This window comes from Triticum aestivum, chromosome 4D (assembly GCF_018294505.1).
Source record: "Triticum aestivum cultivar Chinese Spring chromosome 4D, IWGSC CS RefSeq v2.1, whole genome shotgun sequence".
Lineage (NCBI taxonomy): Eukaryota > Viridiplantae > Streptophyta > Magnoliopsida > Poales > Poaceae > Triticum > Triticum aestivum.
The window spans coordinates 427266104-427332784 of NC_057805.1; the positions used below are offsets into that span (position 1 = coordinate 427266104).

The 66681-nt window shown below is 46.2% G+C and overlaps 2 protein-coding genes across 2 annotated transcripts; one reads left to right on the forward strand and one right to left on the reverse strand.

Moving 5' to 3' along the window:
* Window positions 1-29190: 29190 nt before the first annotated feature.
* Window positions 29191-37835, forward strand: LOC123098350 (uncharacterized). The gene is made up of 9 exons (XM_044520322.1): window positions 29191-29651; window positions 31508-31667; window positions 31788-31849; window positions 31935-32029; window positions 32181-32294; window positions 33552-33614; window positions 34155-34252; window positions 34335-34765; window positions 35759-37835. The coding sequence occupies exons 1-9, from the start codon at window positions 29264-29266 to the stop codon at window positions 37567-37569; spliced, it is 3222 nt and encodes a 1073-aa protein (XP_044376257.1). The 5' UTR covers window positions 29191-29263; the 3' UTR covers window positions 37570-37835.
* Window positions 37836-38946: 1111 nt separating this feature from the next.
* LOC123098351 (formin-like protein 8) lies at window positions 38947-43213 on the reverse strand. The gene is made up of 4 exons (XM_044520323.1): window positions 41307-43213; window positions 41015-41217; window positions 40133-40374; window positions 38947-39953 (listed from the first exon to the last, which is right to left on the reverse strand). The coding sequence occupies exons 1-4, from the start codon at window positions 42743-42745 to the stop codon at window positions 39177-39179; spliced, it is 2661 nt and encodes an 886-aa protein (XP_044376258.1). The 5' UTR covers window positions 42746-43213; the 3' UTR covers window positions 38947-39176.
* Between the last annotated feature and the right edge of the window lie 23468 nt (window positions 43214-66681).

The window sequence follows — 66681 nt, forward strand, 5'->3', positions numbered from 1 at the left end:
CCAGACCTGATGTAAACCTTGCCGTAAGTTTGGTAGGAAGGTACCAAAGTAATCCCGGCATGGAACACTGGACAGCGGTCAAGAATATCCTGAAGTACCTGAAGAGGACTAAGGATATGTTTCTCGTTTATGGAGGTGACGAAGAGCTCGTCGTAAAGGGTTACGTCGACGCTAGCTTCGACACAGATCTGGATGACTCGAAGTCACAAACCGGATACGTGTATATTTTGAATGGAGGAGCAGTAAGCTGGTGCAGTTGCAAGCAAAGCGTCGTGGCGGGATCTACATGTGAAGCGGAGTACATGGCAGCCTCGGAGGCAGCACAGGAAGCAGTCTGGATGAAGGAGTTCATTACCGACCTAGGGGTGATTCCCAATGCGTCGGGCCCGATGACTCTCTTCTGTGACAACACTGGAGCTATTGCCCTTGCGAAGGAGCCCAGATTTCACAGGAAGACCAGGCATATCAAGCGTCGCTTCAACTCCATTCGTGAAAGTGTTCAAAATGGAGACATAGATATTTGTAAAGTACATACGGACCTGAATGTAGCAGATCCGTTGACTAAACCTCTCCCTAGAGCAAAACATGATCAACACCAGGACGCAATGGGTGTTCGATTCATCACAATGTAACTAGATTATTGACTCTAGTGCAAGTGGGAGACTGTTGGAAATATGCCCTAGAGGCAATAATAAATGGTTATTATTATATTTCTTTGTTCATGATAATTGTCTATTGTTCATGCTATAATTGTGTTATCCGGAAATCGTAATACATGTGTGAATACATAGACCACAACGTGTCCCTAGTAAGCCTCTAGTTGACTAGCTCGTTGATCAACAGATAGTCATGGTTTCCTGACTATGGACATTGGATGTCATTGATAACGGGATCACATCATTAGGAGAATGATGTGATGGACAAGACCCAATCCTAAGCATAGCATAAAAGATCGTGTAGTTTCGTTTGCTAGAGCTTTTCCAATGTCAAGTATCTTTTCCTTAGACCATGAGATCGTGCAACTCCCGGATACCGTAGGAGTGCTTTGGGTGTGCCAAACGTCACAACGTAACTGGGTGACTATAAAGGTGCACTACGGGTATCTCCGAAAGTGTCTGTTGGGTTGGCACGGATCGAGACTGGGATTTGTCACTCCGTGTGACGGAGAGGTATCTCTGGGCCCACTCGGTAATGCATCATCATAATGAGCTCAATGTGACTAAGGCGTTAGTCACGGGATCATGCATTGCGGTACGAGTAAAGAGACTTGCCGGTAACGAGATTGAACAAGGTATTGGGATACCGACGATCGAATCTCGGGCAAGTAACATACCGATTGACAAAGGGAATTGTATACGGGATTGATTGAATCCTCGACATCGTGGTTCATCCGATGAGATCATCGTGGAACATGTGGGAGCCAACATGGGTATCCAGATCCCGCTGTTGGTTATTGACCGGAGAGGCGTCTCGGTCATGTCTGCATGTCTCCCGAACCCGTAGGGTCTACACACTTAAGGTTCGGTGACGCTAGGGTTGTAGAGATATGAGTATGCGGAAACCCGAAAGTTGTTCGGAGTCCCGAATGAGATCCCGGACGTCACGAGGAGTTCCGGAATGGTCCGGAGGTGAAGAATTATATATAGGAAGTCAAGTTTCGGCCACCGGGAAAGTTTCGGGGGTTATCGGTATTGTACCGGGACCACCGGAAGGGTCCCGGGGGTCCACCGGGTGGGGCCACCTATCCCGGAGGGCCCCATGGGCTGAAGTGGGAAGGGAACCAGCCCCTAGTGGGCTGGGGCACCCCCCATGGGCCTCCCCCCTGCGCCTAGGGTTGGAAACCCTAGGGTGGGGGGCGCCCCACTTGCCTTGGGGGGCAAGTATCCCCCCTGGCCGCCGCCCCCCCCCCCCATCCAGATGGGTTCTGGCCGGCGCCCCTCCCCCTCCCAGGGGGCCTATATAAAGGGGGGAGGGAGGGCAGTAGTACAACAGCCTTGGGCGCCTCCCTCCTCCCCTGCTACACCTCTCTCTCGTAGAAGCTCGGCGAAGCCCTGCCGACATCCCGCTACATCCACCACCACGCCGTCGTGCTGCTGGATCTCCATCAACCTCTCCTTCCCCCTTGCCGGATCAAGAAGGAGGAGACGTCGCTGCACCGTACGTGTGTTGAACGCGGAGGTGCCGTCCGTTCGGCACTCGGTCATCGGTGATTTGAATCACGGCGAGTACGACTCCGTCATCCACGTTCATTGGAACGCTTCCGCTCGCGATCTACAAGGGTATGTAGATGCACTCCTTTCCCCTCGTTGCTAGTATACTCCATGGATGGATCTTGTTGAGCGTAGGAAAATTTTAAAATTATGCTACGATTCCCAACACTTAATCTACCGCCTGTTGGAGAAATATATGATCCTAATCCATTACCTATTGAAGAACCTCATGGTCTTGATAACCCGACACAGGTAGTGTCGGGGATATACCCCGCGGTATGACCCGGCCGGAAGTATGTCCCGGCCGGACTTGGCGCTTCACCGTGACCCGCCGGAAGACTGGCGACTCACGGGTCTGGCGGCTCACTGTCAGATGACTCACGAGCCGGACAACTCACGGATGGCCCCGACGACGGGTCAGATAGAAGACTAGGCCCAAGGCCCAGAAGGCCGGCTCATGTGATGATGGGCCGGCTTAAGAAGAAAGGGATGACAAATATTTCCTTTACGAGGAAGCAAGACCCGGACTTGTAATTAACTTGTAAGAGAAGATAGACTAGTCCTAGTCCTACTAGGACTCCACATGTAACCCGCCCCTCTAACTTATATAAGGAGGGGCAGGGCACCCCAAAGAGGGAAGAAGAAACAATCTCTAGGGCTAGACACCGAGAGCCGGTTCCCGGCGACTCTCTCATGAGCATAATGAGACCTAGCCTCAAACAGCACGTAGGGTTGTTACCGGATGATGTTTCCCGGGGCCCGAAGCTGTCTAAACCCTTGTCTTGTGCGTTGATCCGCCCTGCGTCTCTCATCCCAATCAACCCCTCTCAAGCTACTACATAGATGCGCTGGCCTCATGACTAAGTCCTTACACCTAGGACATCTGACGTGTCAATTCCACGACAGTTGGCGCCCACCGTGGGGCCGTCGCACGGTGGTGTTGAGTTCTTGGAGGGATCTCTTCTAGGGTTCGAGAAGCTCGTAAAATTCCGGATGAAAAAGAGCCGGCGCAGAAGGATCTACATCGGCTATGAGTTCACCAGTTGATTAAAAAGTTTGGTGCTATCAGCCCTGCATGGATGCAGTCGACTCAAAAAAAATACCATATGACCTATATATAGAAGGGGAGACGATCTGCTCAACTCAGGAAAATTCAAATCTCCGCAATTTGCAATCCGAGGAAGACAAAACAGGGCAACACTGTGTTCAGCTTCGTGGGTTCACACGACCGGCTACTACAGCCCCATGATAAAGTCAGCTCGTGGTGGAGAGATCAAACATCAGTCAAAGATTACAATTATCCCAGTCTGTACATGAAGACAATAAAAAAAGGAGCATTGATCTTGCAACGCTAAGGTGGACAAAATTGATCAGGGTCACATCTGACTAAAAGCTGCCGCAGCTTTTGATGAACTTCCAGATGTATTAAGGAAAATACTATTGAAGAAAAAGAGTTGGTAGTTGTTTCAGACCAAGGCAGACTCGGACGGGTGTAACAGCTCAATCAAAGATGAATACTACTCCGATTCAAATATGGATCTAAGGAAAAAGCCAGGAGTCAATTGCTAGTGTGCTACGTGGAAGCTAAATCCGAGTGGCCAGGGATCATCATGTGAGGCGTGCTAGTCATACAAGGAGTATGTATCCGTACATATTGTAAAAAAACAGAGGAAAGGAAGCGATCTGTCAGATGAGTTGTAGTCACCTGTTTCTCTGGTCCGAGCCGGTCGCTGCCACTTAGATCCACCACCCGGTGGAGTCTCTGCTACAAGTCGGGTCACGGGCCTCAAAAGCAGCACTATGCATTATCCAGCGTCAGCATCCGTGTTCATCCAGCAAAAAATACCAGGTGTTATTTTTCCAATGTATTTTATCAGTACATGTTAATTCATCCGACAACGGTTACTCTGGCCTGTAATATTTTTATGCAGGACGGCTATTAAAAGAAAAAGGGGTGGTATTACACCACGGAGGCATGTTTGGTTGTGCCGCGCAACTTCACGGACACGCGTATCGCGGTCCAGTTTACATCAACGCGCCGGCCGACTCGCCCGTCTGCACCACCTTACAATGCCACGGACGACTCGCCCGTCCGCCCTCGCCACCGGTTCACGTGTCCGCACCAGTTTACAACGCGGAGGACAATTTGTTCGTCCGCACCGGTTTACAAAGCCTCAGCCGACTCATTTGTCTATATCCGTAGCCGACTCACTCGTGATTGGTTTTAACCTCGCCGCGGTGATCATCAACTCCGCGGTGGATAACTACTGGCTTGACGTATCAGGTGAAATCCATCCAATATGTTTTTATATTACATATTGCTTTCTTTAAAAACAACAAGTACTTTGGCTTGCAATACTTTTTGATGCAGGACAGTTGTTCATTGTGAATGAGGTGTTATATTGTGGGTATGGAGCAAGCGATGGCAACATTCTGCACCGGGGTTTCGTCCGTGTCATACTTCCCGGAGAATGAGCGTGCGCAAGGTCACCATCCTCTGTGGCCCGGTTTACATTAACTCGCCCGTCCGCGCCGGCTTACAGCGCCGCGGCCGACTCATCTGTTGCCCGGGCAAATCAGGACATTTGTTCACTACGTCAAAACAAACATGGTTGACTCGCTCGCGCCGGTTTACAGCGCCGCAGCCGGTTCATCGGTTTGAGCTGCCTCTGATGTGGCGGTCGTCTTCTCCATCTGTCTATTGCGGCCTGGTCTACATCGACACACCAGGACTGCATCTGTTTGCATGAACGAATTATTGAATATGAGCAAGTCACTACTTGGGAAGCCCGGTTTTCTTCGAACAGTTTGGAGGAAAATTGTCATGTGTTATCAGCCGCCGTCGGCACTAGACGGCTCAATGGGCAGGCGCGCAAGTCGCCGCCACTACAGTTTGGTTAACTTCAAAACATCCAGTTGGAAGGAACCATTGGCCGAGTTGCTGACACGGCTCATACGGGATCATTTTTAACCCGCTGTAGTCACCTCAACCTTCTGTGGATACACATCGTGTTATCAACACCAGTGATATACAAGTTATGCCGGGTTATATCACGGTTAAATATGGAGAATCTCAAGCCAACTCCTCGAGTCATCTAGAGACTCGGGGACTACAGTGACATGACTCGGGAAGCCCGGGTCGTTGGAGGGAATGATAGCTCAGCTCCGGAGGCTGCTACCATATTGATGAAAATTTAAAGGCCGTCAGAAAATTGCCGGTTCAAAATAAAGATTCCGGTTTAAAATCCGGTTCAAGAGATATCTCTCTCCCGCAAAGTTTTGAAGCTTTCAAATCCAGTTCAAACATCCGGCTCAAGGTAAATTTATATCTTATAAAGCTTTGAAGCTCTCAATATCCGGTTTACAAATTTCCGGTTCAAAAAGAGGTTGTCTCTCGCAAAGTTCGAGGTCTCAGGAAAAATTAAAGGGACCAAAGAGAGTCTGTTACAAAGCACAACTCAAATATAGGTACCCTGCTTTAATGACCATTGGGAGCTGATCGTATTCGAATTTAGCTTAACCCTTTTGGTGTGACCCTGATCGTATTTCAAATCAGAGTCGTTAAATATTCTCATGATCGCTAGGGGGCTTCCTGTTCAAACATAGGTCGTATTCGAACCAAAGAGAACATAGCTGTCGATACCCTTTTGATCGGCACACTGCCGAGCTCATTGGGGAGTTTCTTGGTCATATTTGAACCATAGCTCAACCCCCTTTGGGAACCGATGTGGATCGTATTCGAATCAGCGTTGTTAAACAACTCTCAAGGTCATTTGGGGGCTTCCTGTTCAAACATAGGTCGTATTCGAACCAAAGAGAACATAGATGTTGGTACCCTCTTGATCGGCAACGCCAAAGCCACTGGGGGCTATATGATCGTATTCGAATCTTAGCTTAACCCCTTTGGGACGGTTTTCTGATCGTATTCGAATCAGAAGCCTCAAAATTTTTGAAGTCTCTTTTTGCAAACAGTTTTCGGATTTTATTTGAAGCTCTTTTGATCATATCTAAAGTATATATGAGTGGTTGCTATTTAACCCGGCTTGATTTTTAATGATAAGTCGCCGGCTTATGACAATCATCATCTATGTGGAAGCATTGGCTTCTAAGGATTGGGTTATCACACTTACTGCACAGGTATCATAAGCCGGCAGTACAATTCAATATCACAGGTATGATATTGTTTATACATGATTATGTTTAAACCGGCCCTGGCTATGGACTTTAAGCCGCCGGTATGTTTTGAATTGCGCCATTGGAATCATGCGCGTATCAAAGATTGGGTTATCACCCTTATTGTGCAGGTCATATAAACCGACAATGCAAATTCAATATCACAAGTATGATATTATAGTTATGTTTCAAAGTTATGATTCATAACAGGCTTATCTATGACTCCTTTTTTACACATCAGTGGTCATATGTAAGATATTATGACCCGCCCTGCGGTAAACCGCCAAGGGTTCTTGTGATCTACTTGTGTGCAGGATAAGACTACATTTGGGTAGTTGCCCGCCCTGGCTTTTGACGTTAAGTCGCCAGGGCATATGTTGTTTAAACTCTGTGCAGGATTTACAGGGCTATGACTTCCGTAAATGATTAAGTTCAAGCCCATCATCAAAGATTGAAATTGGTGTCTCAAAAGGGTTGTCAATTCTTGGTTTTCTCAAAGTCTATAAGCCGCCGGGTTATAAAATTTCCGGCTTATAATGGAGGCGTAATAAATCGCCATCGACCAAGAGCCGCTGGGTATCTAAACTCCGGATTTACTTGTTAACAGATAAGGTATTTGAAATCTTTAAATAGCCAAACTTAGCTGGATTTTTATTATGATTTGAATGATTAAGGTTTTCAAACCGGGTTAGTCAAATCTTTAATAGCCAACCTGGCTGGATTTTTATTATGGTTATCAGAAACTAATATTATGATTGAGGTTTTCAAAGTCGCTTCAGAGCAATGGCTATTATTTTATCAATGGATATGATTTATTCTACAATGATAGGAATAGTCCCGAGTCGCTGCAGGCTTACGACCCGGCACTTGGGGGCTACATTATTCAAATTGAGATTACATCAAATATGCAAGTCCCATGTCACTGCCAGCATGTACCATGGCACTTGGGGGCTAATGCAAAGTCATTTTTTGCTCACCTCATTGGAGACCCGACTCATCACATTCTAAATGAGCCGGCCCTTGGGGGCTACCAATTGGTCCTGTCAAAAGTTCAAGACAATTCTAGGATGACCCGGCTACACTACTATGACTATAGCCGACTCATGGGAGCTACACAACTGGATTTTATTTAAAGCCATGATGATAAGTCCCGGCTTATTCATGCTGATTAAACCGGCCCTTGGGAGCTACAGGTAATATGGATATAAGGGAGAAATATTTTCAAATTCTCAGTTTTTGAGTAAATCAGATTGACCTGGTGTCTGCAAAAATCATAAACCGGCGTCGGCGACAATTATGACTTGGCATCATCTATTTATAACCCGGCAATTTTGGTACTCATAAACCGGCAAGTTCTATATCTTTAAGCCGGCTGAATATAAGTTGAATTTTTCAAGACCAATATTTTTGTCAAGTCAGAGCATTGAAAGCCGACTCAAGTGGATTATCTCTTACAATATTTCTCAACAAGAGACCAATATCAGCAAATGGACTCTGAAGCTGGCCTGTTGACCCGATTTTTTCAAAGGAAGTATCTGGATTTTTTGTATTGGCAAAATTTGAACACATCTGCTAAAGAGATTTGCTATGAGATTATGGATACATATCAAGAAGGAAGATGACAAGGAAATAAGGATGATCATGTGCCGGCTTACAAAGAATATTTAACCCGGAACACAACCTGTCAAATTTGTTCTTGTGTTTGTATTGCAGATTAGTTTAACATGGATAAATCCAAATTAAACTGGGGGCTAATGTCGGGGATATACCCCGCGGTATGACCCGGCCGGAAGTATGTCCCGGCCGGACTTGGCGCTTCACCGTGACCCGCCGGAAGACTGGCGACTCACGGGTCTGGCGGCTCACTGTCAGATGACTCACGAGCCGGACGACTCACGGATGGCCCCGACGACGGGTCAGATAGAAGACTAGGCCCAAGGCCCAGAAGGCCGGCTCATGTGATGATGGGCCGGCTTAAGAAGAAAGGGATGACGAATATTTCCTTTACGAGGAAGCAAGACCCGGACTTGTAATTAACTTGTAAGAGAAGATAGACTAGTCCTAGTCCTACTAGGACTCCACATGTAACCCGCCCCTCTAACTTATATAAGGAGGGGCAGGGCACCCCAAAGAGGGAAGAAGAAACAATCTCTAGGGCTAGACACCGAGAGCCGGTTCCCGGTGACTCTCTCATGAGCATAATGAGACCTAGCCTCAAACAGCACGTAGGGTTGTTACCGGATGATGTTTCCCGGGGCCCGAAGCTGTCTAAACCCTTGTCTTGTGCGTTGATCCGCCCTACGTCTCTCATCCCAATCAACCCCTCTCAAGCTACTACATAGATGCGCTGGCCTCACGACTAAGTCCTTACACCTAGGACATCTGACGTGTCAATTCCACGACAGGTAGTAAAGGTAAATTCTCTCTATAGATATGATAAAGCTGAAATCCCTCCTACTAAAATTGCTAGCCAATGCCTGGATGAGTTTGATAACTTTATGGTTAAGCAAGAAGATTTCAATGCTTATTTTGGTAGACAATTAAAACAGAATGCCTATATGATTGAACACTTGGGTAATTATATGGCTAATGCTAGAGGTGAACTTAAACTCATTAGTAAACATGCTTCTATGGTTACCACTCAAGTAGAACAAGTACTTAAAGCTCAAAATGATTTGCTCAATGAAATGAACAGTAAGAAAAATGATTATGCTGTTAGAGTGGCTACTAGAACTGGTAAGATGACTCAGGAACCTTTGTATCCTGAAGGCCACCCTAAGAGAATTGAGCAAGATTCTCAGAGAAATAATATTGATGCACCTAAAGAAAAATGATAGGACTTTGCATGCTTCTAGTGAACCTATTGCTGAACCACCTGAAAATCCAAATGATATATCTATTTCCGATGCTGAAACACAATCTGGTAATGAACATGAATCTAGTGAAAATATTAATGATGATGCTCAACCTAGTAATGATAATGATGTAGAAATTGAACCTGCTGTTAATCTTGATAACCCACAATCAAAGAATCAACGTTATGATAAGAGAGACTTTGTTGCTAGGAAGCACGGTAAAGAAAGGGAGCCATGGGTTCAGAAACCCATGCCTTTTCCTCCCAACCCATCCAAGAAAAAGGATGATGAGGATTTTGAGCGCTTTGCTGAAATGATTAGACCTATCTTTTTGCGTATGCGTTTGACTGATATGCTCAAAATGAATCCTTATGCTAAGTATATGAAAGATATTATTACTAATAAAAGAAAGATACCGAAAGCTAAGATTTCCACCATGCTTGCTAACTATACTTTTAAGGGTGGAATACCAAAGAAACTTGGAGATCCAGGAGTACTACTATACCATGCTCCATTAAAAGAAATTATGTTAAAACTGCTTTATGTGATCTTGGAGCCGGTGTTAGTGTTATGCCTCTCTCTTTATATCGTAGACTTGATTTGAATAAGTTGACACCTACTGAAATATCTTTGCAAATGGCTGATAAATCAACTGCTATACCTGTCGGTATTTGTGAGGATGTGCATGTCGTGGTTGCAAACGTTACTATTTTAACAGACTTTGTTATCCTTGATATTCCCGAGGACGATAGTATGTCTATTATTCTTGGAAGACCCTTTTTGAATACTGCAGGGGCTGTTATTGATTGCAACAAAGGCAATGTCACTTTTCATGTTAATGGTAATGAGCATACGGTAAACTTTCCGAGGAAACAACCTCAAGTTCATAGTATCAACTCTATTGGAAAAATTCCATCAATTATATTTGGAGGTTTTGAATTTCCTCTTCCTACTGTCAAGAAGAAATATGATATTCTTATTATTGGGGACGTGCATATCCCCGTTGAGGTAACATAGTGTTATTCGAAATTTCTCCGGTTTCATGTTATTCGGAACGAGTTTGTTAACAAGACTTGATCAACCTTGTTAGTGGATTCTTTTTTATGAGCATGAGGTGGATGAAACTAGAAGGCACAACCTTCTGTAACCCCTTCTACTTTCTGTTATTTAGTTGAAATAAAGTAAAAATAGTATTTTTTCTGTCTGTTTTCTGATTTATCTATGCAATATAAAAATACCCCGAAAATAAAAGTTCTCCAAATGCCCTAAAAATGGAATATGATTTTTTCTAGAATATTTGAGAATATCTGGCACTGAGAGCACAGCAGGAGGGGCAAGCACCTGGCCACGAGGGTGGAGGGCGCCCACAACCCCCCAGGGCGCGCCCCCCTGCCTTGTGGGCCCACGGTGGCCCTCCTCCACTTATTCCTGCACTCATACACTCCTTCTTCATCCCACAAACACCAATATCCAGCTCAAGCACGAGTTCTAGCTCATTTTGCTGCGATTTTCGATCTCCTTGCTCAAAGCACCTCTCACAAAACTGCTTGGGGAGATTGTTCCTTGGTATGTGACTCCTCCATTGGTCCAATTAGTTTTTGTTCTAGTGCTTTATTCATTGCAAATTTGTGCTGCCTAGGTGACCATGTTCTTGAGCTTGCATGTCAAATTTATATGGTTCCAAGTAGTTCTAATACATGATATAGTCTCTAGGCACTTGTAGGAGTAGTTGCTATCAATTATATTGAGTTTGGTTTACTTTTGTTTGAAGTTACTAAAAATTTCAGAAATTTTTTAGAGGAAGAAATATGCTTAGGAAAATGTTCCAAGGTGGTTCTTCAAGGAAGCAAGGACCCAGGCTTGCAATGCATGATGCTGACGAGGAGCCACCAAGGGACGCTCCAGTGCGGCCTTGTGAATGGCCCTCAGAAATTTTTATGGATCGAGCGGGAATCAAAGAAGAATTTAACGCATACTTGCGTAACACTGATCTTGTGAGCTTCAAGGCAGACAAATGCCGCCAGTACCACTATCTCACTAGTACATTTGTGAGGAGGTTTGAATTTTCATCTTCACGTAATTCTCCAACTGTCCTGTTTGATCTCTATGAAAAATCTTATACTATGGACTTAGAGGATTTTACCGCTGCTTGCAAACTTCCACAATGGGGTAGTGCTAGTGAACCTCGCAAATCTGAATTTAGAAATTTTCTTGCTAGCATAACTATGGGGGAATCCAGAGATATAGCACAAGCTACCATAGGGAGCATTCATTTTCCCGCTATACACTATTTTGCTCTCTTCATAGGTAGGTGCATAAATGGTAAAGATGAAGCATGTCACATGTGTGTCCCTGATCTCAGTATTCTTAGGAGTGCTGTGTTAGGAGACCAAACTTATAACTTGGGAGCCATTGTTGCATAATAATAGATTTAATAGAGATTTCTTTGGAGGAATTTATGCAACCCGCTTAGCTGATTTTCTTGGTGTGGACGTTCGTGAGGATGATATTGCGTTGCCTCCTACCTATTTAGACTATAATGATATGGTTTACCACCAGTTTGTCGAGAGGAATGAATCACCCCTCTGATATCGCTTAATCTTTGACAGACGTCATGTTGTCCGTATTACTCTCCCTGCTCCTGCCTTCTTTGATCATCAGGCAAAAGGAAGATATGTTATTACCAGAGAGGAGGCAGATGAGTACGAGAGGAGGGCGGAGGCAGCTCGCTGCCATGCTGCAGCTCAGGAGGCAATAACTGTCGCAGCTCAGTACGATCCCAGCTACACCTACGGGTATCCGCCAGGCCATCCTTGGCAATAAACCAACTTAGGCCAAAAGCCTAAGCTTGGGGGAATTCCAGCTTAGTCCAATGCACGTGCACTCTTATTATTTTCACATCGTTCGGTCGTGCAAGTGAAAGGCAATTATGACGATATATGATGGACTGACTGAGATGAGAAAAGCTGGTATGAACTCGACCTCTCTTGTTTTTGTAAATATGGTGTGTTCATCGTTCCTGATTCAGCCTATTATGAATAAACATGTTTGCAATGACAATTAGAGATCATAGTTGCTCATGCCATGCTTGATTAGCTATGAGTTATAATGGTTTACCTTGCATGCCAACATGTTGTTAAAATGGTTGTGATGTGGTATAGTGGCGTGGTATCCTCCTTTGAATGATTTAAGTGACTTGACTTGGCACATGTTCACACATGTAGTTGAAACAAAATCAACGTAGCCTTCACGATATTTATGTTCATGGTGGATTATATCCTACTCATGCTTGCATCCAATGTTTATTAATTTTAATGCATGTTCATGACTGTTGTCGCTCTCTAGTTGGTCGCTTCCCAGTCTTTTGCTAGCCTTCACTTGTACTAAGCGAGAATACTGCTTGTGCATCCAATCCCTTAAACCCCAAAGTTATTCCATATGAGTCCACTATTTACCTTCCTATATGCGGTATTTACCTGCCGTTCCAAGTAAATTTGTATGTGCCAAACTCTAAACCTTCAAATAAACATTCTGTTTTGTATGCTCGAATAGCTCATGTATCAACTAGGGCTGCCCTTATCTTCCATGTTAGGCGGGTTATTCTCAAGAGGAGTGGACTCCGCACCTCATTCACGAGAAAATGGCTGGTCACCGGGATGCCCAGTCCCATGCTTTATGCAAACTAAATCAAAATAATTGCAAACAAAACTCCCCCTGGGACTGTTGCTAGTTGGAGACACTCGTTGTTTCGAGCAAGTCATGGGTTGATGCTTGTTGGTGGAGGGGGAGTATAAACTTTACCATTCTGTTTGGGAACCGCCTATAATGTGTGTAGCATGGAAGATATCGCCATCTCTTGGTTGTTATGTTGACAATGAAAGTATGCCGCTCAAAATATTATTTATCTCTATTTCAAAACCGAGCTCTGGGACCTCTACAAATCTCTGCTTCCCTCTGCGAAGGGCCTATCTATTTACTTTTATGTTGAGTCATCACCCTCTTATTAAAAAGCACTAGCTGGAGAGCGCAGCTGTCATTTGCATTCATTACTATTAATTTATATTGGGTATGACTATGATTGGATCTCTTTTACCATGAATTACAATGTTTAGTCAGTCCTTGATCTTTAAAGGTGCTCTGCATTTATGTTTTGCGGTCTCAGAAAGGGCTAGCGAGATACCATCTTGTTATATCATATTATGATTGTTTTGAGAAAGTGTTGTCATCCGAGATTTATTATTATGGCTCGCTAGTTGATTATGCCATTGATATGAGTAAACATGAGACCTGAGAGTTATTGTGAATGTGGTTAGTCATAATCTTTGCTGAAAACTTGCATGCTGGCTTTACATATTTACAACAACAAGAGCAAACAGAGTTTGTAAAAGTTTTTCTTTATCACTTTCAGTTTATCAACTGAATTGCTTGAGGACAAGCAAAGTTTTAAGCTTGGGGGAGTTGATACGTCTCCGTCGTATCTACTTTTCCAAACACTTTTGCCCTTGTTTTGGACTCTAACTTGCATGATTTGAATGGAACTAACCCGGACTGACGCTGTTTTCAGCAGACTTTCCATGGTGTTATTTATGTGCAGAAACAGAAGTTCTCGGAATGACCTGAAACTCCACGGAACGTCTATTTGGAAATAATAAAAAATCCTTCCAAAATATGAAGACCAGGGGGCCCACACCCTGTCCACGAGGGTGGAGGGCGCCCCCCCTAGGGCGCGCCCCCCTACCTCGTGGGCCCCCTGGAGCTCCTCCGATCTCAACTCCAACCATATATATTTGCTTTCGGGGAGAAAAAAACTAGAGAGAAGAATTCATCGCGTTTTACGATACGGAGCCGTCGCCAAGCCCTAAAACCTCTCGGGAGGGCTGATCTGGAGTCCGTTCGGGGCTCCGGAGAGGGGAATCCGTCGCCGTCGTCATCATCAACCATCCCCCATCACCAATTTCATGATGCTCACCGTCGTGCGTGAGTAATTCCATCGTAGGCTTGCTAGACGGTGATGGGTTGGATGAGATCTATCATGTAATTGAGTTAGTTTTGTTAGGGTTTGATCCCTAGTATCCACTATGTTCTGAGATTGATGTTGCTATGACTTTGCTATGCTTAATGCTTGTCACTAGGGCCCGAGTGCCATGATTTCAGATCTGAACCTATTATGTTTTCATGAATATATGTGAGTTCTTGATCCTATTTTGCAAGTCTATAGTCACCTACTATGTGTTATGATCCGGCAACCCCGAAGTGACAATAATCGGGACCACTCCCGGTGATGACCATAGTTTGAGGAGTTCATGTATTCACTATGTGCTAATGCTTTGTTCCGGTACTCTATTAAAAGGAGGCCTTAATATCCCTTAGTTTTCGCTAGGACCCTGCTGCCACGGGAGGGTAGGACAAAAGATGTCATGCAAGTTCTTTTCCATAAGCACGTATGACTATATTCGGAATACATGCCTACATTACATTGATGAATTGGAGCTAGTTCTGTGTCACCCTAGGTTATGACTGTTACATGATGAACCGCATCCGGCATAATTCTCCATCACCGATCCAATGCCTACGAGCTTTTCATATATTGTTCTTCGCTTATTTACTTTTTCGTTGCTACTGTTACAATCACTACAAAACACCAAAAATATTACTTTTGTTACCGTTACCACTACTATCATATTACTTTGCTACTAAATACTTTGCTGCAGATACTAAGTTATCCAGGTGTGGTTGAATTGACAACTCAACTGCTAATACTTGAGAATATTCTTTGGCTCCCCTTGTGTCGAATCAATAAATTTGGGTTGAATACTCTACCCTCAAAAATTGTTGCAATCCCCTATACTTGCGGGTTATCAATGATCATGTAACTTCAGATCAAGTTACTACTGAACCTCGTAGGTTAACCAGAGTAAGATCCGCACCAGAGTGGTACGGTAATCCTGTTCTGGAGGTCATGTTACTTGACCATGACGAACCTACGAACTATGAGGAAGTGATGATGAGCCCAGATTCCGCGAAATGGTTTGAGGCCATGAAATCTGAGATAGGATCCATGTATGAGAACAAAGTGTGGACTTTGGTTGACTTGGCTGATGATCAGCAAGCCATAGAAAATAAATGGATCTTCAAGAGGAAAACGGACGCTGATAGTAGTGTTACTATCTACAAAGCTAGACTTGTCGAAAAAGGTTTTTGACAAAGTTCAAGGTGTTGACTACGATGAGATTTTCTCACTCGCAGCGATGCTTAAATCTGTCCGAATCATGTTAGCAATTGCCGCATTTTATGATTATGAAATTTGGCAAATGGATGTAAAGACTGCATTCCTGAATGGATTTCTGGAAGAAGAGTTGTATATGATGCAACCTGAAGGTTTTATCAATCCAAAGGATGCTAACAAAATATGCAAGCTCCAGCGATCCACCTATGGACTGGTGCAAGCATCTCGGAGTTGGAATATACGCTTTGATAAGTTGATCAAAGCATATAGTTTTATACAGACTTGCGGTGAAGCCTGTATTTACAAGAAAGTGAGTGGGAGCACTACAACATTTCTGATAAGTATATGTGAATGACATATTGTTGATAGGAAATAATGTAGAATTATTCTCCAAAGCATAAAGGAGAAAGGAGTTTTTCAAAGAAAGACCTCGGTGAAGCTGCTTACATATTGAGCATCAAGATCTATAGAGACAGATCAAGACGCTTGATAAGTTTTTTCAATGAGTACATACCTTGACAAAATTTTGAAGTAGTTCAAAATGGAACAGTCAAAGAAAGAGTTCTTGCCTGTGTTACAAGGTGTGAAATTGAGTAAGACTCAAAGCCCGACCACGGCAGAAGATAGAAAGAGAATGAAAGTCATTCCCTATGCCTCAGCCATAGGTTCTATAAAGTATGCCATGTTGTGTACCAGATCTATTGTATACCCTACACTGATTTTGGCAAGGGAGTACAATAGTGATCTAGGAGTAGATCATTGGACAGCGGTCAAAATTATCCTTAGTGGAATAAGGATATGTTTCTTGATTATGGAGGTGACAAAAAGGTTCGTCGTAAAGAGTTACGTCGATGCAAGTTTTGACACTAATCCAGATAACTCTAAGTCTCAATCTGGATACATATTGAAAGTGGGAGCAATTAGCTAGAGTAGCTCCGTGCAGAGCATTGTTGACATAGAAATTTGCAAAATACATACGGATCTGAATATTGCAGACCCGTTGACTAAACTTCTCTCACAAGCAAAACATGATCACACCTTAGTACTCTTTGGGTGTTAATCACATAGCGATATGAACTAGATTATTGACTCTAGTAAACCCTTTGGGTGTTGGTCACGTGACGATGTGAAATATTGGTGTTAATCACATGGTGATGTGAACTATTGGTGTTAAATCACATGGCGATGTGAACTAGATTATTGACTCTAGTGCAAGTGGGAGACTGAAGGAAATATGCCCTAGAGGCAATAATTATTTATTTCCTTATATCATGATAAATGTTTATTATTCATGCTAGAATTGTATTAACCGGAAACATGATACATGTGTGAATACATAGACAAACAGAGTGTCACTAGTATGCCTCTACTTGACTAGCTCGTTGATCAAAGATGGTTATGTTTCCTAGCCATTGACATGAGTTGTCATTTGATTAACGGGATCACATCATTAGGAGAATGATGTGATTGACTTGACCCATTCCGTTAGCTTAGCACTCGATCGTTTAGTATTCTGCTATTGCTTTCTTCATGACTTATACATGTTCCTATGACTATGAGATTATGCAACTCCCGTTTACCGGAGGAACACTTTGTGTGCTACCAAACGTCACAACGTAACTGGGTGATTATAAAGGTGCTCTACAGGTGTCTCCAAAGGTACTTGTTGGGTTGGCGTATTTCGAGATTAGGATTTGTCACTCCGATTGTCGGAGAGGTATCTCTGGGCCCACTCGGTAATGCACATCACTATAAGCCTTGCAAGCATTGCAACTAATGAGTTAGTTGCGGGATGATGTATTACGGAACGAGTAAAGAGACTTGCCGGTAACGAGATTGAACTAGGTATTGAGATACCGACGATCGAATCTCGGGCAAGTAACATACCGATGACAAAGGGAACAACGTATGTTGTTATGCGGTCTGACCGATAAAGATCTTCGTAGAATATGTAGGAGCCAATATGGGCATCCAGGTCCCGCTATTGGTTATTGACCAGAGAGGTGTCTTGGTCATGTCTACATAGTTCTCGAACCCGTAGGGTCCGCACGCTTAACGTTCGTTGACGATATAGTACTATGAGTTATGTATGTTGGTGACCGAATGTTGTTCGGAGTTCCGGATAAGATCAGGGACATGACGAGGAACTCCGGAATGGTCCGGAAGTAAAGATTGATATGTGGATAGTAGTGTTTGATCTCCGGAAGGGTTCCGGAATCCATCGGAAGGGGTTCCGGATGTTTCCCGAAATGTTTGGGAACGAGAACACTTTATCTGGGCCAAAGGGGGAAAGCCCATGAGGTTTTTGGAAAGCGCAAAAGGAAGTTTTGCGAAGTCCAAGGGCCAGACGCCGGGAACCCTGGCGTCTGGCCCTGGAGTCCGAGAAGGACTCTTGCCTTTCGGGTGAAACCGACTTTGTGGAGGCTTTTACTCCAAGTTTCGACCCCAAGGCTCAACATATAAATAGAGAGGTAGGGCAAGCACCCAAGACAGATCAAGAAACACCAAGCCGTGTGCCGGCAACCCCGTCCCCTCTAGTTTATCCTCCGTCATATTTTTCGTAGTGCTTAGGCGAAGCCCTGCGGAGATTGTTCTTCACCAACACCGTCACCATGCCGTCGTGCTGCCGGAACTCATCTACTACTTCGCCCGTCTTGCTGGATCAAGAAGGCGAGGACGTCATCGAGCTAAACGTGTGCAGAACTCGGAGGTGTCGTGCATTCGGTACTTAGATCGGTCGGATCGTGAAGACATACGACTACATCAACCGCGTTGATAAACGCTTCCGCTTTCGGTCTACGAGGGTACGTAGACACTACTCTCCCATCTCGTTGCTATGCATCACCATGATCTTGCGTGTGCATAGGATTTTTTTTGAAATTACTACGTTCCCCAACAGATAGAGCCTATGGCTGAAGCATAGGGAACATCTTTCATCTTCTCTCTATCTTTTGCAGTGGTCGGGCATTGAGTCTTACTCAACTTCACACCTTGTAACAGAGGCAAGAACCCTTTCTTTGCTTGATCCATTTTGAACTTCTTCCAAACTTTGTCAAGGTATGTGCTTTGTGAAAGTCCAATTAAACGTCTTGATCTATCTCTATAGATCTTGATGCCCAATATATAAGCAGCTTCACCGAGGTCTTTCATTGAAAAACACTTATTCAAGTATCCTTTTATGCTATCCAGAAATTCTATATCATTTCCAATCAGCAATATGTCATCCACATATAATATCAGAAATGCTACAGAACTCCCACTCACTTTCTTGTAAATACACGCTTCTCCAAAAGTCCGTATAAAACCATATGCTTTGATCACACTATCAAAGTGTTTATTCCAACTCCGAGAGGCTTGCACCAGTCCATAAATGGATCGCTGGAGCTTGCACACTTTGTTAGCTCCCTTTGGATTGAAAAATCCTTCCGGTTGCATCATATACAACTCTTCTTCCAGAAATCCATTTAGGAATGCAGTTTTGACATCCATTTGCCAAATTTCATAATCATAAAATGCGGCAATTGCTAACATGATTCGGACAGACTTAAGCATCGCTACGGGTGAGAAAGTCTCATCGTAGTCAATCCCTTGAACTTGTCAAAAACCTTTTGCAACAAGTCGAGCTTTATGACAGTAACATTACCGTCAGCGTCAGTCTTCTTCTTGAAGATCCATTTATTCTCAATGGCTTGCCGATCATAGGGCAAGTCAACCAAAGTCCACACGTTGTTCTCATACATGGATCCCATCTCAGATTTCATGGCCTCAAGCCATTTTGCAGAATCTGGGCTCACCCTCGCTTCTTCATAGTTCGTAGGTTCGTCATGGTCTAGTAACATAACCTCCAGAACAGGATTACCGTACCACTCTGGTGCGGATCTTACTCTGGTTGACCTACGAGGTTCAGTAGTAACTTGATCTGAAGTTTCATGATCAATATCATCAGCTTCCTCACTAATTGGTGTAGGTATCACAGGAACCGGTTTCTGTGATGTACTACTTTCCAATAAGGGAGCAGGTACAGTTACCTCATCAAGTTCTACTTTCCTCCCACTCACTTCTTTCGAGAGAAACTCCTTCTCCAGAAAGGATCCAAATTTAGCAACAAAAGTCTTGCCTTCAGATCTGTGATAGAAGGTGTACCCAACAGTTTCCTTTGGGTATCCTATGAAGACACATTTCTCCGATTTGGGTTCGAGCTTATCAGGTTGAAGCTTTTTCACATAAGCATCGCAGCCCCAAACTTTAAGAAACGACAACTTTGGTTTCTTGCCAAACCACAGTTCATAAGGCGTCATTTCAACGGATTTCGATGGTGCCCTATTTAACGTGAATGCAGCCGTCTCTAAAGCATAACCCCAAAATGATAGCGGTAAATCAGTAAGAGACATCATAGATCGCACCATATCTAGTAAAGTACGATTACGACGTTCGGACACACCATTACGCTGTGGTGTTCCGGGTGGCGTCAATTGCGAAACTATTCCACATTGTTTCAAATGTAGACCAAACTCGTAACTCAAATATTCTCCTCCACGATCAGATCGTAGAAACTTTATTTTCTTGTTACGATGATTTTCCACTTCACTCTGAAATTCTTTGAACTTTTCAAATGTTTCAGCCTTATGTTTCATTAAGTAGATATACCCATATCTGCTTAAATCATCTGTGAAGGTGAGAAAATAACGATACCCGCCGCGAGCCTCAACATTCATTGGACCACATACATCTGTATGTATGATTTCCAACAAATCTGTTGCTCGCTCCATAGTTCCAGAGAACGGCGTTTTAGTCATCTTGCCCATGAGGCACGGTTCGCAAGTACCAGGTGATTCATAATCAAGTGGTTCCAAAAGTCCATCAGTATGGAGTTTCTTCATGCGCTTTACACCAATATGACCTAAACGGCAGTGCCACAAATAAGTTGCACTATCATTATCAACTCTGCATCTTTTGGCTTCAATATTATGAATATGTGTATCACTACTATCGAGATTCAACAAAAATAGACCACTCTTCAAGGGTGCATGACCATAAAAGATATTACTCATATAAATAGAACAACCATTATTCTCTGATTTAAATGAATAACTGTCTCGCATCAAACAAGATCCAGATATAATGTTCATGCTCAACGCTGGCACCAAATAACAATTATTCAGGTCTAAAACTAATCCCGAAGGTAGATGTAGAGGTAGCGTGCCGACCGCGAGTATCAAATACCCAGGTGCTACTGCGAGCATTAGTAAGGTACACACCAATAACATGTATATCACATATACCTTTGTTAACCTTGCCATCCTTCTTATCTGCCAAATACTTGGGGCAGTTCCGCTTCCAGTGACCAGTCTGTTTGCAGTAGAAGCACTCAGTCTCAGGCTTAGGTCCAGACTTGGGTTTCTTCTCCTGAGCAGCAACTTGTTTGCTGTTCTTCTTGAAGTTCCCCTTCTTCTTCCCTTTGCCCTTTTTCTTGAAACTGGTGGTCTTGTTGACCATCAACACTTGATGCTCCTTCTTGATTTGTACCTCCGCAGCCTTTAGCATTGTGAAGAGCTCGGGAATCGTCTTATCCATCCCTTGCATGTTATAGTTCATCACAAAGCTCTTGCAGCTTGGTGGCAGTGATTGAAGAATTCTGTCAATGACGCTATCATCCGGAAGATTAACTCCCAATTGAATCAAGTGATTGTTATACCCAGACATTTTGAGTATATGCTCAATAAAAGAACTATTCTCCTCCATCTTGCAGCTATAGAACTTATTGGAGACTTCATATCTCTCAATCCGGGCATTTGCTTGAAATATTAACTTCAACTCCTGGAACATCTCATATGCTCCATGACGTTCAAAACGTCGTTGAAGTCCCGGTTCTAAGCCGTAAATCATGGCACACTGAACTATCGAGTAGTCATCAGCTTTGCTCTGCCAGACGTTCATAACATCTGGTATTGCTCCTGCAGCAGGTCTGGCACCTAGCGGTGCTTCCAGGACGTAATTCTTCTGTGCGGAAATGAGGATAATCCTCAAGTTACGGACCCAGTCCGTGTAATTGCTACCATCATCTTCCAATTTTTCTTTCTCAAGGAACGCATTAAAATTCAACGGAACAACAACACGGGCCATCTATCTACAATCAACATAGACAAGCAAAATACCATCAGGTACTAAGTTCATGATAAATTTAAGTTCAATTAATCATATTACTTTAAGAACTCCCACTTAGATAGACATCCCTCTAATCCTCTAAGTGATCACGTGATCCAAATCAACTAAACCATGTCCGATCATCACGTGAGATGGAGTAGTTTCAATGGTGAACATCACTATGTTGATCATATCTACTATATGATTCACGCTCGACCTTTCGGTCTCAGTGTTCCGAGGCCATATCTGCATATGCTAGGCTCGTCAAGTTTAACCTGAGTATTCCGCGTGTGCAACTGTTTTGCACCCGTTGTATTTGAACGTAGAGCCTATCACACCCGATCATCACGTGGTGTCTCACCACGAAGAACTTTCGCAATGATGCATACTCATGGAGAACACTTATACCTTGAAATTTAGTGAGAGATCATCTTATAATGCTACCGTCAATCAAAGCAAGATAAGATGCATAAAAGATAAACATCACATGCAATCAATATAAGTGATATGATATGGCCATCATCATCTTGTGCTTGTGATCTCCATCTCCGAAGCACCGTCATGATCACCATCGTCACCGGCGCGACACCTTGATCTCCATCGTAGCATCGTTGTCGTCTCGCCAACTTATGCTTCTATGACTATCGCTACCGCTTAGTGATAAAGTAAAGCATTACAGGGCGATTGCATTGCATACAATAAAGCGACAACCATATGGCTCCTGCCAGTTGCCGATAACTCAGTTACAAAACATGATCATCTCATACAATAAAATTTAGCATCATGCCTTGACCATATCACATCACAACATGCCCTGCAAAAACAAGTTAGACGTCCTCTACTTTGTTGTTGCAAGTTTTACGTGGCTGCTACGGGCTGAGCAAGAACCGTTCTTACCTACGCATCAAAACCACAACGATAGTTCGTCAAGTTAGTGATGTTTTAACCTTCTCAAGGACCGGGCATAGCCACACTCGGTTCAACTAAAGTTGGAGAAACTGACACCCGCCAGCCACCTGTGTGCAACGCACGTCGGTAGAACTAGTCTCGCATAAGCGTACGCGTAATGTCGGTCCGGGCTGCTTCATCCAACAATACCGCTGAACAAAAGTATGACATGCTGGTAAGCAGTATGACTTGTATCGCCCACAACTCACTTGTGTTCTACTTGTGCATATAACATCTACTCATAAAACCAGGCTCGGATGCCACTGTTGGGGAACGTAGTAATTTCAAAAAAAATCCTACGCACACGCAAGATCATGGTGATGCATAGCAACGAGAGGGGAGAGTGTGTCCGCGTACCCTCGTAGACCGAAAGCGGAAGCGTTAGCACAACGCGGTTGATGTAGTCGTACGTCTTCATGATCCGACCGATCAAGTACCGAACGCACGGCACCTCCGGGTTCTGCACACGTTCAACTCGATGACGTCCCTCGAACTCCGATCCAGCCGAGCTTTGAGGGAGAGTTCCGTCAGCACGACGGCGTGGTGACGATGATGATGTTTTACCGACGCAGGGCTTCGCCTAAGCACCGCTACGATATTATCGAGGTGGATTATGGTGGAGGGGGGCACCGCACACGGCTAAGAGATCCAAGAGATCAATTGTTGTTCCTCCAAGGGGTGCCTCCCTCCCCGTATATAAAGGAGTGGAGGAGGGGGAGGGGGCCGGCCACCCTAGGCGCGCCCCATGAGGAGTCCTACTCCCACCGGGAGTAGGACTCCTCCCTTCCAAGTGGGAGTAGGAGAGGAGAGGGAAGGAGAGAGAGGGGGAAAGGAAAGGGGGGCGCCGCCCCCCCCCTCCTTGTCCAATTCGGACTGGGGGGGAAGGGGGCGCGCGGCTGCCCTTAGCCGCCCCTCCTCTTCTCCACTAGGGCCCAATAGGCCCATTAGTCTCCTCGGGGGGTTCCGGTAACCCCCCGGTACTCCGGTATATGCCCGAAACTCCCCGAAACCATTCCGGTGTCCGAACATAGTCGTCTAATATATCGATCTTTACGTCTCGACCATTTCGAGACTCCTCGTCATGTTCGTGATCACATCCGAGACTCCGAACAACCTTCGGTTCATCAAAACACATAAACTCATAATATAACCGTCATCGAACTTTAAGCGTGCGGACCCTACAGGTTCGAGAACTATGTAGACATGTCTCCGGTCAATAACCAATAGCGGAACCTGGATGCTCATATTGGCTCCCACATATTCCACGAAGATCATTATCGGTCAAACCGCATAACAACATACGTTGTTCCCATTGTCATCGGTATGTTACTTGCCCGAGATTCGATCGTCAGTATCTCAATACCTAGTTCAATCTCGTCACCGGCAAGTCTCTTTACTTGTTCCGTAATACATCATCTCCCAACTAACTCATTAGTTACAATGCTTGCAAGGCTTATAGTGATGTGCATTACCGAGTGGGCCCAGAGATACCTCTCCGACAATCGGAGTGACAAATCCTAATCTCGAAATACGCCAACCCAACAAGTACCTTCAGAGACACCTGTAGAGCACCTTTATAATCACCCATTTACGTTGTGACGTTTGGTAGCACACAAACTGTTCCTCCGGTAAACGGGAGTTGCATAATCTCATAGTCATAGGAACATGTATAAGTCATGAAGAAAGCAATAGCAGAATACTAAACGATCAAGTGCTAAGCTAACTGAATGGGTCAAGTCAATCACATCATTCTCCTAATGATGTGATCCCGTTAATCAAATGACAACTCATGTCAATGGCTAGGAAAATATCATCTTTGATCAACGAGCTAGTCAAGTAGAGGCATACTAGTGACACTCTGTTTGTCTATGTATTCACACAAGTATTATGTTTCCGGTTAATACAATTCTAGCATGAATAATAAACATTTATCATGATATAAGGAAATAAATAATAACTTTATTATTGCCTCTAGGGCATATTTCCTTCACCGGCGACTCGTGGCGGTGTTGCCGGCTCACACGCCCTTGCAGCACCGATGCGTCGTGGTTGGCGTTGCCTTTGCAGCACCCTGGAGGCGCCCCCTGCCCCCTCTTTCAGCACCGGCAGCGCTGCACCGACAAAAAGCTCGGCCGATGACACTCGGCAACACGGACCACATCAACGGTCGCAGTGTTGAGCACCCGCCGCATCGCGGCATAAATCCACACTGGTGATGGCAGCAGTAGCTTGCAGCAGCGTGTAGAGCTTGCAGCAACGCTTGGACTACATCCATGCCTGCGGTGTTCGATAGAGAACAGAGGCCAGAGGTGGAGGAAGAAAAAGGGGATCAAGCTCAGGGAGAAAAGGACGCGGGGAGGAGGAAGAAAGGAGTGCTCTCCTGATCTGCATGAAATGATGAGATAAGGTTTTGGGCAGTGGCTGGCCCCACCGGGACGCGTGGTACGCAGAGGAGACAGCTTACGTGGGCGTGTAATCATCCGGCTTAATTCTAGAGTTTTCCCAAAAAATGGACAGGTGCCTCCGTTTAGTGATTGAAATGATTTGTTCGAATTAGCATGCTACATGGGACCATATTAAATGGATCCTGTCGTGATTTGACATGTTTTAGCTTCTGTGTTGATTTTGTATGTTTGCGCATGATAATTATATTGTTCGTATCAAGCGTGGCACCCCAACAATAAAATCCTACTAAAATTATCAATATGTGTACTTCCCATCTAAATCTTGCTTTTGACTTGGAAAACACCCGCAGCGTCTGCTACGTGTGTAGTCGTTGGATGAAGCGTAAGTGTGCGCTCATCATCATCTCCCCACGTAGCCACTCACGTATTCCCAGTTGGCGCCACACCACCACATCGTCATCTTCCTCAAGGTTTGCGATGGGGGTCCTATTAATTGTGGTTGCGAGGTTGAACCGGAGGGCAACAAGGGTCTTGTTGTAAAGGGTCAACCGCAACATGGTTGTTGCAGGCTGATGGGCAGAGATCAGACGGTTGTTACTCGCCCGTCTAACGACTGCTGAGGCGGTCAATCTCATCCAAACATTACCCGACTAGCATGCAACATCCGCCTTTTGATTTTTAGCGGTGAGTCCTCGACAGAGCTCCACAAAATGCATGGACTTATTAAGTTCATTCAAAATTCAGGAAAAGTAGGTCAGTTATGCACATATAGGGGGAAAAGGAGGGTCTTGGACCCATATTCTGAACTAGGTCTCACTTTGTGCATCAAAGTAAACCTGTTCATGGATAACCCGACCCGGAGGCCCGAACCCGAAGCCCAACATTTGGGCCGGGCTCGGGCTCCAGTTTCTCGCCCGAAGCTCGGCCCGAAAGCCTGAAATTACCATATATATTATTTTATTTGAAATATAGGTATAATAAACTAATATGATATCCTGATACGTCTCCAACGTATCTATAATTTTTAATTGTTCCATGCTATTATATTATCTGTTTTGGATGTTTAATGGGCTTTAATATGCTCTTTTATATTATTTTTGGGACTAACCTATTAACCGAAGGCCCAATGCCAGTTTCTATTTTTTTTGCCTATTTTAGAGTTTTGCAGAAAAGGAATACCAAACGGAGTCCAAACGGAATGAAACCTTCGCGATAATCTTTCTTGATCCAAAAGCAAACCAGAAGACTTGGAGTTGAAGTTAGAAATGCCACGAGACGTCCATGAGGTAGGAGGGCGCGCCCAGGGGGTAGGCGCCCCCACGCTCGTGGGCCCCTCGTAGCTCCACCGACGTACTTCTTTCGCCTATATATACTCTTATACCCTAGAAACATCAAGGGGACCCACGAAACCACTTTTCCACCGCTGCAACCTTCTGTACCCGTGAGATCCCATCTTGGGGCCTTTTCTGGCGATCTGCCGGAGGGGGATTCGATCACGAAGGGCTTCTACATCAACACCATTGCCTCTCCGATGAAGCGTGAGTAGTTTACCACAGACCTTCGGGTCCATAGTTATTAGCTAGATGGCTTCTTCTCTCTCTTTGATTCTCAATACAAAGTTCTCCTCGATGTTCTTGGAGATCTATTCGATGTAATACTCTTTTGCGGTGTGTTTGCCGAGACCGATGAATTGTCAATTTATGAACAAGTTTATCTATGAATATTATTTGGTTCTTCTCTGAATTCTTATATGCATGATTTGATATCTTTGCAAGTTTCTTCGAATTATCGGTTTAGTTTGACCTACTAGATTGATCTTTCTTGCAATGGGAGAAGTGCTTAGCTTTGGGTTCAATCTTGCGGTGTCCTTTCCCAGTGACAGTAGGGGCAGCAAGGCACGTATTGTATTATTGCCATTGAGGATAAAAAGATGGGGTTTATATCATATTGCTTGAGTTTATCCCTCTACATCATGTCATCTTGCTTAATGCGTTACTCCTTCTTATGAACTTAATACTCTAGATGCATGCTGGATAGCGGTCGATGTGTGGAGTAATAGTAGTAGATGCAGAATCGTTTCGGTCTACTTGACACGGACGTAATGCCTATATTCATGATAATTGCCTTAGATATCTTCATAACTATGCGCTTTTCTATCAATTGCTCGGCAGTAATTTGTTCACCCACCGTAATACATGCTATCTTAAGAGAAGCCACTAGTGAAACCTATGGCTCCCGGGTCTCTTTCTTATTATATTGCATCTCTTTTATTTACATCGCATCTCGTTTACTATTTTGCAATCTTTACTTTTCAATCTATACAACAAAAATACCAAAAATATTTACTTTACTATCTCTATTAGATCTCACTTTTGCGAGTGACCCTGAAGGGATTGACAACCCCTTTATCGCGTTGGTTGCAAGGTTCTTGATTGTTTGTGCAGGTACTAGGTGACTTGTGTGTTGTCTCCTACTGGATTGATACCTTGGTTCTCAAAACTGAGGGAAATACTAACGCTACTTTGCTGCATCACCCTTTCCTCTTCAAGGGAAAACCAACGCATGCTCAAGAGGTAGCATATCCCGAATATGATTAATTTAATAAAAAACACCACTGTTCATGTGCTTCAGGCCGGGCCGTGACGGGCTCGGGCTTGGGATTTTTTCATCGGGCTTTGCCAAGCCCAGCCCGAACCCGGCCCGGCCCGGGGAACGATCGGGTTTACATCAAAGTAGGCAAATGTTTGCTCCCTCTACTTCGCCTCCATAGACGCGTCGATGATAGCTCCGCCTTGCTATGAATGTGAATCCCAGGGCTAATATTTATAGTTTAGCTTGGTGCAGTTAGGCTTAGGAAGTTTTTTGGTAGGGACTATGAAATGCTTTTTCGTTTGCAAAAATATAACCATAATGTTTTGGTATTGTTGTGTGAATTTATTAATTGTAACTGACGAAAGTTGTTATGCATATATTTCCTTTTTGTCTAAAAGAATCTCAGCTATTAATTTACTGTAGTTAGATATCCATCACAGATGGGGTTTTTAAAGAGAAAAGTATATTTTTGGTCCCTTAAATTTACCAAAAGTATACAACTGGTCTCAAAATTGGGTAAGTTTCGCCCAAAACTTGGTTTCAATCAAAAATTGGCCATGTGGCAGCCGTTTTCTCGCCCTCGTGATATATATCTCACCCAAGCCAAGAAGGGATCTAGTTGTACGCCACCAACCCACCGTCACATCCGTCCCCTCCCTCACCTTCTCGACAAGTTATAGCTGTCGTTGAGACATCGACTCGCTGCCCAGCCGTCCTTGTCGATCTTTACCATTGATCCCCTCCTCCGCAACTACAACGTGCCTCCCCGTGTCGAGGAGAGGCCAAGTTGCGTATGGGCTTAGCCATTTCCCCTGCCTCCTTTGTCACACGGGGTCTCACCTCCGCCCCATGGTTCTTGCCGGAGTCTGCCCGGAGAGGAAATCCAGATCATGGTCATATCCACCACACTCCAAGCCCAAATGCTCTCCGCATATGTCGTGGCCTCCCCGGGCTGGAGTGGTCGCATTGCCGACCAAGCTTGCCTCGTTGTTAATTGCTACCCCATTTCTTCGGGCTAGCCCCATCTTGGATGAAGGGGGTGCCCGCACCGTACATGCCGTGAGCAGCTACCTCCACCCCGTGCATGTGTCCCCGTTGTGCCCCGTTAGGTCGTTGCAGTTGCCTTTGTGCGCTAAGAACATTGGCGGTTGCGACGCAGCACCTCCTGCCGCTTGAATCGAGCACTCCCGCCCGCCCCCGCATCGCTTACAATTGAGCCGAGGTGGGGGGTCACAGGGAAAGAAGATCGGTGGTGCGCGTCTCTATAGGTCGTCACGACCATCGTTGCCGCCACAAAAAGGTTGGGTTTTGGTTGGAGGAGATAAGGGCGCGCGTGAGAGAGAGGATGGTGATGTGAATGGGTGACGGGTTGGTCCAAACAACGTGTATGTCATGGCAAGTGAGGGAAGATAACCCCAGTGACATATGTTTATAAGCATCTGCTGTGATTGTAATGTGTTTATAACAAGTAAAATCGACAAAGATCAAACAATACCACACTCAGATTTCTGAGACACACTCATTTTTGAGACTAGGGCAATTCTATAAATTAAACAGGTAAGCAGATATCGCAACTCGCAAGAGAGCTTCCTGGTTCCAAATTCCGGAAATGCCCCTGAATCGAGACGGCTACTGACTTTTCCCCTCTCATCAAGCCTTCCCCAGTCGAACGCCGTTACCGAAGGCATCCCTCCTCCCCCCGATCCAGCCATGTCGTCCGCGCCGCCCGCCCACCAATCCAAACCCTCCTACCAGCGCCGCCCTCCCAACTCCGGGCCGAGACAGCAGCCGCCGCCGCAGCAGCACCAGCAGCAGCGCTACGTCCCCAAATCCGCCGCCCCTTCCGCTCCTAAACCCTCGCCCCCACCACCGCTCACCACCGCCCTCCGATCATCGGCCGCCCCGTCTGCATCTGGCGCCGGCAGCAGCAGCGGCGGCGGAGCGGCCGATGGGTTCGTGTTCTACCTGCCGCACGACGAGGCGGTTGCGGCCGGGCTCGGCGGCCTCGACGCCCAGGAGTCGCAGGCCGTCGTCGACCTCCTCAACGACGCGCTCGCGTCGCTCCTCCGTGCCAAGCCTCGCGAGTTCTGGCGCCAGGGTAACCATACAATACAACTCCTATGTGCATTGGATGCAAATCATAAACCTTAGTTTTTGGATTAGGAACCTGGGCCGGAAGCTTGGGAGCTTGTCCTTTTAACATTCGATTTGCTTGCCTGGTTTAGAACAGTTGCTCGAATGCAATTTAGTGCGAATTCTTATGCATACATTTTGTTGTCTGTATAATTTGCTAAGCCATGGATATAGCATGAAACTACAGCGAATATCTACTTATTCAGATGGTTACAATTCACTATAAATGGTCGAGCGCTTTGATAGTAGGGATTTGTAGTGGTTCTTATCACGAACTTTTGATCTAGTAGTTTAGTATACTGTCACTGACTTATGAATGTATAATACATATGGTGGCTTAAATTGAGGATTCATTCATGCTTGAACTCGTACATATCTTATTGACAGCAGTGTTACACGCTTTGCTGAGTATAGCTTGATAGTTTGCTTAACAAATTGATTGGCATTTTTTAAATACCGCCTGCATTTTTATTAACTTATGATATATTGTATTTTCCTGCCTATTGTAAACATGCATATTAAACTGCTCAACAGGTTGTGATCTGGAGAAGTGTTGTGGTCAATTCAACTAACTGGTTCATGGCTTACACATATAGATATATTGAGTGGTTAGTTGGCATTTAGTTGTATTTCTGATTATGTCTGGAATCTAGTTAATATCCCAGCTAAGTTGTTGAAAATCTTATCTGTATTTGCTACTTGATTTGGAAGTTTATTTGCAATCAAAGTTCGAAAAAGCGCTAGGCGTTAATTATGCGTTTGGCCACCTACTTGCGCTTTTCTAGCTTAGGTGTGATTAGGCGCAATTAGGCGTTTGTGCTGTAGCATGAAGGAATGAGCTAGATGGGCTGGCCTAGCCCATTAAATCACAGGCCCATCTTCCTATTCTCCTACTAAAGCTTTAATATGGTGCACAGTCGACAGAAAATCTAGGTTTCCTCCTCACGCCGCCTCCCCCCCTCGTCCTCTCTCCCCGGCTGCATGATGCCGCCTCTCTCCCTCTTCCTCTGTCCCTTGCTTACACCGATGGGAACCAGCGAGTGAAGCTCAATATCTCGCCGGAATCAATCGATTTGTCATCGTAGCGGTTGAATCCTCGTCGGGAGGATGAATCCTTGCAGGGGAGGTCAAATCCTCGACGGGGAGATTGATTTCTCGCCTGAGAAACGTGATTCCTTGCCGGAAACGCTGATTTCTCGCCGGGGGACCTGGCCGGCCGCTTTTTTGAGCGCCTAGGGCCAATGCCCAGAGCTTAAGCGCGCCTAGGCGAGCGCCTAATAGTGCCTTTTTGAACTATGTTTGCAATCTTAAATGCTTAATTGATTTCTTCCATATATCAGCAAAACTGCTGTCTGTGGTGCATATATAACTTTACTTTGGCACTGATGAATTGCACTGGCTCAAGTAGTAAGTTCACTAGTCAGATGTTCAACAATTCCAAATTTTATTTTTCCCTATCGAACACTAGATAGCTATCAAGCTATGTGCATGTGGTTCCTTGCATCTTCTCTGAATGGTTATCTACAGTAACAAAGTAAAGCTGATGAATACATGTATTGTATTGGTTATTGGTACCTAACCACCGCGCCAGGCTCTCTGTTGTGTTCTAGAATTGTTAACCGGAACTGGTCCCAGTAAACAATAGTTTAACGACTAGCTAGCTCAACAAGAGAAATTGCCAGATGATCATGTTTTTGTTTGTGATTTGTCTAATGTTTTCACTCCTAGAGTTAGAACTTATGAAGAGATCTCAGAGCTACAGCCTACAAGCAGCTGAACTTTGTTAGTGACATCTAATACTTATAGTTGTTTTTTCTGCAGTGGCACAGAATGCCTCTCTGCATGCATTCCTAGATAGTTACCTACAATTCAGACACCGGTGGTATGATTTGCCACACAGGGGTCCCAAAGGGACAGTTGCTGGTTTGGTTGTTGGGGAGCTTGAGCTTTGCCGCCGTGTCTTTATGGTCCTCTACCGCATGTGAGATTTCTATCATTTCGCAAGTTTTAATTTTATATCTGTAAAACCTTTTTCATAGATGGTGTATGGCATCAAGAGTTGCATATAATTGTTGTGGTGTGTCTCTTGTTTGTGTGTTAGATCATCAAACAAGGATCCTGGATCAGGCCCGGGTGAGTCCCTTAGTACGAAGGAGCATACAGGTGAGATTGGGACTACTTCTTTGATCATTGTGTGCGTTCATTGATTTTAGTGCAGAATTGAGTGGAATCATTTGTACCCCTGTAGCCCTTCTACAGGAGAAAAGACTGCTTGATCTACCAAAGTTGTTGGATATATGTGCTATATATGGGCATGACAATGGGGAGTTGACAAGTTCACTGGTTGGTTCCTGAGGCATTTCATTTGTTGTTGGTACTATTATTGTTTTCCATTTTTATGTCGTTCCTATATCCTCAAGCTATTTATTATTATTATTATTATTATTATTATGAGCTATGAATGCTTCAGTTAATAATGATTTTATATCTCCAGGTTACAAATGCAATCGTTGTGCAGCCCAATTTACTCGATGGCATCAATACTGTCCTTCCCCAATTCCTGGACATTTTCCACACAATGCAGGACAGATGCATGGACTCACTACAGGTTTTTTTTCTTACTTGAATTTTGGTCACTTTTTAATGATGGATGCCATATATAGGCTTCTTTCTTCATTTATTGGGTAGCAACATCTAGACAATAGTTTGATGGGAGAAATTCTTTGTGCCTATGGTAGAACCACCAGCATTTCCTTTAGCTAGTGTTTTTGTTTCCGTTTTCAATCAAGTTTTTTGAGAAGTGCATTTGCGCTGTTAGTAAAAGGTTTTTCAGTTTGTTCATTCGCCTAATGAGTAAAATCAGTTCTGAATTTCTGATCAATAATTTAGTATATAATTCACTGGTGCAATGGTTGCCTGGAGTGTCCTATTTTCTTTAGTTAAAAAAACACACGACTGTGAAGCTGCATCGACTCCTTTAGTTGCAAAGTGTCATGTTTCCTGGGACTGTTCATTCTACCTATTGGTGCAACTTATAGTTGTATTGGTCTTAGATCCCTTTGTTGTGCTAGTGCATATTTTGCAGCAAAAAAAATATGAGTTGTATATCCTTTTAGCATTACTGTTATGTCACTTGCGTTGTCTGAAATTAATCAAATTATGTTATTGACAATTTGCATTGTTCTTTAGCTGTTCTAAACGTGCATTAGGGCAGGGTTGAGGTTGATGACAATGAAATATGATGGTCCTGTTTTCTGAGACGTGCATTTACGTTGTTTGTAAAAGGATTTCAGTTTGTTCATTTGCCTTGCGCGGAAAATTATTCCTGAATTTTATATAATTCACTAGTGCAGTGGTTGCCTGGAGCTGTCCGATTTTCTTAAGGAAAAAAACTGTGATATTGGATAGACTCCTTTAGCTGAGAAGTGTATCACGTTTCCTGGGACTGCTCAGTCTACCTTTTGGTGCAACTTATAGTAGTTGTATTGATCTTAGATCCTTTTGTTGCACTAGTGCCATATGTTTGCAGCTAAATATGATGTATATATACTTTTAGCATTCCTGTTATGTCACTTGCTTTATCTGAAATTATGTCAATTGACAATTTGCATTGTTCTTTAGCTGTTCTGAACGTGCATTAGGTCAGGGTAGAGGTTGATTGACATTTGATGGTACATTTTCTTTTATTTCTTTAGGAAAAATATATTATATTCAGAGTGAGGATACATTTGCTTAAAATGGTTAAAATGTTAACAACACAATTGAATTAAAGAATAGATCATGCATTTACAGCGAAATGATGCCAATCTATGATAGAGCTTACAGAACTTGCATAAACGCAACTTAACTGTAATTTGATTTGCAGGTGCTCAGTTCACCTGGACCAAATGTCAGTGGACATACCCAGCTTCAGAAAGATTTCTCGGAGGTCAGTTTTATCTACTAGATGATACACCGCGTGTTTCTGTGGTTATCTTGTTAAAAGAAATGCCTAATTAGGTGCTATAGAAGCAACTAAAAGTAACGAAAACAAAATATAAGAGTGGTCTCGATTTACACTTTCAAAACAATAAAAATATGAAGCATATAACAAAATGATATATAGAAGAGAAAGAACCTTTAGATTGCAGTTAAAAGAGTGCCATTCCTGAAAAAAAATGTGAAGGATAAACTCCGTCGGTATGCTCCAAGCGCCCAACCCATATACCGTGTCCAAGCGAGCAAAATACCTATTAGAAAAATTAACTTGTGACTTACACACATGATGTGGTAGCGCTGCGTTGATATGCTAATGCAAATAATGTAACAACTTACATGCATGGCTTGCCGATGTGGCATGGTTGCATGGCTTGGAAAAACAGTCAGTGGGTTGTAGCTAGTTAGGAATAGAGGATTCTAGATTTTTTCTGATATATTTGTTGTTCTTTTGCTTAACTTTGATGCTTAATTGCAAATTTAATTTCCCCAGGTGCTGGATTTTGTTAATGATGCAATTATTACTCTGGATGCCTTTGCTGAGGCTTACCAGCCTGCTGCATTATTATTATGTGCTTCTTTTGAAAGAGGGTAAGCTTCTATTCATTCATCCCAATGATTGGTGCATGTTTCTTAACTAGGCATTGATGGTTTTGTACTACTTGATTTGCAGGGATCGAGTTGAGGAATTGCTGAACACCCTTGCAAGTTTGTATGATTTGTTGTTACCATCTTTGCTTCAGGGGTTTCAAGTTATGTCCAGTTCCCAAAGCAATGGAGAGACTTCGTCTGAAAGTATACTTAATGACATAGTTCTTGGCATAAGAATGCTATCAAAGAGAGCTGTTGGATTTGGTTGGAGATTATTAGAGTTCTGCTATTTAAATGATCAACTTAAGGAGGAGGATGTCCAAGCATCTACTAAGATGTTTCCAGCTAAAGTCGAAGATCCTATGATCAGGGGAGAAATAATAGTTCAAATACTCAAGGATATCAATAGAGAAGCTACTTACTCTTCTAAAGGGAATCCTGGAAAGACGTTTCTGCAAGCTCTTCAAAAGGAATTTCAGTTGATGAGCCGGATTGGCGATATTTGGAACAAAGGTAATTGATCAAATTTCTCAATTAGATGCTTGCTTAGCGTCTTATGTTTGTAAAGTTCCGCACAACCTTTTGGCCCCCCTGTACTTATTGTGTCAAAATTTCAGTCAGAATTATCTCGACATCATTAGTTTTGTTTCTTTCAGAAATAGCATGAGATTTTGTAGATTTATTTGGAGAAGTAATATAAGGTTTCATTGCCCCATATACTGATCTCTTGCATATGTGTACTGAATTCGTTTATCTTGTTGGTGTGCTGTCACAGTACTTATCGCATGTCTGTGTGTGAGTTAACACAGTTATAGGCTTATATTGTTTGGTGCTGTTCTAGTTTGAGATAGTAGAATGCTCTCAGTCAATCTCAGAATAGGAAGAATGAAATTCAGTGTCAAAAGGAAATGTTTTTCAAGCTTGCTGAAATAGCTTCATCCTGTAGGAGTTTGTCATACTTACCAGTTTTTGATCGCTTCCACTGTTTTTGCCCTAGTTAAGGCACCAACAGTGTTACCTACCTACTTTCTCCATCCAGATTTATTAGGCTCCCTCGTATTTTGGGTCAACTTTGACCATAAATTTAACTTATGAAATATGAACCATATGTCACAAAAATTATACCGTGGAAAACCTCTTTCAAGTACAAATCCAATAGTTTACCTTTTGTACTATATACCTCATTTTGTGGGTCATATAGACGGTCAAAGTTTTGCACGAAATAAGACTGGCCCAATAAACCTGGACGGAGGAAGTACTAATCAAGTGCAGCACTTCTATCTGTGTTCCTATCATTTGGTACTTTTGAGTTATTGACTTCATAAGAAAGCACTTGTTTTGGTTTCCTATAGATTTTGTCATGTGAAAGTGTTACAAGCCTGGCAGAATTGTTCGATTGATGTACATGCCACATTCGTATGATTCAAAGTTTTATTTATCATATTCCTTTTGATGCCAAACACTCTCTATTGATGCATTCCATGTGTTCCTGCTAAACCTTAACAGGATGGATATACATGGAGGATGAGCAGTTCCAGTTCATATCACGTCTGTGCGGATCCACTGTCACTTCTTGGAATAGTGTCCCTGGTTTGCCAATATCTTCCCATGGTGGTGAACTTCAACAGAAGAATGAGGAAGCTGCTGTCATTGAGTCCAAGATTAGTCAGATAAGGGACCTTCTTCCTCATTATGGGAAAGGTTTCCTTGCCGCTTGCTTGGAAGCCTACAACCAGAACCCTGAGGAAGTTATCCAAAGGATACTAGATGGAACACTTCATCAGGATCTTCTAGCTTTAGATACTTCGTTACAAGAGATGCCACAACAAAAATCTGCACCTAGTGTTGCGAAAGATAAAGGCAAAGGCGTACTAGTGGAAACTATTCCTAATATTGCAAATAAACCCCATAAAGTTGAAGCCCAATCTTCTTCAGTCTCATCAGCATCCAAGGCTCCTATCTCATATTTATCTTCAGTTTCATCAGCATCCAAGGCTCCTGCCTCATCTGTATCATCAGTTCCACAAGGTAGATTTACAAGGAAGACCAATGATGATCTGCCCAACTTTGCAGTTCTAGACCCGCAAAAAGCCAAAGATGCTGTTAAGTCAGCTGTCCTTGATTCCCAGTATGAGTACGAGGATGAGTATGATGACTCGTTTGATGATCTTGGCTTCAGCGTGGCGGAGTCAAGTTACGAGGAAGCAGAGGGCGCCAATGATGATGCTGAGGGTTCCTCCAGTGGCCCACGTTGGGCTTCACAGAAGAAGCCACAGTTTTATGTCAAGGACGGGAAGAACTACAGCTACAAGGTTGCTGGTTCAATTGCTGTATCAAATGCTCGAGAGGCGGCAGTCTTAAACAATACTCAGAAAGATACAATTCATGGTCTCGGTCGTGGTGGAAATTTACCTATTGGTGGAAATTTACCTATGGGAGTTCCCAACAGGCAACATAGAGTTGTGGAGGAAGAGGAGGGTGGTCATGCAAACAGCTTCAGCAGAGGAGGCTCGAATCCCCGTGGTCGGGGCAGGGGCAGAAGAGGTGGCTGGGATCAGGGTAACCCAGCGGAGGAGAACGAGAATTCTAGTGGGCCACAAAGTTTTGGCCGTGATGGAAGAAGAGGGGGCAGGAACCATGGCAACCTGCCAGAGGTAAATGATGGCCAACAAGGTTTTGGCCGTGGTGCAAGAAGAGGGATCAGGGATGAGGACAATCGGCAAGAAATGAACAACCACTCTAATGTCCAGCAAGGTTTTGGTCGTGGCGCAAGAAGAGGGGCCAGGGAGGAGGACAACCAGCCAGAGGTAAACAACCATCCTAATGCCCAGCAAGGTTTTGGTCGTGGCGCAAGAAGAGGGGACAGGGACGAGGACAACAGGCCAGCAGGGAATAACCATGGCCAGCAAGGTTTCGGTCGTGGTGGAAGAAGAGGGGACAGGGACGAGGACAACAGGCCAGAAGGGAATAACCATGGCCAGCAAGGTTTCGGTCGTGGTGGAAGAAGAGGGGACAGGGACGAGGACAACAGGCCCGAAGGGAATAACCATGGCCAGCAAGGTTTCGGTCGTGGTGGAAGAAGAGGGGACAGGGATGAGGACAACAGGCCAGAAGTGAATAACCATGGCCAGCAAGGTTTTGGTCGTGGTGCAAGAAGAGGGGACAGGAACCATGACGATCCAGTGGAGGACAATGAAGATCGTAATGCAGCACAAGGTTTCGCTCGAGGAGGGCCAGGCCCCCGTGGAGGCGGCCGGAATCATAACCGGAGGGATCAGGCGCTGAGGAAGCATATGCAAGGAATGACAGGGCTTTAGCTCACCACCGTTTGAAGTTCAGCAGGAAGTGTAAATTTGTCCAAATGGTTTTGAGGGACAGATGATGTTCACACAAGCGCTTGTATTTTGGTTGTTACAATTACATGATACACAACATGCAGCTGCAGCCCCCATAGATACTTTTTTGTTTTGAAAAAGACGTTGTATGAAATGTGAGAATTCTTAAAGGTGAATTACCGTGAAGTAGCTTGGTCGCCCCAAGAACTGCTTCCTTTTTGGTACTTGAAAGGTTTATGTTGGTCCAACCCTAGTGCTGTGTGCCTTTGGAACATGTTATGTTTTGTACTGGATACTGTGTGAATGTGTGGCTGCAATGGTTCATAGAAACGGGAAATACTTTCTCTTCTTTCGAATGTAGACTGAAAATCGTTGTTGTTGGGAACCTCATCCCTTAGTTTTTACGGCACAGAAATGGATACACTTTCTGTCTAAAATCCGGTATGCTTGAGAGTGGCCGAGGCCATGGCGTCTCCAGAGGAGAATTATGAAGGCGAAGGCAACAATCATGGCGTCACCAAGGAACCATCCATCCTTGATGATGCCAAACCCTTTGCTTCGCTCTGTTTTACCTTTTCTCACACACACGATAGCGGCTCATTCACTTCCATCACGTCTCAATTCTACAGGAAGGAATGAAGGAAGGCAGGCTCGTGAAGCTTGGAATCATCATTCGCCTGGGAGAAAAAGGTTAGCGACATACTTTCGCCCTAGTTATTCCCCCGGTGCTTTCTTTATCTCTACGCAAAGAGGGCATGCTCAAGTGATCGACATCGATCGCCTCACCTGTACAGTACAGTACAGAGGAAAAAGCCTGCTGCCGGCAATGGAGGAGATGATGGTGGCGGTGGCGTCGCTGGCATGCCATGGCAGGGCAGCCATGCTCTCATCCTTTACCTTGACCATGCTTTTTTACAGTTAAATCGTATACATAGTGATGGTTTCCCTTTTCGCCTTTCTGTTACTTGCAGAGATATCCGGAAGGAAGGATGGCCTAGTACTCGTGCTTTTCAAGCGATATGTAAAGCATATCCATCCAAGGTCTGGCTGATAGATTTGCTGTTCTTCCAAGCGCAGGAGAAATTTGAAAGAGGAAATTGTACAGTGGGTAAACGTAAGTTGCTAACAGCTGTTCCGATAAAAAAAAAGTTAATTTTGGGCTGGTTCCTGATTATTTGCGCAGACAGAAATTTGGTGGTCATCTGAAAAATTATTTCCAGGTTACACCACTAGTCCCCCACTACATGAATCAGCATAATTCTAGTACATAAGAAAAGGTGTGACCATGTGTAACTGCTGCTAGATAACTAGTGAAGCAGCAGCCTATTACTAAGCCTCAGCATTGCAAACTACCCAACGAAAAGAGGAAGATCTTCTTGTCATTATTCTTCTTTTGTACAAAAAATTCCACATGTTCCAAACGTATACACCCCGATCTCTCCTAACCTTGGTCGTCCCGAGGTTAAATATGTGCTTAATTATCACTATCATACATTTGCCGCAGCTGCTAAAGCTATCACAGTCCATATGTGCTATGTCCATTGCAAAATTCATTCTGCTCCTCCCACCCTCCTCCCAACCCCCCTCTCCTACGATGACATGCTATCATCATCGTCGTCGGAGTTGTTCTGCCGCCGTTGGCCATACAAGCTTAGGACCGGCAACGGGGCTGTCGTCGAAACACGGAACGACCTCGCCGACCCGACAACGGTTCTGTCCTGCTGCATCCGGCCAACCTCCCTGCAGACGTGATCCAACATCGAGAGGAAGTCCCTCACCACCATGAATATCCTCAGAGGGTGCGCCTCCTCCTTCGCGGCGTCCCCGTGGAAGTAGTCGGTGATGTCTTTCACTCTCCCCAGAGCCCGCTTCTCCTCGCCTCTCACTATCTCGATCTCCTTGTCGGCTTCCTTCAGAAAGCCCTGCATCGCGGTGAAGAACCTCTGGCCCTGCGTGCATTGCCTCTCGAGCTGCAACACCGACTTGATCTTCTCGAGGCCCGTTTCGAGCTTGCTGACGTACCCGTGCAGAACATCGAAGTCCATGGAAGCCGCCTTCTTGACGTTTCCGAGCTCGCTGCTCAGCCCGCACACAACCTTCAGGCCTTTATCTTTAGAGCTGGTGGCCGTGGTATTTTCCTTTTCAGATTTCGCATCTTCCGATCGGATCATTTCTTGGACAACAAAGTGGAGCAGCGTGGTTTTGCCATCAGCTCCCTTGACGTCTGCGAGCTTGAGCAGGGTGTCAAGCTTAAAGGCTTTAGCCTCACCCCGGTTCGTGCCGACATTCATCCGATTCCCGGTCCTCAGCACTGCTTCAAGGAGTTTTAGGAACAACCTGCTACCCCTAAGATCTTCACAAGCTGCCTGAAAACAAGTGAAGAAATGTGAGCAAACCACATGTTCAATACTCCCTCTGTTCCATAATTCTTGTCGACAGGAATTATGGAACAGTTGGAGTAGCTGAATATGGATATTGACATTTGATACTCAAGTCAAGGGTGTGCGGTACCAAAAAGGGAAGTAGGATTTGAAAACTAGCATACCTCTAGCGTTTCAAAAGACTTCCTTAGGTAATTTATCTCAGTCTCGAAATTGGCACGGTACAGCATGGCGTCGACTCTTTTGAAGGCGAAAGGTATATCCAGAACAGTCTTGAGAAAGCGTTCTGCGGTACCCAGCTTCGCTAAGTCGCCGCTGTAATCTCGTAGTTTGACCTCCTCCTCTTTAGTAGGTGCCATCTTGACTAATGTTTCCAAAAGCTCACTGCCTAAACATTCAGCATTGCCTGTTCAAATGTGGAGACCAAATAGTGTAGTCAGTGGACACTGCTATACAGAGAAATGATGTGAACAGCAGAACGCTCCATTGAAAAGTATGAAAACGATTATGTGTAGAAATCAGGGTGAGTGTTTGATTCAGAGAGCAAATTTTAGTTTTTGGACTTTGGAAGTCGAGTGAGACGACGCCATCGGTTATAATGGAAGAAAGGAAAAACAATCACTTCATCAATTGCTGGATGTTCACAACCTTCCTACTAGAAATGGATTGGTCGAGCCATTTTCTTCCCTTATTGATTCTAAGTCCTTGTAAATTCTGTTGAGGTCTTATTGTCAAGAACCGGAAGTTTCTGTTAATTCTTAGTACCTATCACTATCGAAGTGCAAGCTCCAAATGTGAATCTCATTGAAAGCAAAACACGAATCATAAAATCAGATGAAAAGAGTGTCCTACCTACCACCCAAAGCATCCTTATGCTAGATACTAATCACAATCAAGCACAGCTCCACAATTTAAGGTTTGCAAACAAATAGTACTCATATTTTTTAGCTAACGAACAGTAGAAAGCTGGCTCAGTTTAGAATGCCAATCAGGTCAAAATGAGCTGAAAATTTAATCAAAATCACAGTAGTCGCACAAACACTCACCGTCCAAGAGCGCATCCGAGACCTCCTCGCGCGTGACATTCAAGGCGCGCAACAAGATGGCGATGTTCTGCGCTTTCTTGGGGTCGAGCACCCTCTCCTCCTGCCTGAACGGCGGCACGGCGGGCTTCCTCCCGGCGTCCCTCGGCGGCGCGGCGGGCATGGAGTTGTTCATGAAGAGCGCCTCGATCATGTCCTCATCCAACCTGAAAGAGACGCCTCGACATCACGCACAGTTCGGAGACCACCGGCGTATACGGATAGAGAGCGTTTACTGTGAAAACAGGGTCTCAACTGGAATGAGCTTGACTTGAGCTGGTCCCAGACCATGGCGCGGTCGGAGCTCGCCCGCACCTTGTCCCAGTGCAGTGGCTTCAGCTTCGGCAGGCCGCCGGCCGCGTCGTCCTCTGCCCGCATCGACGTGCTCCCGTTGTTCTCCGCCGCTGCCGCCGCCGTGATCGGCATCGGCATGGCAATGCGGGGCCCTTCCGGCGGCAGCGGCTTCAGCAACCGGCGCCTGGATGTCGGCTCCCCCGTCTTTGGGGGAAGGCTGTTAGTTGACGCCATCGGTGGCGGTGGTGGAGGAGGTGGTGGTCTTGGGGCTGCGTTGGACTTGGGCGGCGCTGTCGGTGGTGGTGGAGGAGGAGGAGGAGGTGGTGGTGGCGGCCGTGGAGGTGGGTTGGAGGGTTGCACCGGCCGCGGGGATGGCGAGATTGCCTGCTTGACGTCGGGGGTAGAGCCAGTGGAGAAGCGCGTGCGCGGGGGCGTGCGCGTGCGGCGGGATCGTGGGGGCGGCGGCAGCGCGGCGATGGCGGCGACCGGGGGGAAGAAGTCGCTGGTCATGCTGGGGAGGCTGCGGCGGGACGCCGTTGTGGTGGTGGGCGGGCTGGACGCGCTCGCCTCGCTCCACGTCTCGCCGTACACGCCACTGCCGGCCCCGCCGCCGGCGCCGGAGCCGGAGCCCCCCGAGCGCTGCCGCGGCGTGTAGTACGCGTCCTCATCGGAGGAGCCCATCGTGGTGGCGCGCCGCAGCGGCGGGAGCGGCCGGAGCTCCGGGCTCGGGTGGTCGGTGGCCTCGTCGCGGCACACCGCGCGCCGCGCGCGCTCGTTCCGCAGCTTGCGGTACGGCGACCCGGCGAGATCGGCGGTGGTGGGCCCGCGCTGGTGCGCGGGCGTGGTGGGCTCCACCGTGCCGACGTAGAGGAAGTCGGTGGCGGAGGGGGCCGTGCGGCGGAGCGCCGGCCCGCCGTCGGGGCCGAGTAGCTTCTGCGAGTCGCAGCGGCGGCGGGCGCGGCCGGTGATGAGGAACGCACATGCGAAGCCGAGCAGAGCGACCCCGGCGGCGGCGGCCGCCCCGGCCGCCACTATGGTCGCCTTCTTGGGGCCGTGGCCAGCAGCAGTGGGAGAGGGCGGGGTGGAGACATCGGCGGTGACGGTGTTTGGGGGGGACGAAGCCGTACCGCCGCCACTGCCACCACCACCATCACTGGACACCGGCGGTGCCGGAGGGAAGAAGTCGCCGGGAGGGGCGTCGGGCGTGGCCACCGGAGGGCTGGGGTCGGAGGTGAAGTCCGGCGCGGGTGGAGGCGGCGGCGACGGGGGCGGGGTCCACTCAATGGGAAACAGCGGCTGGTGCAGCACCCGCCTGGGCACGACGGCATCGGCAGACACCGCCGGCGAGACGCAGCCGCACAGCACCAGCTGCGCGAGGAGCAGCGCGATGGCGGGAGGCATTTGGCGGGCGGTGCGAGCAGAGAGCACGCACAAGAAGAAGATAAAAGCCAAAGCCAGAGCCAGAGCGCAGCTTCGGTCCTGCTTTCTAGAGTGAGAGAAAGACAGACCGGGAGGGGAGAGAGTGTGAATTGAGCTGAGAGGAGAGAGAAGACGCCGCCATTTTCGGGCGGGCGGGCGGGCGGCTTCGGAGATGTACTACCATATGCGATCGCCACCATGGGCGGAGGAGATCAACAACGGTCTGGTAATCTCCTCTCCATACGTACGTGGCGCCTCCGACGGCCCGAATCTGCTTTGCGTTCGCTTCTCTTTTGCTTCTTTTCTTCGCAGCTTTTCTTTTCTTTTCTTCGGCGCTCCGCTTTGGCATCCCACTACGAATGAAAAACAAATGCGTGCTGTGGATCTAAACCTCTTTTTCCTGCCTGCCCAAAGCTTGGTGCGCAGGTTGCTAATGTACAAGAACTTTGATCGGAATGGGGATTTCGTGCTGCGTTTAGGAGGTTTTGGTGGATTATAATACGGCTCCTGGTAGGTTGGTACGCCCGCCGCGCAAGGTAAAGGAAATATTCCACACATGCACGATACTTTGCGTACCGACAGGCCAGCTCTACTCTATCATCAACAAATGGTGGTACAGTGCAGCAGTAATAGTACTTCTAGTATCTTTGTGACCATGTGGGCCTCGCCGATTAAGAATGCGCACCGCATTTTAATTAGCTTCTTTTGACTGTCTTCGTTAGCTTAATTCATAACGTTGTCAATGGACGGAGAGACCTTTTTGATTCCAGCAAATGCTGGATGCAACAGTGCGGGGTCAGGTTGCCACCCTGCACTGGTTTTCTGCTTTGCTAGTCAAGTTTCTTTTCCTCCTTGCCAAGTAGGCTCCCGCTAAACGGTAGTATTAGTTTTTTTTAAACAATCTGCCAAGCTTTATTGATCATAAGAAACAATAAGGGGAATATGCATGTGATCATGAGGTTGGCCTAGCCAAAACATGGTGTCCTTGATCCAAAGAATGAGAAAACTTGGCCAGAGCGTGAGTTTCGATGTTAAAAGCTATCCTTCAAAAGTATAGCTGCAACTAATGAACCCTCATTTCGAGATATTATCACATTTACGATTGACTAATATGTTCTTATGGTTTCCTGAAAAATATTTTTCAACAATTTGGTTAGATCATGACGCGATGATCATCTTTTGGAGAGACAAATCTTCCGCTCGTGCTAGAGCCTCTCGACTTTAAGTGGTTATTGGTAACATATATTGATTATCATTTCCATGTTTATATAATCGGGGCCAAGATTTTAGTTTCTTCCTTGGCCTGTCGGTATCTAAGGACCGACCTTGAGTGCAGGACACACCATCAAGGGCAGGTTAAAAAGCTCGAAGTCCTTGAAGCCAAGCCCCCCCCCCCCCCCCCCAAATGGCCTTAGGTTGAGTCATTGTTTCGTAGGAACCTTAACTAGGTTTACGTTGTCCTTGCTTGCTCCTCCACCAAAATTTTCCAATCATCATACTAAGGTGTTCGGACAAACCTCTAGGAATCTTAAAACATGACATAGAGAATATAGGCACTACTTGGGCAATGGACGTGATCAACACTTCTTTCCCGATCAAATTCGGATTTGGACTATGATTGGGCTGAACAGTGGTAGAGCCTAGTGAACTGGGCCTACTACTGGCCCTTTAAAGGTGATATTTACTGGACCTGCACATTCCCCATGACTTCAGGTCTACATTGAAAGTGCGTTAAGTCGACTAGAGGGGGTGAATAGACGATTTTTATGAATTCTTCGCTGAGGAATTTCAGGGTGGGGAAATTCCTTAGTGAAGAAGTACTTGCAGTGGAATAAGTACTCAGATGCAAACATAACAGAACATAAGCATGGTCATCATGATGAAATGAAAAACAAGCACAGAGTACAGAAAGCGTAAACACAGGATAACACAGGATGAAGACAAACAGGATAACACTAAGGGGCGGTGCGCCCCCCACACCCTTTCCCACGATACTTGGGGAGGTGGGGCGCCTCCACCTGGCTTGGGAGGCAAGCCTCCACCTGCTTGGCTTGGGGGCAAGTCTCCCTAGGATTTTCCCTAGGGAGATCCAATCTGCTTGGCCGCCGCCCCCTAGGGGAAACCCTAGGGCGCCTCCCCCTCTCCCCTTGCCCCTATATATAGTGGAGGGGTGGGAGGGCAGCCGCGCCTCTTCCCTGGCGCAGCCCTCCCTCCTCATACACCTCCTCCATCTCCTCCGTAGTGCTTAGTGAAGCTCTGCCGGAGAACCACGAGCTCCATTGCCACCATGCCGTCGTGCTGCTGGAGTTCTTCCTCAACTTCTCCTCTCCCCTTGCTGGATCAAGAAGGAGGAGACGTCCCCGGGCTGTACGTGTGTTGAACGCGGAGGCGCCGTCCGTTCGGCGCTAGATCGGATCTTCCGCGATTTGAATCGCTGCGAGTATGACTCCATCAACCGCGTTCTTGTAACGCTTCCGCTTAGCGATCTTCAAGGGTATGAAGATGCACTCCCTCTCTCTCGTTGCTGGCATATCCTAGATTGATCTTGGTGACACGTAGGAAAATTTTGAATTTCTCCTACGTTCCCCAACAGTGGCATCATGAGCCAGGTCTATGCATAGATTCTATGCACGAGTAGAACACAAAGTAGTTGTGGGCGATGATTTGTTCAATTTGCTTGCCGTTACTAGTCTTATCTTGATTTGGCGGCATTGTGGGATGAAGCGGCCCGGACCGACCTTACACGTACTCTTACGTGAGACAGGTTCCACCGACTGACATGCACTTGATGCATAAGGTGGCTAGCGGGTGTCTGTCTCTCCCACTTTAGTTGGATCAGATTCGATGAAAAGGGTCCTTACGAAGGGTAAATAGCAATTGGCATATCACCGTTGTGGCTTTTGCGTAGGTAAGAAACGTTCTCGCTAGAAACCCATAGCAGCCACGTAAAACATGCAACAACAATTAGATGACGTCTAACTTGTTTTTGCAGGGTATGCTATGTGATGTGATATGGCCAAAAGGATGTGATGAATTATATATGTGATGTATGAGATTGATCATGTTCTTGTAATAGGAATCACGACTTGCATGTCGATGAGTATGACAACCGGCAGGAGCCATAGGAGTTGTCTTAATTTATTGTATGGCCTGCGTGTCAATGAAAACGCCATGTAATTACCTTACTTTATTGCTAACCGTTAGCCATAGTAGTAGAAGTAATAGTTGGCGAGACAACTTCATGAAGACACGATGATGGAGATCATGATGATGGAGATCATGGTGTCATGCCGGTGACGAAGGTGATCATGCCGCGCCTCGAAGATGGAGATCAAAGGCGCAAGATGATATTGGCCATATCATGTCACTTTATGATTTGCATGTGATGTTTGTCATGTTTACATCTTATTTGCTTAGAACGACGGTAGCATAAATAAGATGATCCCTCACTAAAATTTCAAGAGATGTGTTCCCCCTAACTGTGCACCGTTGCGAAGGTTCGTTGTTTCGAAGCACCACGTGATGATCGGGTGTGATAGATTCTAACGTTCGCATACAACGGGTGTTGACGAGCCTAGCATGTACATACATGGCCTCGGAACACAAGCAAAACACTTAGGTTGACTTGACGAGCCTAGCATGTACATACATGGCCTCGGAACACAAGAGACCGAAAGGTCGAACATGAGTCGTATAGTAGATACGATCAACATGGAGATGTTCACCGATGATGACTAGTCCGTCTCACGTGATGATCGGACACGGCCTAGTCGATTCGGATCATGTATCACTTAGGTGACTAGAGGGATGTCTATCTAAGTGGGAGTTCATTAAATAATCAGATGAACTTAATTATCATGAACATAGTCAAAAGGTCTTTGCAAATAATATCGTAGCTTACGCTTTAGTTCTACTAAGATATGTTCCTAGAGAAAATTTAGTTGAAAGTTGATAGTAGCAATTATGCGGACTGGGTCCGTAAACTGAGGATTGTCCTCATTGCTGCACAGAAGGCTTATGTCCTTAATACACTGCTCGGTGTGCTGAACCTCGAGCGTCGTTTGTGGATGTTGCGAACATCTGACATACACGTTTTGATGACTACGTGATAGTTCAGTGCGTAATGTTGAACGGTTTAAAATTGTGGCACCAAAGACGGTTTTAAAACGTCGCAGAACATATGAGATGTTCCAAAGACTGAAATTGGGATTTCAGACTAGTGCCCACATCAAGAGGTATGAGACCTCTGACAAGTTTCTTAAGCCTGCAAACTAAGGGAGAAAAGCTCAATCGTTGAGCATGTGCTCGGATTGTCTGAGTACTACAATCGCTTGAATCGAGTGGGAGTTGTCTTCCAGATGAGATAGTGATGGTTCTCCATAGTCACTGCCACCAAGCTATTAGAGCTTCGTGATGGACTATAACATATCAGGGATAGACATGATGATCCTTGAGCAACTCGCGATGTTTGACACCGCGAAAGTAGAAATCAAGTAGGAGCATCAATTGTTGATGGTTAGTAAAACCACTAGTTTCAAGAAGGGCAAGGGCAAGAAGGGATACTTCATGAAACAGCAAATCAGTTGCTGCTCCAGCGAAGAAACCCAAGGTTGAACCCAAACCCGAGACTAAGTGCTTCTGTAATGAGGGGAACGGTCACTGAAGCAGAACTACCCTAGATACTTGGTAGATGAGAAGGCAGGCAAGGTCGACAGAAGTATATTAATGTGTACTTTACTAGTACTCCTAGTAGCACCAGCGTATTAGATACCGGTTCGGTTGCTAAGTGTTGGTAACTCGAAATAAAAGGCTACGGAATAAACGGAGACTAGCTAAAGGTGAGATAACGATATGTGTTGGAAGTGTTTCCAAGGTTGATGTGATCAAGCATCACATGCTCCCTCTACCATCGAGATTGGTGTTAAACCTAAATAATTGTTATTTGGTGTTTGCGTTGAGCATAGACATGATTGGATTATGTTTATCGCAATACGGTTATTCATTTAAGGAGAATAATGGTTACTCTGTCTATTTGAATAATACCTTCAAATGGTCTTGCACCTAAAATGAATGGTTTATTGAATCTCGATCGTAGTGATACACATGTTCATGCCAAAAGATATAAGATAGTAATGATAGTACCACATACTTGGCACTGCTATTTGAGTCATATTGGGATAAAAACGCATGAAGAAGCTCCATGTTGATGGATCTTTGGACTCACTCGTTTTTGAAAAGATTGAGACATGCGAACCATGTCTATTAGTATATATGCATCAAGAAAGTCCATACAGATGGATCGTTTGGACTCACTTGATTTTGAATCACTTGAGACATGCAAATCATACCACATGGGCAAGATGACTAAAAGGCCTCGTTTTCAGTAAGATGGAACAAGAAAGCAACTTGTTGGAAGTAATACATTTTGATGTGTGCAGTCCAATGAGTGCTGAGGCATGCAGTGGATATCGTTATGATCTTACTTCACAGATGATTTGAGTAGATGCAGAGTATATTTACTTGATGAAACACAAGTCTGAATTATTGAAAGGTTCAAGTAATTTCAGAGTGAAGTTGAAGATCGTCGTGACAAGAGGACAAAATGTCTGTGATATGATCATAGAGATGAATATCTGAGTTACGAGTTTAGCACACAATTAAGACATTGTGGAAATTGTTTCACAACTAATACCGCCTGGAACACCATAGTGTGATGGTGTGTCCGAACATCATAACTGCACCCTATTGGATATGGTGCATACCATGATGTCTCTTATCAAATTACACTATCGTTTATGGGTTAGGCATTAGAGACAACCGCATTCACTTTAAATAGGGCACCACGCAATTCCGTTGAGACGACACCGTATGAACTATAGTTTAGAGAAACCTAAGCTGTCGTTTCTTAAAATTTTTGGGGCTGCGACGCTTATGTGAAAAAGTTTCAGGCTGATAAGCTCGAACCCAAAGCGGATAAATGCATCTTCATAGAATACCCAAAACAGTTGGGTATACCTCCTATTTCAAATCCGGAAGCAAAGTGATTGTTTCTAGAAACAGGTCCTTTCTCGAGGAAAAGTTTCTCTCGAAAGAATTGAGTGAGAGGATGGTGGAGACTTGATGAGGATATTGAACCGTCACTTCAACTAGTGTGTAGCAGGGCACAAGAAGTTGTTCCTGTGGCACCTACACCAATTGAAGTGGAAGCTTATGATAGTGATCATGAAACTTCGGATCAAGTCACTACCAAACCTCGTAGGACGACAAGGATGCGTACTACTTCAGAGTGGTACGTAATCCTGTCTTGGAAGTCATGTTGCTAGATAACAATGAACCTACGAGCTATGGAGAAGCGATGGTGGGCCCAGATTCCGATGAATGGCTCGAGGCCATAAAATCCGAGAGAGGATCCATGTATAAAACAAAGTATAGACTTTGGAAGAACTACTTGATGGTCGTAAGGCTGTTGGGTGCAGATGGATTTTAAAAGGAAGACAGACAATGATGGTAAGTGTCACCATTAAGAAAGCTCGACTTGTCGTTAAGATGTTTTCCGAAAAGTTCAAGGAGTTGACTACGATGAGATTTTCTCACTCGTAGCGATGCTAAGAGTCTGTTGGAATTATATTAGCAGTTACTGCATTATTTATGAAATCTTGCAGATAGGATGTCAAAAAAACATTGTTTCCTCGACGATTTTCTTGAGGAAAGGTTGTATGTGATACAACCAGAAGGTTTTGTCAATCCTGAAAGATGCTAACAAGTATGCAACGATCCAGCAATCCTTCTAAGGACTGGAGTAAGCATCTCGGAGTTGGAATGTACGCTTTGATGAGATGATCAAAGATTTTGGGTTTATGAGAAACTTGTATTTCCAAAGAAGTGAGTGGGAGCACTATAGAATTTTTGATGAGTATATGTTGTTAACATATTGTTGATCAGAAATGATGTAGAATTTCTAGAAAGCATACAAGGTTATTTGAAAAGTGTTTTTCAATGGAAAACCTGGATTAAGCTACTTGAACATTGAGCATCAAGATCTATAAGGATAGATAAAAAACGCTTAATAGTACTTTCAAATGAATACATACCGTGACAAGATTTTGAAGGAGTTCAAAATAGATCAGCAAAGAAGGAGTTCTTGGCTGTGTTACAAGGTGTGAGTACTGAGTAAGACTCAAGACCTGACCACAGCAGAAGAGAGAGAAAGGACGAAGGTCGTCCCCTATGCTTTAGACGTAGGCTCCACAGTATGCTATGCTGTGTACCGCACCTGAAGTGTGCCTTGCCATGAGTCAGTCAAGGGGTACAAGAGTGATCCAGGAATGGATCACATGACAGCGGTCGAACTTATCCTTAGTAACTAGTGGACTAAGGAATTTTCTCAATTATGGAGGTGGTAAAAGAGTTCGTCGTAAAGGGTTACGTCGATGCAAACTTTGACACTAATCCGGATGACTCTGAGTAGTAAACCGGATTCGTATAGTAGAGCAGTTATTTGGAATAGCTCCAAGTAGCGCATGGTAGCTGCATCTACAAGATGACATAGAGATTTGTAAAGCACACACAAATCTGGAAGGTTCAGACCCGTTGACTAAAAACCTCTCTCACAAGCGAGATATGAACAAACCCCATGGGTGTTGGATTCATTACAATCACATAGTGATGTGAACTAGATTATTGACTCTAGTGCAAGTGGGAGACTATTGGAAATATGCCCTAGAGGCAATAATAAAATGGTTATTATTGTATTTCCTTGTTCATGATAATTGTCTATTGTTCATGCTATAATTGTATTAACTGGAAACCGTAATACATGTGTGAATACATAGACCACAACATGTCCCTAGTAAGCCTCTAGTTGACTAGCTCGTTGATCAATAGATGGTTATGGTTTCCTGACCATGGACATTGGATGTCATTGATAACGAGATCACATCATTAGGAGAATGATGTGATGGACAAGACCCAATCCTAAGCATAGCACAAGATCGTGTAGTTCGTTTGCTAAGAGTTTTTCTAATGTCAAGTATCATTTCCTTAGACCATGAGATTGTGCAACTCCCGGGTACCGTAGGAATGCTTTGGGTGTACCAAACGTCACAACGTAACTGGGTGGCTATAAAGGTGCACTACAGGTATCTCCGAAAGTGTCTGTTGGGTTGGCACGAATCGAGACTGGGATTTGTCACTCCGTATGACGGAGAGGTATCTCTGGGCCCACTCGGTAATGCATCATCATAATGAGCTCAATGTGACTAATGAGTTAGCCACGGGATCATGCGTTACAGAACGAGTAAAGTGACTTGCCGGTAACGAGATTGAACGAGGTATTGGGATACCGACGATCGAATCTCAGGCAAGTAACATACCGATAGACAAAGGGAATTCTATACGGGATTGATTGAATCCCCGACATCGTGGTTCATCTGATGAGATCATCGTGGAACATGTGGGAGCCAATATGGGTATCCAGATCCCGCTATTGGTTATTGGCCGGAGAGGTGTCTCGGTCATGTTTGCATGGTTCCCGAACCCGTAGGGTCTACACACTTAAGGTTCGGTGACGCTAGAGTTGTTATGGGAAATAGTATGTGGTTACCGAAGGTTGTTCGGGGTCCCGGATGAGATCCCGGACATCACGAGGAGTTCCAGAATGGTCCGGCGGTGAAGATCGATATATTGGACGAAGGGTATTGGAGTCCGGAAGTGTTCCGGGGGTACCAGGCTATGGCCAGCATGACCGAAAGGTGTTTCAGGAGCCCCGGCAAGTGTTGGAGGGCCTCATGGGCCAAAGGGGAAGGGGCAAACCAGCCCACTAAGGGGTGGTGCGCCCCCCACACCCTTTCCCACGATACTTGGGGAGGTGGGGCGCCTCCACCTGGCTTGGGAGGCAAGCCTCCACCTGCTTGGCTTGGGGGGTAAGTCTCCCTAGGATTATTTTTTTGACTGGGGTCTCCCTAGGATTTTCTCTAGGGAGATCCAATCTGCTTGGCCGCCGCCCCCTAGGGGAAACCCTAGGGCGCCTCCCCCTCTCCCCTTGCCCCTATATATAGTGGAGGGGTGGGAGGGCAGCCGCACCTCTTCCCTGGCGCAGCCCTCCCTCCTCATACACCTCCTCCATCTCCTCCGTAGTGCTTAGCGAAGCTCTGCCGGAGAACCACGAGCTCCATTGCCACCATGCCGTCGTGCTGCTGGATTTCTCCCTCAACTTCTCCTCTCCCCTTGCTGGATCAAGAAGGAGGAGACGTCCCCGGGCTGTACGTGTGTTGAACGCGGAGGCACCGTCCGTTCGGCGCTAGATCGGATCTTCCGCGATTTGAATCGCTGCGAGTATGACTCCATCAACCGCGTTCTTGTAACGCTTCCGCTTAGCGATCTTCAAGGGTATGAAGATGCACTCCCTCTCTCTCATTGCTGGCATCTCCTAGATTGATCTTGGTGACACGTAGGAAAATTTTGAATTTCTCCTACGTTCCCCAACAGAGGTGTCATAGAATTAAATGAAGAAAGAGAGAGAGTTGAGTACTATGTGTCATACATGGCAATAAATAAAGTACTACATGATACTAATATATGATACATGGTGCAGGAGTACTAAGTATTATTAATACAGTTTTGCTAGAACTCATCTAGATGAGATATAATTTGGTCTCATTCATCTTTTATAGCCATTGGATGTGATGCTATATAAGATGCGTGTGTGCTGACGTGGGTTGTATTTGTTCTTGTGCAACGAACTGACCACTGCATGTCATGTTTGATAGTCTCAAGTCATTAAAAGCATACAAGCCCCACATCTCTTCTTGGTTGATTCCTCTATTTATGTCAAAAAATAAGAAACAACGTGAGAGTTAATGCACCACGCCTATGTGTTTACTATTTGGTTTTCGTAAGATGACTTAATACTCACCTAGATGGAGGGAGTATTCGATTTGACAGCGGGCGGCGCAGTTCCCGATACGGCTTTAATGCAGACGAGGGAGGGAGTAGCCGTTCCCGATATGTTGAACGGCCAATGCATCCTCCTTCAATTAATGCATGAGGGAAGTAATGGGAGGAGGTCCGGGAAAAGAGGCTGCACGATGTGAATGCAACGCAGTTTGCCCTCATTGCCCTCATATAAAGGCGCCCCTCCATTCCAATGCATCTACCACATCGTACGCACCTAAGCATTTGCCTAAGCACCTACACTAAGCGCAAAAGAGCTCACTCCAGACCCATGGCGGTGATGCGCGTGAGCGGCCAGCGGCTGCGCCAGATGGTCCACGACGCCGGCCTGCGGCATGGCGCCGAGGATCGTCTCCAGACGGTGTTGGAGACCGGCTGGTGGATGGCCACCGTCGACGCCAACTACGACTCTCAGTTGGACCAGATGATCGTTGCCACCAGCAACAAGTTCACCGTCCTCAAGAAGCTCGCGGACGACATCGCCGTACTCCTCCAGCCCGCGCGCCCGGGCTCCTCATTGCCTGCCACCCTAATCGGCCTCCATGGCCGGAACCTCTTTCAAGCACTGGTGGCCCTGCGACTGCCCGCCGACGCCACGAAGAATGTCCACCTGGAGGTCGCGCTCGCCGCGAGGCACCTCGCCCTGCAAGAATTCGTCGACCTACACATCCACGTGTACGAGCAAATCGTGTACATAGGTATCTACAAGGCCAGTGAGGACGCTACGACGTTGGCCTTCCTCAACTGGCTGGAAGCCTTGGATGCCTTTGCTGAGAAGCACCTCGACCTCGCCACAAAAGCCGCCGCTCCTTAGCCGCCGGTCGGTGGCCCGGCGCACTAAGTTGAGGAGGAGGAGGTCGTACGTTCATGGATCCATCTTTCTTCTTGCCTTCTATAACCACCACTGCGATACCGAGATGTGCGATCCCTTTACTTAATTATATGCATCATTGTAACTAGTACTCCATCTGTCAATTTATAAGTTGTGCTTACCTTTTCCATCAACTTCGTGCAACGCGCGTGCATCTTGCTAGAAACACTAGAATATGTCTATATAATCCGTATGTGATAGTCCATTTGAAATCACAAAAAAGACAAATATTTAGGTACGGAGGGAGTAATATATTAGGAGTATATCAAAACAATACTGATTTCTTTCAAGTTTGTGAACAAATACTACTATTCTACTACTTTGGATCCGTCGCAACACACGGGCACATTGCTGGTAAAAGGAAAAGGCCTGCCGCGTTCGCGTCGCACCCCCACACGCTCGGGAATCGGGAGTACAACACGGCCCGTCCGGCATGACACATAGCTTAGGGAAGGCGTGTTGCCTAGCATTTTCACTTTCATGTGGGACCGCCGTTGAGCAAACCGACACCCCGCCCGCCACCGGGTTGGAAAATAGAAACGAGGGGAAGATCTAGCTGTAGCACGGAAGCCAAGAAATTTGGTGTCAGACGGGGCTCGTTGATAGAGTAGGAGCATTCCGTACTAGTACTACTCCTACTAGTACCAAGTTTGTACTCCTAATACTATATTACTAGTACTACCACTATACAACTAGTAGGTACGTGCACGGCACAACATCGTAGGAACAAAAAACGGGAAGATCTTGTTTTGGGTGATTTATCTTTTTTTCAATCAACGTAGTATGAATAATATGATGTGGGGGGCACCCATGAAGCTTATGTGGCTTGGTTGCATGGCTACGGAAGGTTAGAGAAAAATAAATAGATAATGTGTTTAGAGTGCACTCCACTAAATAGATATACTTTGGATCCATTGCAACGGACCGGCACATCTATATCTATACCCCCTATATAGTGTGTGAAAAACTTTGAAAGTTGGTCGTTGGATGAAGCCAATCCGACGGTACAAAGATGGCAAATCCGAGCACTACTGGCCGTTGGATATCATCCACCAGATTCTGCCACATGTATAATCTAGAAGACTCCATGGTTGAACTTAATTCATGACTAACTTTGCCACAACTAAGCTTAGGCAAAGTTATCAGTTCTTCAAAATGAGAGCCACAAGTTGGCAAGCCTAAGGGAATCTTGCCACATTTTTTGTGTGTATGTCATGTGGGGCCTTAGTGTGGCTTGCCTAAGGTCTGGCTTGAACCAAACACTCACCTAAGTTAATCAAACTTGCCTAACCTTACATTCCACCAGATTTTGCCACATGTTAGAATCCAGAAAGCTCCACATGTAGAAGCATAATGCACAAACCACCAGAATCTCATGCGTGCAATGCACGTGTACCTTACTAGTACTAGTTGGTAGTAGTAAGAAACAAATTCCAGTTTTGGCACGAGCTCGTACTGCTGGAGCACCACAAGGCCTGCCGCAGGAGTTACATTTCCCTCTCGGGCCCACGGGACCGAACTTCAGTGGCTTAGTGCCCGGCCTATGAGTCAATGACATGCGGACCTTAAATGCGGCTGGCCCACATGTCATTCTCATGGTGGTGGCGTGGTTCGCGACTCACTCGTTCGAGATGAACCGGCCGGTGGTGGCATGGCCATGGCGAGGGTGCCACAGCTGGGCGTCGGGGCGTTACGAGGCGTAGATGGCCACACCGGCGGGTACTACCTATAGTACATAAGTACTCCAGCTGAGGATTGATGCCCGGGACGAAATGTGTCACAGCCGCTGGATGAAAATTCAATGGTGCGGGAGTACGGATCGGAGCACAGCAGCAGAGCAGGCAAACCGCGTCCAATCGGGTGTGTCTGTGGTAGAAAGTTGATGGTCGCCGCAGTTCAGCTGGCCCGCATGTCATGCACACAAAGGCAGAGGAGCGGTGGGGCCGAGAGGGATGAGGGGCATGTCGGGGGGATGAGGATCCCCTGACGCGAACAATCCTACCATTCTGTCACTGACATGTGGGACCCATAAGTGTGGGTCCCACCTGTCAGCAAAGGAAAGGCAGGGCAAGGCAGTGATAGCCACGTCAGAGGATCCATGTCCATGTCGGGGGACGTCGTGCCGTGGGTTGGAGCGGCGTCGTGGGAATCGCGTGTGGGTGTGGCAGTGGTAGAAACAAGAAACGTGATGGTGCCGTGGTTCAACTTCCATGGACAAGCTGTCATGTCTGCTGACACATGTATATCAAAACTAGAGTGTTTATATTTCAAGCACGTGAACAAGTATTATTCTACTACTTTGGATCCATTGCAACGCATGGGCCAACACATTGGTAGTAGTAGTGTCCATCTCTATCTCTAGAGGCCTTCCCTCGTTCATCCTTTTCTCTCACAAGATAAACTACTCATACAAATGCATCTTGATGTTCCGTGGAACGCACGAGGATGTTTCCTTGGGGGTCTCTCCAGCGCGGCGTGGCCGTAGTTGCAAGTTGACGCCCCTTGAGATGCCGACGTTGAGGGGCACTCGGATTTCCTCCGATGAGCAGGTAAGATGAGTTTGATCACATAGTAAATGCATTCTAAAGACTACTTCCGTGTCCATTTCCTAATTCTCCCCCTGCCCACTGTTTCACAGGTTAGGCTCGGTGCGAGTGGAGATTGGCTTGCATATGTACGGGAGGGTACCAACATCAATTTGCACAACATTTACAATGGTGACACCGTTCCCGTAGAACCTTTGTCCAACATTGGGATCAGCCATGCAACGGGCCACCGCATGAATTGGTACGATGGAACCACGGTGAAATTGAATAAGATAGCACGAACCTTGCACATGGCGATCAAAGGCGGACCATGCTGTCTGCGGCCAATTTGTTGCCGTACGAGTAGGAAGACGCTGTGCTCCTTTCTAACCGCATCTTTGCGGTGACAAACCAGGGGACTTATTTTGTATGGGACACATCCTACGATATACTCCCTCTCTCCCAGTTTATTTGTTTTGAATATTTTCGTTTTATAAGTTTCAAATTCAAATTTAGAGCAACCCATCACATGTTGAGATTACAATGTCCATTAAATCGTTGCGTGCATGTATAGTAAAGAAACAAATCTCGAGTTTGGCACGAGTTCGTGCTGCGGGAGCACCACAAGCCCTGGCGCAGGAGTTACATTTCCCTCTCAGGGCCGTCGGGACTGAGCTTCAGCGCCTTACTACACCTACCTTTGAGTCAATAACATGTGGACCCGATAGGTGACTGGTCCACATGTAATGCTCCCGTAGGCAGAGGGGTAGTGGGGCCAAGAGGGGTGAGCCGCAGGTCGGGGGACGTGTGGTTTCATGGGTTCGAGCGGCGTCATGGGAATCGCGGGTGGCTGTGGTAGAAACTTGATGCTCGCCGCATTTTAGGTGGCCCACATGTCATGCACACAAAGGCAGAGGGGCAGTGCGTCCGAGAGGGGTGAGGCGCACGTCGGGGGGCATGGTGCCATGGGTTGGAGAGGCGTCGTGGGAATCACGAGATGAAATGTGATGGTTGCCATAGTTGAACTTCCATGGACAAGCTGTCATGTCTACGGACACATGCACTGCATACCGATCACTGGAAGGAGTAGCAGAGAAAACTATATATGCGGATAAATAGTTCCTTATAGTCAAGCAGACCCACGCTACTACTCTGTTCCAAAGACATGCACACCATCGAAATAGTCCATCTATATCAATATACACCGAGAGGGAATAATTTTTTTTACAAGAGAGGAAATAGTTCATCCATCCATAATGCCCTCCCGCTGGTGCAGCCTTTTCTTCTTCTTCTTCTTCTTCTTCTTCTTCTTCTCATTCTCTGTGGGAGACGGCTTCGCAACAAGCTCTTTGGACCTTGCAGCTATCTCGAAACTCACACGGGCATCGAGGGCAGCATATTTTATCCGCTCGTACGTCAAGGGATAATTCTCCCATCCAGACGACCTTAATGCCACCGTCTTGTCACCCTTCTGAAGGTTTGTACCGAGCACAAAATTTGCTACGTCGAATAGGGATGGTGTCTATTTATCACAATCTTCTACAGGAATTTTGATTCTGGTTTGTAGGTCAGCGATGCTTTTCAAATCAAGGTTGTACGGCTCCAGCTTCTGTTTGTCCCCTTCGATGGCTGCCCCACAGAAGTATACGTCCTCCCGAGACACCAAAACATCATCTTTGAGGCACAGCTGAAGGACGACGGCGTGCTGGATCTTCCCAGGGGCACGCTCCGTGTACTCTGCGTCAAGACCGATGACCCTCGTCTCTACCTTTTCGAGGGAGTTGGATACATTGTTGATCCACTGCCGAACAACCCTTGGGTGGACGGTGACGGTGGCAACTATGCGCATCGAGCCTTCAACGAGGACATGTTGGACGCTAAAAACCTGCATCTCGATCTCTTTCGCCATTTGGAACCACTGGAACAGAGGGCTATGGTTTGGAGAATTAGGATTAGATGGCTAGTCTAACTGAAGTAGTAGATGATTATTTAAAGAGGTTAAAACAATGTGAACGTAGTGGGGTTTGGATGCAAATGAAGACGAAGGGGAGGTGAAGAAGCCGAGGAGAATCGGTTCCCGATGGAGAAGTAAATGGCAGAAGTGGCGTGCAGGCAGTTGATTAGACGGCTAGGTAGACTAAACGAAAAGGCTATGCGGGTAGACTGATGAGTCGTACCTGTTCGTGTACGTTCCCATCCTTCCTGATAGGTGGGACCTATGCAAACAGATAAAAAAATGTGTCGTAGTTTTTTTTTGAGCGCGTGAGTGGGAGACACAACATTCTCTGGTTAAGGAATACTCCCTCCGTTTAGGTGAGTATAAGTCACCTTATGAAAATCAGGTTTTCCCAAAACCTTTAGGCGTGGAGCATTAACTTCTTGGTCGATCCCCTCCCAGCCTCATTAGCCAGCGTTCTCTTCCTCTGCTGCCGCGTTCTACCTTTCCATTTTTCCTCTTCTCAAGTGTGGAACGATCTGCATGTCGTCCTTGATGCACCAGAACGACCACTGCATGCATCGCGGCAGGGCGTTGATTGGGCATGCACGAGAATTTGGTTCTGCTCGCAATATGGATGATATCTGAACGATGAAGTGAACAGGCATGCTAGCACGGGAGACCTATTTCCGCTATACAATACTGGAGTACTCATGTTCCTACTAGTAGTAGCAGTAGTAGTACAACTGTGGTACACTTGATGGTCAAAATACTATTCATCCAGTCCTCACAGTGAAGTGACAACACCCTGCGCCTGACACTAGTCCAGGCGGCGTGTTCGGGTTACCAAAGTCAGCCTCACCCTGTGCACTGTGCAGTCTGTCACCGTCACTGTACAGCACATTGGCGCCTCGTCTCGTCTCCCTCTCCGCTCCCATAGCACCACTTCATCTCCATCTCCTTCTCCGTCTCCGTCTCCATCTCACTGTGCCCCCGTGTACCGTCGCCTCACTCGCCTCCCCCAGTACCACTATTCCCTCGGTAGCCGCTCCAACACCGACATCCTTCTCCCCCCTAAATCAAGCCCCCTTCCAAACTCCACCATGGCCGAACGCGAACCGTGCAGCATCCATATGAGCCGCGATTGGAGCAATCTCCCCAGTGACATCCTCGACCTCTGTTGTTCGTGTATGGATATGTTGAGCGCCCTGCGGCTGGCTGCATGCTCGAGGGACATGCACACGGCCATCGTCGAAGCGAGGCCTAAGCTTTTCAAGACACCCTGCTTGCTGCTATCTGGTCTTGCGAGATTGGCTCACCATGATACGGAGGCGTGCATGATGCCCCTCGACTTCAATCCGATCTCCATTAGCCGAAACTTCTTTGCAGGTATGTAGTGGGTCGCCGTACATCATTTCCCTCGACATCGATCCGATCACCATGGCCCGAAACTTCTTGGCAGGTATGTACTGGGTCGGCATGAACTCCCACTGGATGGCTGCCTTCAGAGAAGACGGTAAAAAGTTGGTGCTCGTGAACTTCCAGACCTCCCATGAGATTATCCTTCCTCCGTTGGATTATATAGAGTATTACCATCGCGGTCCAAGTCATCTAGATTACTACGTCAGTTGGACGGACCTTGTTTTGCAGAAGATTGTAATCTGCCAAGTGCCCACACGACATGCGAATTACGCAGACTTCAAGCTAATTGCCTTGTTCGACCGCGGACTCGCCTATCTTTACGCCGGTGCCTTCTTTAGCTGGAGACAACTCGGCTCGCAGTGGATCATCGTCAAAGCTGATACACACTTCTGTGATGCTATTGAACACAATGGCATCATCTACGCGATCGATAAAGCAAATGGCACCACGTATTGCTGGGACGGCGCGTGTAAGTTGTTTCTGTCTCATGTTAATGATGACGCCATGACACTGTTTGAACTTTTTGTGATGATTGGCATATCCCTGTTTGAGGAGAATTTGAGTAGAACTATGGCAATGTATTAGAGACACCGTAAATCAGCTATATTTGGAATGAGTTAATTCATGCGATTGTGACCATGTCATTACGGCCAATTTGTACCCTGAATAATCAAACGGTTAGGAATATATGGATATTATCCTTATTTTACAGTAATCTATATACTACTACTAAATATGAGTGTGTATCAATGTCCATGTTAGTTTCCTCATTTTCATGATGTAGAAACATGCACCACACTGTTGGTTTCATCTAACCATACATTAGGGAAGTAAATGTGCATATGGAGAACTCTATATTTGGAAGTAGTGAAATCCTGCAATGCTTACCATGTGTACATACCTATATTCGCCCTTCAGCAATCAATGGCTAGAATAATATCCTCACAAAATTTTTGCCCACAGAACATGAGTATATAACAATGCATGGTCTGTTAGTTACCTTGAAGAATTTGTTTGTGAGGACAGAACATGATTACTCCCTCCGTTTCCAAATATTTGTCTTTCTAGAGATTTTAACAAGTGCCTACATACGGAGCAAAATGAGTGAATCTACACTCTAAAATATGTCTACATACATCCGTATGTTGTGTCTATTTGAAATGCCTAGAAAGACAAATATTTGGGAACGGAGGGAGTACACAACATGCATGACATGGTAGTATCCTGTGAAGAATCGATTGCGAGATAACATGAGTATAACCATGCATGGCACTTCTATATTTTCGAACCCAGTATACATTTCCCTATATTTTCCTCCCAGTTCCAACAGGGACATATCAATGTTGTTTCTTGCATTATCCTACTCATACTCTGAACAATGCTGATCTTACATTAACAATGCCTGTCCTTTTTGATATGATGCAGTGTCCCTACAGTTACTGCCTTTGTAATCACACCACTTTTGCCAAAAACAGGGAAGCACAACTGGTTCCTCGCTCAATCAGACGACGGCAAAAGACTGATGATCATTCGGACACATGAGCCGGAAAAGTTATATTGCAAAAACTCCACTGTATACAAGCACCGTGTAATACGTGAGTATCCGGACAGTGGCTGTTACGTCTATGAGCATGATACCAGCTTGTTGGGGCCTTTAGGATTTTTTAGTTGGAGGCGGGTAAACAGCCTTGGTTCACACTCTCTGTTTCTCGGACTCAATTATCCGATTAACCAGGAGATCACCATTGGCAAGGACCTTGATGGCAGAGAGGCTCTGTTTGCTATGGAAAACTGTGTCTACACGGCGAGCCCTAGGAGTTCGGGAGCAAACTCCCCTGATTGTCAACGATACAGCCTGCAGCCAAAAGAAGGTGAGAATGACAAAGGCATCCGGATTAACTTTGATCCTTGGATGTCTCAATTACGACAGACAGTGATGTGGTTCAAGCCTTCAGGTTGATAGGTAATTCGGCTGTTGCATCGAAAGGGTGGAGTACTGGTGTCTCCGGATCACTGGTCGCTGAAGCGGGGCTGCAAATTATGATGGTGTTGGATCATCTCTTGGAATGACTTTGTTGTCTTTGCTGCTGGTTCTGGATGGGTAGTTCTTTCTTTTGTTATGCATATTCCTTGTCATTTGGTCATCCTCGTCTATGTCACTCTTACTATGTAATAGTTGCTTCTGTTTAGAATGTCATTCTCGTCTGGATCACGAGAGTCTGAGCGCTGCAGATGGGTGCGTTTTGGTGGTGTAGCAAGACTTCTTATGAACTATCATGTCTTGCTGTTTATGTCAGTAATAGTCACTAGTCAGTGTTTGAATGTTGTATATATTGTTGTTTCGAACTGTTTATTGTCTCGAACTACTGGTGGGCTAAATGAGGGCATCACCATTCTCCAATGTTCAGAGTATATCTCCTTTTTTCAAGTTATATAATTTGAGCTCAGTGTCTTTTCGATGATGTACACTTGTTTGGGCCAGTGAGGTGTCGTTGAATATGGGCCGAGTAGTAATGCAATGCCAAACAGGTCAATTATGACTCTCAGGCCGGGCTCTCAAAAGATCCTGGAGAAAAAAGAGGTCGGGCTCTCCAAAAAAGAAAGAATAAGGACTCTTAGGCCGACATGTTGGCGCCACCGGTGTTTTCGTGCGCTTGCACGCCGAGAGCATATTGGCGCTTGCTCAAAATTCATGCTACCTTTTCATCCCCAGTCTCCCGCCCCTCCCCCACCTCTGGAATCTGGATTCCTACTCCAGTTCCCCCAAATCCCCCTCCTGTACTCCCTGTACTCAAGCGCACTATCATGTCGCCGGTCAACGCGGATCTCCGAGCCGGAGATCCTGAGGTCCGTCCTGCCTTCGGTCGCTGCGTGCTGTCGCTCAACAGTGGCATGGCGGCGCTTGACGACCAGTTTGCCGGCAAAGTGCTGATGGTAACCATCAACAGCGACCGGCCTCCCGTATCGCCGGACGACCTTGTCAAAGCTCTTGGCATTGCGCACGGCATCCAAATAAGTGACTTGCTCGTCGAAGTCTGTCCGCCACCGGCTGATTTCTTCGTCAGGTTCCGGACAACTTTCGACTGCAGTCGTGTGTTCGAATCTTCCCGGCGTTTGTTCTGCGATGGCACGCTGGGAGCTTTGATCGGTGGCACCCAGGATGGGGCTCGGTACCCTCTGAGCTTGAGTTTTTAACAAAGGTTACCTTCCACGGCATGCCTCGACGTGCTTGGAACAGCGAGTCCATGAACAAGCTTATCAACGACCTTGGAGGTGAGCTCGTAAGTATGTTTGTTCCTCCAGATAGCTGGGCTCTGACGGTTATGGCATGGATGAAGAAGCCGTCCACCATACCGAAGGTGATTGGTGTTGAGATACCGGTGCAGGAACCGGGGTTGTACTATTCGTCGCCACCAAGGCCGCCGCGGACCACGTTAGGGATGTACCTGTATCGAGTGTTCGTGCATGTCGAAGAAGTGGTCAATCCATCAATCGAAGTCCTGCCGCCGCCGCTGGTGCCAGGGTCCGTCGACGACGTCCATTACAGGAGTCAACGTCAGACTTTCCCCGTGTTGCTCGGAACGATGGATGGCACAGGGCCTACTCCATCGCGCGGCGGAGGCCACTGCTTCTTTGGGAGAAGAGGCAGGGCTGGCTGCCTGGATGTGCTCTAATTTGAGGTAACAACTGAATCTTGTCAGATACTAGTTAAATCCGAGCTATGGGTGTGAAGCACTGATATGCCAGTACATTTGATTGTGACCTGTTCTAATTTTGTACCTGAACTTTTTTTAGAAAGGGCTGTACGTCAACTTAATGTGCTAGCAGAACTTATCGTGTTGTCTGTCTGTTTTCTTTGCACAACATTCAAGATATTTCCCCGTCATTGATAAAGACGATGAACCGTTATGTACGACTTTGTTTGTTTCAACATAGCCCTTCCCGTAGCGATCCACTGCTTCCATCCTGATTGTGTCGCCCGCGTGAAATTTTTGTATGCACGTTCAGTGTGCTATGATGTTCTATATGATTGTGTCAACTATATAAGTTTTTACTGAGCATCAGCAATGCATATGGCTGAAAGATGTATTTACGAGCATCGACCGATGGGTCTCTCTCTCTCACACACACACACACACATGCACACACACACGCGCGCACACGCACAAGTGCGACCCGTTGAATTGTTTATTTGCTCGTGACAACTTTTAATTAGGTTTCACTGTAATCTAACTTTTTCTTAAGTTATTAATTGAGCTTAGTGACTTCAAAAAGTTGTACAGAAGCCTTGTTTGGGCCTTTCCGGCGTCGCTGAATGTGGGCTGAGTAACCATGTTAGGTTGTACTGTACTACACAGGCCTTTTTTTCAACATCAGCAATGCAACTGGGCCGACAGTTGTACAGAATATCCGGGTCAACTTGTTATTCTCCGCCCCGCTGGGCTGCAAACTTTCCTAGGAGGTATGCATTAGGCTTAACAAGAAAATAGACTTTAAGAAATAATAAATGGGATGTAATTATAATAATTGGACAGTTACTATGCACCAAACACGTAATTAGTTTGAAAAATATATTATTTTTGGAATTTGAAAATTTTAATTTCATTACTTGTTGCGCGCGCAATATTTCGTTGGATTTTAACGTAATACAACTTTATTTTGAAATTATATTTAACCTGACTAGAAATTTCGGATAAAAATATTTCGGATCCCATCAAAATGTGGGAAATTTTTTTGAATTCTGTTTTGAGCGGTTGTTTGAAATTATTAATCGTTGTCCTAGCTAGAAGTTGGGCTGTACTTTTAACAAACTGTAAATGGGCTGTAGTAAATTCCATTAGAATTAAAAAATGGGCTGTACATTCTTATAAATCGCAAATGGGCTATATGTTCTCTGCCAAATCCGAGCTGTGGGCCTACTAAGTTGCCGCGTACCAAGGGCTTTGTCAACTTAGTCAATATAAACGATTCTAGCTGCAGTGATCGTACGATGTCCATCCAACGGCCGTAGTGCTTCTTCAACCTCTGGTCTTCTTGCTCCAGCCGCCCAAAGCAGCGCCGGTCGTGTCGCGTGCTCCTGCCTCCCGTGGTCGGCTGTGATGCCGCGGAGGCCTCACCGCCCCGTACTACTCCCACCGCTGTCCAGGCCATCCCTCTACTCACCCACACCCCCTGTTATTCTGCGGCGACGGCAGCCTCACACCGCAGCCGAACCAGTGAACCCTCGTACTCCTCTCCGCGCGGGCTTCCACTGCTGCGTCTTCCCCGGCTTCGCGTCGTCCCCTTCCTAGGCCTCGCCGTTGTCCAGACCATCGCCCTGTTGCTCTCGGCGCGGCGTGGTCAACATGGTCAACGACCGACTTCCATCGGAAGAGTACTGTACATGGAGAGGCTGACAGCTGGGTCCAGGCGGCCGCAAGGAAGTGCCTCCTTATTACGCGCAAAATAATTATTCCTCCACCTGACAGCAGGGACCCACCGGACGGGCCACCTTATTTCGCGAAAAAAATGTTTCCCCCTGACTGCTGGGACCCATCGGACGGGCCAGCGTATTTCGCGAAAAAACGTCCCCCCCGCTGTCAGCTCAGACCCACCGGAAGTGCCTCCTTATTACGCACAAAAAAATGAATACTCCCCCTGCTAGCTGGGACCCACCATGGTGGGAGGCTGACTTGTGGGCCTACTAAGTTGACTGGGACAGGGGCCTTTGTCAAATTTAGTCAATATGAACGATTCTAGCTCCAGTGACCGTACGATGTCCATCCAACGGCCATAGTGCTTCTTCAACCTCTGGTCTTCTTGCTCCAGCCGCCCAAAGCAGCGGCGGTCGTGCCGCATACTCCTGCCTCCCGTGGCCGGCTGTGCTGCCGCGGAGGCCTCACCGCCCCTACTATTCCCACCGCTAGCCAGGCCCTGCGGCGACGGCAGCCTCACACCGCAGCCGAACCAGTGAACCCTCGTACTCCTCTCCGCGCGGGCTTCCACTGTCGCGTCTTCCCCGGCTCCCCGTCGTCCCCTTCCTAGGCCTCGCCGTCGTCCACCGCCCTGGTGCTCTCGGCGCGGCGTGGTCAACGTGGTCAAGGAACGACTTCCATCGGACGTGGACTGTACGTGGAGAGGCTGACAGCTGGGTCCACGGCCGCAGCAAGGAAGTGCCTCCTTCGCGGAAAACAATGATTCTCCACCTGACAGCTGGGACCCACCGGACGGGCCACCGTATTTCACGAAAAAAACGTTTCCCCCTGACTGTTGGGACCCACCAGCTACATCTTCACACGCAAGGAAGTGCGTCCGAGCAAAAAAAACGATTTGCCCCCCTGACTGCTGGGACCCATTAGCTACATCTTCGCAGGTAAGGAAGTGCCTGACAGTCGGGACCCACCTGGTCGAAGCGTACGTAGCATTGTCATTCTGGTCGCGAACGTGTACGTACATATATACTGGTGGATGTAGAGGCGCGCACGTGTCGTAGTAGAGGCGCGCACGTAGCATGTACACGTACGTACAACGGCCAGGGTGCAAGATAGAAAATACGGCGACGTATGTGTACATACGGGCGGGGTCTCGAACGCCTACTCGCGCATACGTACGGCCAGGGCTCGTGTACATGGCTGGGTCGGAACGGAGAAACAACATTGTCGTCGTGTTCATGGGGAGGCAACGGAATGCGTCGTGTTCATGGGGAGGCAACATAATGCGTCATGTTCATCGGGAGGCAACGGAACGCGTGGGAGCCAACCGGCTGGGTTGGAACAGAATACGTGGTCGTGTTCATCGGGAGGGCTTAGACGGAACAGGCGATGGAAACAAGGCCTGGCGTACCGCACAACAGAGGAAACGGACCTCCTACGTTTGGAACGGGGTCCTGTTGATCGGGAGGGGTGTGGCGTACCGCAAAACGGAGGAAACGGACCTCCTATGGTCGAAACGGGGGTCCATTTGATCGGGAGGGGTGTGGCGTACCGCAAAACGGACGAAACGGACCTCCTACGATCAAAACGGGGGTCCTGTTGATCGGGAGGGGTGTGGCGTACCACAAAACGGACGAAACGGACCTCCTACGGTCGAAACGGGGGTCCTGTTCATTGGGAGGGGTGTGGCGTACCGCAAAACGGGACTCCACGGGATATTGTTCATCTCCACCGTCGACCTCCTCCAGCCTCCACGGGCTACCGTCGACCTCCTCGAGCCTCCACGGGCTCCTGTTCATCCA

What these genes read in the sequence shown, in the direction of transcription:
- LOC123098350 (XM_044520322.1), top strand. Translation starts at nt 29,264, where the DNA reads ATGTCGTCCGCGCCGCCCGCCCACCAATCCAAACCCTCCTACCAGCGC. An exon ending in TCGCGAGTTCTGGCGCCAGG is followed by an intron (nt 29,652 to 31,507) that starts GTAACCATACAA and finishes TTTTTTCTGCAG; the next exon opens with TGGCACAGAATGCCTCTCTG. An exon ending in TTTATGGTCCTCTACCGCAT is followed by an intron (nt 31,668 to 31,787) that starts GTGAGATTTCTA and finishes TTTGTGTGTTAG; the next exon opens with ATCATCAAACAAGGATCCTG.
- LOC123098351 (XM_044520323.1), bottom strand. Translation starts at nt 42,745, where the DNA reads ATGCCTCCCGCCATCGCGCTGCTCCTCGCGCAGCTGGTGCTGTGCGGC. An exon ending in CTCGGATGCGCTCTTGGACG is followed by an intron (nt 40,375 to 41,014) that starts GTGAGTGTTTGT and finishes ACATTTGAACAG; the next exon opens with GCAATGCTGAATGTTTAGGC. An exon ending in AGTCTTTTGAAACGCTAGAG is followed by an intron (nt 39,954 to 40,132) that starts GTATGCTAGTTT and finishes ACTTGTTTTCAG; the next exon opens with GCAGCTTGTGAAGATCTTAG.